The sequence below is a fragment of the Triticum urartu genome, chromosome 3 (genome assembly GCF_003073215.2).
Source record: "Triticum urartu cultivar G1812 chromosome 3, Tu2.1, whole genome shotgun sequence".
NCBI lineage: Eukaryota > Viridiplantae > Streptophyta > Magnoliopsida > Poales > Poaceae > Triticum > Triticum urartu.
This window is the reverse complement of record NC_053024.1, coordinates 719464774-719536862: the sequence shown is the minus strand read 5'-3', so window position 1 is coordinate 719536862 and position 72089 is coordinate 719464774. Positions and strand designations below refer to the sequence as shown.

The window sequence follows — 72089 nt, the reverse complement described above, 5'->3', positions numbered from 1 at the left end:
CATCCGGGATCTAGTCCAGGTGGGAGACATAGAGATTTGCAAGATACATACGGATCTGAATGTAGCAGACCCGTGGACTAAGCCTCTTCCACGAGCAAAACATGATCAGCACCAAGGCTCCATGGGTGTTAGAATCATTATTGTGTAATCTAGATTATTGACTCTAGTGCAAGTGGGAGACTGAAGGAAATATGCCCTAGAGGCAATAATAAAGTTATTATTTATTTCCTTATATCATGATAAATGTTTATTATTAATGCTAGAATTGTATTAACCGGAAACATAATACATGTGTGAATACATAGACAAACAGAGTGTCACTAGTATGCCTCTACTTGACTAGCTCGTTAATCAAAGATGGTTATGTTTGCTAACCATGGACAAAGAATTGTTATTTGATTAATGGGATCACATCATTAGGTGAATGATCTGATTGACATGACCCATTCCATTAGCTTAGCACCCGATCGTTTAGTATGTTGCTATTGCTTTCTTCATGACTTATACATGTTCCTATGACTATGAGATTATGGAACTCCCGTTTGCCGGAGGAAAACTTTATGTGCTACCAAACGTCACAACGTAACTGGGTGATTATAAAGGTGCTCTACAGGTGTCTCCAAAGGTACATGTTGGGTTGGCGTATTTCGAGATTAGGATTTGTCACTCCGATTGTTGGAGAGGTATCTCTGGGCCCTCTCGGTAATGCACATCACATAAGCCTTGCAAGCATTGCAACTAATGAGTTAGTTGTGAGATGATGTATTACGGAACGAGTAAAGAGACTTGCTGGTAACGAGATTGAACTAGGTATTGAGATACCGACGATCGAATCTCGGGCAAGTAACATACCGATGACAAAGGGAACAACGTATGTTGTTATGCGGTCTAACCGATAAAGATCTTCATAGAATATGTAGGAACAAATATGAGCATCCAGGTTCCGCTATTGGTTATTGATCGGAGACATGTCTCGGTCATGTCTACATTCTTCTCGAACCGTAGGGTCTGCACGCTTAATGTTACGATGACAATTTCATTATGAGTTTATGTATTTTGATGTACCGAAGGTTGTTCAGAGTCCCGGATGTGATCATGGACATGACGAGGAGTCTCTAAATGGTCGAGACATAAAGATCGATATATTGGAAGCCTATATTTGGATATCGGAATCGTTCCGGGTGAAATCGGGATTTTACCGGAGTACCGGGGGGTTACCGGAACCACCCCCCTGGGGGTTATTGGGCCTACATGGGCCCTAAGGGAGAAGAGGAAAGGAGGCAAGAGGTGGCCGCGCGCCCCTCCCCTCCCTAGTCCGAATAGGACAAGGAGAGGGGGGCGGCGCCCCCCTTTCCTTCCCTCTTCCTCCTCTTTCCCACTTCTCCTTTTCCAACTAGGAAAGAAGGGAGTCCTACTCCCGGTGGGAGTAGGACTCCCCCTTGGCACGCCCTCCTTGGCCGGCCACCCCTCCCCTTGGCTGCTTTATATACGGGGGCAAGGGGGCACCCTAGGACACACAAGTTGATCTTCGTGATTGTTCCTTAGCCGTGTGCGGTGCCCCCCTCCACCATATTCCACCTCGGTCATATTGTAGCGGTGCTTAGGCGAAGCCCTGCGACAGTTGAACATCAAGATCGTCACCACGCCATCGTGCTGATGGAACTCCTCCCCGAAGCTTTGCTGGATCGGAGCCCGGGGAGCGTCATCGAGCTGAATGTGTGCCAAGAACTCGGAGGTGCCGGAGTAACGGTGCTTGGATCGGTTGGACCGGGAAGACGTATGACTACTTCCTCTATGTTGCGTCAACGCTTCCGCTTCAGCCTACGAGGGTACGTAGACAACACTCTCCCCTCTTGTTGCTATGCATCACCATGATCTTGCATGTGCGTAGGAATTTTTTTAAAATTACTACGTTCCCCAACAACATCGATCACGGAGGGCTTCTACATCATCATCCAAGCCCCTCCGATGAAGTGTGAGTAGTTTACTTCAGACCTACGGGTCCATAGCTAGTAGCTAGATGGCTTCTTCTCTCTTTTTGGATCTCAATACAATGTTCTCCCCCTCTCTCGTGGAGATCTATTCGATGTAATCTTCTTTTTGCGGTGTGTTTGTTGAGATCGATGAATTGTGGGGTTATGATCAAGTCTATCTATGAATAATATTTGAATCTTCTCTGAATTCTTTTATGTATGATTGGTTATCTTTGCAAGTCTCTTCGAATTATCAGTTTGGTTTGGCCTACTAGATTGGTTGTTCTTGCCATGGGAGAAGTGCTTAGCTTTGGGTTCAATCTTGCGGTGTCCTTTCCCAGTGACAGAAGGGGCAGCAAGGCACGTATTGTATTGTTTCCGTCGAGGATAACAAGATGGGGTTGTTATCATATTGCATGAAACTATCCCTCTACATCATGTCATCTTGCTTAAGGCGTTACTGTGATTTTAACTTAATATTCTAGATGCATGCTAGATAGCGGTCGATGAGTGGAGTAATAGTAGTAGATGCAGAATCGTTTTGGTCTACTTGTCTCGGACGTGATGCCTATATACATGATCATGCCTAGATATTCTCATAACTATGCTCAATTCTGTCAATTTATCAACAGTAATTTGTTCACCCATCGTAGAATACTTATGCTCTTGAGAGAAGCCACTAGTGAAACCTATGGCCCCCGGGTCTCTTTCTCATCATATCAATCTCCATCACTTTACTATTGCTTTGCTTTTACTTTATTTACTTTGCATCTCTATACCAAAAATACCAAAATATATATTATTTATCATCTCTATCAAATCTCACTTTCGTAAGCGACCGTGAAGGGATTGACAACCCCTAAGCGCGTTGGTTGCGTTGAGCTATTGTTTTTGTGTAGGTACGAGGGACTCGAGCGTAGCCTCCTACTGGATTGATACCTTGGTTCTCAAAAACTGAGGGAAATACTTACGCTACTTTGCTGCATCATCCCTTCCTCTTCGGGGAAATCCAACGCAGTGCTCAAGAGGTAGCAATGTACGAACATGGTTAATAGACATATGTAGTATGTATCAAAAACAGGAAGGCATGTCATTATCAAAGGTATAATGTGTAAAGTAAGTAGACGCAATTTAACCAAATTGGAAGCAATACAAGCTAGACACCATATGCAACATGCAACCACATTTGATAGTGCGAAGTTAAAGCAAGCACCTGGGATGGTTGTGTGTAGCAATTGAGATCATCAACTGCAGAGCTACGTTTACTGTCTCCAACTGCTGACACTGCACCCATTAGAACGCTGAAACGCTTAGTGCTTATCTTCGAATTACACTGGACCGACTTCTGTCTTTTCTTTTCTGCATTCATCTACACTGCATCAGAGTCTGAAATACCCATGCATAAAAACAATAGTGTGAGTATGGGTGAAGTGTGTGAACAATTAGTACAGTGTAAAAGTAGCAGATAGCAGGTCGGTGAGAAATAAATGATGGGAGACATATGATAGCTGATAACCCACAAGTATAGGGGATCAATTGTAGCCTCTTTCGATAAGTAAGAGTGTCGAACCCAACGAGGAGCTAAAGGTATAACAAATATTCCCTCAAGTTCTATCGACCACCGATACAACTCTACGCACGCTTGACGTTCGCTTTACCGGAAACAAGTATGAAACTAGAAGTACTTTGTAGGTGTTTTTGGGTAAGATTGCAAGAAAGTAAAGAGCACGTAAATAAAAGCCAGGGGCTGTTTAGATAAAGACACAACTAAATTAGTTTTAGTAAAGAGCTTTTGTCAACAAGAAGGTTATTTGTCCCTAGGCAATCGATAACTAGACCGGTAATCATTATTGCAATTTTATTTGAGGGAGAGGCATAAGCTAACATACTTTGTCTACTTGGATCATATGCACTTATGATTGGAACTCTAGCAAGTATCCGCAACTACTAAAGATTCATTGTGGTAAAACCCAACCATAGCATTAAAGCATCAAGTCCCCTTTATCCCATACGCAAACATCCTACTTACTCAGGTCCGTGCTTCTGTCACTCACACCACCCACCATAAGCAAATCATAAGCATATTGCAAACCCTACAGCGGGAATCCCTCACGCTTGGGCGACACGGAGAGCACCATAGGACATCACCAATAATAAAACATACAACTCAAACCAATCATGATCATCAAATAGCCATTAGGACAAAACAGATCTACTGAAACATCATAGGATAGCCATACATCATTGGGAAATAATATATAGCATTGAGCACCATGTTTAAGTAGAGATTACATCGGGTAAGAGAGAGGTTACACCGCTGCATAGAGGGGGGAAGAGTTGGTGATGATGGCGGTGAAGTTGTTGGTGAAGATGGCAGTGATGGTGATGGCCCCGGCAGCGCTCCGGCGCCACCGGAAGCAAGGGGGAGAGGGCCCCCCTTCTTCTTCTTCTTCTTCTTCCTTGACCTCCTCCCTAGATGGGAGAAGGGTTTCCCCTCTGGTCCTTGGCTCCCATGGCGTGGGAGGGGCGAGAGCCCCTCCGAGATTGGATCTCTCTCTCTCTCTCTCTGGTTCTGCGTTCTCTCCTAGCTCTGTTTCACCATTTTGTATATATATGGAGATCCGTAACTCCGATTGGCCTAAAACCTTCGCCGTGATTTTTTTCCGAATATTAGCTTTCTTGCGGCAAAAGAAGAGCATCAACTGCCTTATGGTGGGCTCACGAGGGTAGGGGGCGCGTCCTAGGGGGGGCGGGGGGGCGCCCCCTGCCTCGTGACCACCTCGGGCATTGGTTCGCGTTGATTTTCCTTCCGAATTTTCCATATTCCAAAAATAAGCTCTGTCCATTTTTATCCCGTTTGGACCCCGTTTGATATGGATATTTTGCGAAACCAAAAACATGCAACAGACAGGAACTGGCATTGGGCACTGGATCAATATGTTAGTCCCAAAAATACTATAAAAAGTTGCCAAAAAGTATATGAAAGTTGAATAATATTGGCATGGAACAATCAAAAATTATAGATACGACGGAGACATATCAGCATCCCCAAGCTTAATTCCTGCTCGTCCTCGAGTAGGTAAATGATAAAAAAAAAATTTGATGTGGAATGCTACCTAGCATGATCTTGATCATATGTCTAATCATGGCATGAATATTAAGATACGAGTGATTCAAAGCAATAATCTATCCTTTGACATAAAAACAATAATACTTCAAGCCTACTAATAAAGCAATCATGTCTTTTCAAAATAACATGGCCAAAGAAAGCTATCCCTACAAAATCATATAGTCTGGCTATGCTCCATCTTCACCACACAAAATATTCACATCATGCACAACCCCGATGACAAGCCAAGCAATTGTTTCATACTTTTGACGTTCTCAAACCTTTTCAACTTTCATGCAATACATGAGCGTGAGCCATGGACATAGCACTATAGGTGGAATAGAATATGATGGTGGAGAAGACAAAAAGGAGAAGATAATCTCACATCAACTAGGCGTATCAACGGGATATGGAGATGCCCATTAATAGATATCAATGTGAGGAGTAGGGATTGCCATGCAACGGATGCACTAGAGCTATAAGTATATGAAAGCTCAGACTGAAACTAAGTGGGTGTGCATCCAACTTGCTTGCTCATAGCACCATAAGAGAATTCAGATTCCTAGATACACGATGACCCACCCGCCCGCCCGCCCGCCACCACCCTAAAACCCTAGTCCACTCACCGCCGGCGATCTCTACGTCTGACCGTGAGATCGCTCATTGGATCCGGCCATCATGTTCAGCGTCGTCTGCCCCCTCTTTTGGTTGTCATCTCAATGGCGGTACATGCTTCCATCTCCCTAGGTTTGGATTTCTCTACGGGGATGGACATGGCGCATGAGATCGGTCGCTTGTTCCACCGCACGGTCCATCCCACGGACCGATCTGGTCATTTCGTTATGGTGGCCTCTTTTGCATGATATTCTTTCCGTTTGGACGAAGACAATGTGGGCTTGGCACTTGAATCAGCCATTGGTGGATATTGTTCTGCTCTCAAGGTATCTCAACTGCATGATCGTGTCTTCTCTTTCAATGTTTCGTGCAAGAAGTTGGGTTTTTTTATCTTGCATCAAAGGAGTTTTGTCTGCCCGCAATTCAAATGTTTCTTTCATCTTTGGGGTCATGGTGGCCCTGATTGGGTAAAAGAATTTAGGCTATGGCAATCTGAATGTGATCAGGAGTGGACTTTGATCAGTCCATCTAAGAGGAGAGCTAGGTTAGGCTTGGAAGCCATGCAACATGTCCCGGGGAAATCTTCTCTCCGTTCTCAATCGGCTAGATCTAAGCATTCCAAGCATATTCAATTTGCCACGTTCATGCAATACCCGGCTAAAAAAGGTTATAATTATGGGCCTACGTCTGATGAGGTCACAACTATCCGGGAGGCAGGTTACGTGGTCTCTGTGCATGAAGCTCTTCCTTCCACGCCGTCGGCATCTTCGCCGGTGACAGTATCTTCTCCGTCGTCGGCATCTTCGCTGCCGGTGTGCCCAATCATTCAGTTTGGATCATTACCGCCTTCCCCGTAGGGTTTATCCCATGCATGCGGTACGTCCGGATTCTCGGGCGGTCTGTTGTTACCTGCCACAGCAAGTGCAGATCCACCCGTATTGCCTTCAGTTGCATCTTTGGGCCTTATCACGGCTTTGGGCTCTAGTGCCCAGCCCATATGCCTATCGGATGATGAAGTTGATAGCCCATCTTCGCCGGCGATTCAGTTTCCCTCTCCGAAAGAAATTGTTGATGATCTGCAGATTTTTGATGAGATGATTGAGGATTTAGCCGCTAGTTATTGGGACTGCCAAAATTGTTTGGGCATGCGCCACACGTCAGAGACCTGCACGAACCTGATACGATGTAGAAATTGTTTTTGTTCTGGTCATATTAAAAAAGATTGCACCGGCCGTGCTCCTGACTTATCCCTTTGGGTGCCCAAAGTCCCATCACCTAGCTTTGGAAAACATGAGAGGAAGAAAAGTTACTCTGCCTCTTCGGCCTCTTCGGTTTCCCAAGAACAAACGACTCAGCAGCAGAAAACCCCACCTCCTGCAACTCCGCCGGTGTTGCCATCGACACACCCGCCGCCCCAAACCACATATCATCAAGCAGCACCAAGCCCTGATCCTTGCCTGCCCCCTCCAATGGTGGTGTATGAGATCGATCCCTTCCGCTTCATTCTGGCTGGCTTCGACATTGTGGATGGTGGTGCGGATCGTCTGCCGCGCACGTACTACACTCCGGCGATCCCTCCCCCCCCCGAGTGCACGAGCAGTACATGGTGGGAATCATGGAGCTTGCACCCCCGGCTCATCTGGTTGGTGCTCGTCGACAGCAGGTGCTCAACTTCTTAATCCAGACCACGCATGTTCCTATCCGCTCTGCTCAAACTTGGTATCAAGGAGTTGGTTTATTCGAGATGGAAGATCCTGTGGTCCGTGCCTCCTTCACTTCGCATCCACCTTTTCCTTTGGGTTTAGATGAGGATGGTCAGGAGTTCTTTGTCAGGTTTATTTTGCATAACCAAGGAGAGGGTTTCAGAGCTCTACATGGACACAGGCAGGGTTGGTTGATGTTTATTGGCATACCTCTGGATTATCGTAATGCACAGTGCATTGCGGATATGGTTAGCACCTTTGGTCAGTTCCACTACTGGAATAGTACAGATCGTCGGAAGGTCAGGTCTTTGGTTCGTGCCTCGTTCCCTGACAACGCGCTGGTTCCACGCTCTGTTACTTTTAGGGAATTTGCCACTTGGGGCGGTACTCTAGTTTCTTGGACGGCCGGCTGCTATATCCTGGATGGTGACTTTGTGGATGCTTTGATTCCCGCCGATGAGGACCCAATGCCCCTGGATGGCAACCCACATCCTATGCCAGGGGCTAATGCTCCCCCTCAGCCATTCTAGGCCATGCCACCTTACCCTGCTTTGGGTTGGAATGCGGTGCCCCCTGGCCATGAGCAAGGACACAATGATGCGCCAGGCTGGGGACATAACTTGAACAATGACGATGGTTGGGGCCCTTGGGAGGATGCTAACCAGCCTGACCAAGATCATGTACATGACCCAATCGTACAGGATCACAACTCCATGATCCTCAATCCTTCAATGAATTCTGACGATGATGCTGACATGGAAGAAGTTCAACAGCCTTTGGTCCATGTTCATCCAGCAGGCCCTCTAGATCCTATTAATTTGGGCATTGTCAGGGTATTTTATGGGCCAGTGCTACCGCCAGCAATGATTTGGGAAAGATCCTTCAAGTCTTTGATGCCAGAGTTCTTCATAAAAAATGTTCCAAGCTGCCTGCCAGGTCTTTGCTTCCCACCCGTGCCTGTTAAGATGAGCTCCCCCCTTTTGGAGCAACACTGGCAATCCCTAGCCTACGATAAGTCTGATTTCTGCACACAGCCACGCTCCTCTGTTGTTCTTCAAGAGATACCAGATGATTTGCAGGACCCTGTCTCTCAAGCAATACATCATTCCCAGGATGACTTTTAGTTCACAACTGTCACTCCCTCGCCCTTGGGAAAGAGACCAAGACAAGCTCGTCGCTCCAAGCGAGATGTTCTGATTGTTGAGGAGTTGACCGATTTTTCTGTCAGAAGGATGACACGCAGCTGTGCAAAAAGGACTGGCATGAAGCCCACCTCTGCAATTCCTATGAAGCCTACTCCTCTCCGTCGCCCCAAGGCCAAGAAGCTCAAGCTTGACGAGGAGGCAGGCCAACACACTCCGCTACCACCTCCGACGCCCATCGCTACAATGCAAGCAATCGGTGCATCACTTGGGATCACTCCGGAGGAGTTATCAGTGGAGAAGCTTATGGATTCTCCTAAACAAGCTCCACAAGACGACAGTTCTCATGATGAGTGATCTACAAAGTTATTTGCTGGGACCATGGAAACACCTGGTCGTTTGTTCTTTTGGTTTACTTTTGTCTTATGTTGCTCTGAACTTGTCTAATGTGGCTGTGTGTTACTCTGCGGCACTTATAGCTGAGCTGTTAAGCAGTACAGTTTGACTCTATTGTCTTTTGTTAGTTATATATGGAGACTACATCGTTTCGTAATTGGAATGTGTTGTGCTGGAATGTGCGTGGCCTGAACTCTGATGCTCGACAGCGTGACAATAGAGCTAAGATAAAGGAGAGTCACTGCTCCATAATTTGTTTGCAGGAAACTAAGTGTGAGCAGTTCGACATTAGGAAGATTCGGTCCTTCTGCCCTAGGCGTTTTGATCAATTTGCTTTCTCTCCTTCTGTGGGTGCTTCTGGTGGAATCTTGGTGATTTGGAGTTCTTCAGTATTTGAGGGGGAGCTAGTGGAAAGCCATCACTTCAGTATTGTTGTTTCTTTTAAGTCTGTACATAACTCAGAACGATGGACTCTGGTTTCTGTGTATGGGCCATGTGATGGTCAACCTAGAGACGATTTTGTGAGTTGGTTATATCACCTAACTATCCCCTTGGATGATAATTGGTTGCTCCTTGGTGATTTTAACTTCATCCGCTCTCTAGATAACAGAAATCTGCCAGGAGGAGATATAAATGACATATTTCTATTTAATGAAATCATTGGCCATCTTGGACTTCTGGAATTGCCAATAAAGGGTAGAAGCTTTACTTGGTCCAATATGCAGCAAATCCCTCTCTTGGAATAGCTTGATTGGTTCTTCACATCCTCTGATTGGATCTCTCACTACCCTAATACAGTTGTCTTTCCTTTGGCAAAAACCTCATCGGATCACGTGCCATGTGTGGTTTCAATCGACACTAAAATTCCCAAGTCCAAGATTTTTAGGTTTGAAAATTACTAGGTTGAAATGCCAGGGTTTATGGAGTGTGTCAAGAAATCTTGGGAGGCCCCTATTTTTTCTGATCTCTCTGCATCCACAGTTTTAACTAGGAAATTTAAACGCCTCAGGTATGACTTAAGAGTTTGGAGTAAAAACCTCTCTTACCTTAAGAAGTTAACTGTGGAATGCAGTAAAGTTATTCTCTATTTTGATAAGTTGGAGGAGTTACGGCCACTGGTTAGATCTGAGTTCAATTTCAGGAAAATAGTCAAGCTGCATTATGAGCATTTGTTGAAGCTCCACTATATCTATTGGAAGCAGAGGTGTACGATTAGGTACATCAAGGTGGGTGAGGAAAACTCAAAATTTTTCCATGCCATGGCATCTGAGCGCATGAGGAAAAACTCTATAGCTAGTCTGAAAATGCAGGGGATGGATGACCCTGTTTCTGATCATGATCAAATGGCGGGAATCCTCTGGGCTTCCTTCAAAAACCGAATGGGCCAGGCCTAGGACATTTCAATGGGCTATGATCTGGGCACACTCATCCAGCCTGTCCCTGGTTTGGAGGAATTGTCGCTTCCCTTCTCTGATGCTGAGATTAAAAAGGTCTTGCAGGAGCTGCCAACTGACAGGGCGCCAGGGCCTGATGGTTTTAATGGCATGTTTGTCAAGCGTTGTTGGCTGATCATTAAGAAAGATTTCTTAAGTTTGATCAAAGACTTTTATGAAGGGAAACTTTCTCTGGAAAACATTAATGGGTCTCTCATTACCCTTATCCCTAAGATGTTATCTCCCGAGGGACCGGATGATTTTAGGCCCATTTCTCTTACAAACACCTGCTTGAAGTTTCTCACCAAGCTGCTGGCTAATAGGTTGCAAAGGGTGATTCTAAACTGCATCCATAAGAATCAGTATGGTTTTCTTAAGGGTAGAGCAATCCAGGACTGTCTGGCTTGGAGTTTTGAGTATATACATCAATGCAAACAATCCAAGAGGCCTATTATTATTCTGAAATTAGATTTTGCCAAGGCTTTTGATACTGTTAATCATGAGGTTATTTTGCTGATGCTCAAACACAAAGGTTTTGATGATAAATGGATTGGATGGATCAAAGAGATCCTTTCTATAGGGTCTTCTTCTGTGTTGCTAAATGGCATCCCTGGCAAGCAGTTCAAGTGAAAATGTGGGGTCAAACAAGGGGATCCTTTATCACCTCTTCTATTTGTAATTGTAGCTGACCTTTTACAATCTGTGATTAATCAAATGCTGACACAGTGTGTCTTATCACTCCCAATCCCCACCCATGACCAGGAGTTTCCCATTATACAGTATGCTGATGATACTGTTATCATTCTGTCAGCTAGAGATGAGGAGCTGGTGGCTCTCAAGAACATGCTGCTCACCTTTCAACAATCTACTGGTCTCAAGGTCAATCTTGCAAAGTCCTCAATGATCCCACTCAACATTGATGAAGGTGAAGCAATTCAGTTAGCTACTCTGTTTGGCTGCAGGATTGGCCAACTCCCTTTTACATATCTAGGGCTGCCCCTTGGAACCACTAGACCCAGGATTGTTGATCTCATGCCTTTAGTGGATACTTTGGAGAGACGTTTGACTGCTAGCTCATGCATGCTCAATCAAGGATCACTCTTACAGCTCCTAACTTCGGTCCTGACTTCCATGCCAATTTACTTTCTTTGTAGCTTGCAAATCCCTCATGGTATTATCAAATAGTTGGACAGAATCTTCAGACAATACCTCTGGAGGGGGAGTTCTGATGCTCCAAAGCAATCTTTGGCTCCTTGGGATCTAGTTTGTCGGCCAAAAGATAAAGGAGGTCTTGGGGTGATTAACTTAAACATCCAAAACAAAGGGCTACTACTCAAGCATTTGCATGAGTCCTATAATAAGGTTGACATACCATGGGTGTCCCTCATCTGGAACATTTATTATGCTGATGGTGTCCCACATGCTACAACCCTAGTGGGGTCCTTTTGGTGGAGAGATATCCTCAAGCTCCATGATGCGTACACACCTATTGCCTCAGTGCACATCAACATGGGTGACTTTGCTCTGTTCTGGACTGATGCTTGGCATATTGGTGGATCTTCTAGACCTTTATGTTGGAGACTGCCAAGGTTATTTTCCTTTGTTAACAATGACAAGGTTTCAGTGCATGAATTCCTCATATCACATGATATTTTTTCAATGTTCTTCTTGCCATTGTCTCATGAGGCTGCTCAGGAGTTGCATGTGCTAGAGGATTGGATAATGGCCTTGGACAGGGACACTAACATACCGGATGTTTGGGTCTGGCCGGGCAAATCTGGTGCATTCTCAGCCAAGAGTTTCTACACCTTAATGCACTCACATTTGCCCACAATTCAACCGTGTAAATGGTTGTGGAAAAGCAGATGCACATTGAAGATCAAAGTCTTTGGCTGGTTTCTTTTCTTTGACAGGATTAACACCAAGGACCTCCTGATCCGCAGGCACTGGAGATCCCCTTTGGATGATAATCTTTGTGTTATCTGTCAGGAACTCTCATATGAGGATAGGCTGCATTTGTTCTTCAACTGCAATTTCAGTCGGAGGGTTTGGAACTATCTTTCTATTGATTGGTCAAGAGGGTCGGACATTTTGCAATGTATCCAACATGCTAGATCAAGTTTCAGGCATACTTTCTTCTTTGAAGTAATGCTGACAGCTGCCTGGAACATTTGGATCCTTAGGAATGGAAGAACTTTTAGAGGGGAGAGAGCTACTTTTGCTGCTTGGAGGTCTAACTTTGTACATGATCTCACACTTCTATCTCATAGGCTCAAGGAGGATAGTAGCATCAAGCTTAAAGCTTGGATAAATGCTTTAGTCTAATTAGTCCAGGTAGGTTGATGTACTCTGGTTCTTTAGCTTTCTAGACTAGTTTCTTAGCTCTTGTATATATTCCTTTTGTACTTTTGTACATTTATTTCATTTTAATAAAGGGCTGTGGGGCTTTGCCTCATAGTAAATATTCAAAAAAACTTGCTTGCTCATGAAGACCTAGGGCATTTGAGGAAGCCCGTCATTGGAATATACAAGCCAAGTTCTATAATTAAAATTCCCACTAGTATATGAAAGTGATAACTCAAGAGACTCTCTATATGAAGAACATGGTGCTACTTTGAAGCACAAGTGTGGTAAAAGGATAGTAACATTGCCCCTTCTCTCTTTTCTCTCATTTTTTATTATTTTTATTATTTTTATTTTTGGTGGGCTTCTTTGGCCTCTTTTATTTTTTTGTGAAGTCTGGAGTCTCATCCCGATATGGGGGAATCATGGTCTCCATCACCCTTTCCTCACCGGGGCAATGCTCTAATAATGATGATCATCACACTTTTATTTACTTACAACTCAATCTTACAACTCGATATTTAGAACAAAGATATGACTCTATATGAATGCCTCCGGCGGTGTACCAGGACGTGTAATGATCTAGCGTAGCAATGACATCAAAAAACGGACAAGCCATGAAAACATCATGCTAGCTATCTTACGATCATGCAAAGCAATATGACAATGAATGCTCAAGTCATGTATATGATGATGATGGAAGTTGCATGGCAATATATCTCGGAATGGCTATGGAAATGCCATGATAGGTAGGTACGGTGGCTGTTTTGAGGAAGGTATATGGTGGGTTTATGGTACCGGCGAAAGTTGCGCAGTACTAGAGAGGCTAGCAATGGTGGAAGGGTGAGAGTGCGTATAATCCATGGACTCAACATTAGTCATAAAGAACTCACATACTTATTGCAAAAGCCTATCAGTTATCGAAACAAATTACTACGCGCATGCTCCTAGGGGGATAGATTGGTAGGAAAAGACCATCACTCGTCCCCGACCGCCACTCATAAGGAAGACAATCAATAAATAAATCATGCTCCGACTTCATCACATAACGGTTCACCATACGTGCATGCTACGGGAATCACAAACTTCAACACAAGTATTTCTACAATCCACAACTACCCACTAGCATGACTCTAATATCACCACCTTTCTATCGCAAAACTATTGCAAGGAATCAAACATATCATATTCAGCAATCTACAAGTTTATGTAGGATTTTATGACTAACCATGTGAATGACCAGTTCCTGTCGTCTCTCTAAATAGATATAAGTGAAGCAAGAGAGTTTAATTCTTTATACAAAAGATATACCCACACTCTAACAAGTATAAGTGAAGCAAAAGAGCATTCTACAAATCGCGGTTGTCTAAGTGAAGAGAAACAGGCAATCCAAACTTCAAATGATATAAGTGAAGCACATGAAGCATTCTATAAAGCCATACTCAAAAGATATAAGTGAAGTGCAATGAGCATTCTATAAATCAACCAAGGACAATCTCATACCAGCATGGTGCATAAAATAAAAATGAAAACCTAAATGCAAAAGACGCTCCAAGATTGCACATATCGCATGAACGAAACGAATCTGAAAACATACCGATATTTGTTGAAGAAAGAGGGGATGCCTTCCCAGAATCCCCAAGCTTAGACGCTTGAGTCTCCTTGAATATTTACTTGGGGTGCCTCGGGCATCCCCAAGCTTGAGCTCTTGCCTCTCTTCCTTCTTCTCACATCGAGACCTTCTCGATCATCGAACATTTCATCCACACAAAACTCCAACAGAAAACTCGGTAAGATCCGTTAGTATAATAAAGCAAATCACTACTCTAAGTACTGTTGCAAACCAATTCATATTTTGTTTTTGCATTGTGTCTACTGTAATATAACTTTTTCATGGCTTAATCCACTGATATAAATTGATAGTTTCATCAAAACAAGCAAACTATGCATCAAAAACAGAATCTGTCTAAAACAGAACAGTCTGTAATAATCTGAACATTCACCATACTTCTGGTACTTGAAAAATTCTGCAAAAATTAGGAACAATAAAAAATTTGTACAGCAAGACAGTGCAAAAAGAATCCTAACCATTTGATGTTCCAGCTAAAAATGTAAAATTGCACACTACAGCCAAAGTTTCTGTCCTGCACCATACAAACCATCAAGCAAATGTAAACATCCTAAAGGCAAACCTTGGCACATTATTTTTATAATACAAAGTAATTGTACAAGGGGATAATTATTTTTTTTGAAAGGTTTCTGTAATTAAGATTCACAAAGTTTCCGTGAGCATGAACAAAGTTCAAGGAGCTCTCCCACTTCAACAATGCTTGTCTTTCTCACTTTCACTTTCCTTTTTGAAAAAGTTTTGGGTTCCCCTCTTTATTTTTGTTGTTTTTAAACTATATAAAAGCACTCAACAGAAATAAATGACTCTCTAAAACTTCCGGGTTGTCTCCCTGGCAGCGCTTTCTTTAAAGCCATTAAGCTAGGCATATAGTGCTCAAGTAATGAATCCACCCGGATCCCAAGGTATATCAAAGCCAATTTTAATTAGCAATGATTTGTAATTTAGTAGTGAGCACAAAGTAACATGTATCAAGAAATGGCGAAGTCTAACTCTCTTTCTATGCATCGGCATGTCATAAAAGAACAATTCATGCACACCTAGTAAAGGCCAATGCATAGTATAAACAATTTCTAGCAATTTTATCGTATTGGAAACATAGAGAGGTGGAGATATAGTTCCTATCTCATAATAATTGCAAGTGGGAGCAGCAAGAACATGCATATTATATCTATCAAAATCATCATGTGCAACGGTAAAAGGCAACCCATCAATATAATCCTTAATAAGTGCAAACTTCTCCGATATAGTGTAGTTGGGAGAATTCAAAAAGATAATAGGACTATCATGCGTGGGTGCAATAGCAACAATTTCATGTTTAACATAAGGAACTATAGCAAGTTCATCTCCATAAGCATAATTCATATTGGCATCTTGGCCACAAGCATATCAAGCATCATCAAAAAGGGATATTTCAAAAGAATCAACGGGATCATAACAATCATCATAGCAATCATCCTTCGGTAAGCACGAAGGGAATTTAAACAATGTATGAGTTGAAGAGTTACTCTCATTAGAAGGTGTGCACGGGTGATCAATCTGCTCTTCCTCCTTTTGTTCTTCGCTCTCCTCATCATCTTTTTCATCCAATGAGCTCACAGTTTCATCAATTTCTTCTTCCATATCTTCCTGCAAAATATTAATCTCTTCTTGGGCAGCGGAGTAGTCCTCAACATATAGTTTAACATAAGCATTAGAAGCATAATTATCATAGCAATATTTAAGTATGGCAAAAATTTTAGATTTTTGAAAAGTAGCATCATACGTTTCAATCAAAGAAGCAATTTCGTAAGCACCCCTAAAAGCAACAAATTCTTCAATTTGTTGAATATCATAGTAACTATAAACACCTTTAGCATAAGAAGATAAGATTCCATTATCAATAAACTCACATTGGTAGGGAAGGTGTTTCTTAGGGTTTTCAGAACAACAAGTAACGTCATATATTTCACATAAATTCCAAGCATAGCATTGCAAACGATTAATTTGATGCTGCAAAAGTTTCCCTTTTTCAGATATGCGGTGTCGCACATAACAAGCATGCTCATCTAAGGATTTGCCCTCAACTAAACTAGTTGGGGTTTCAGCACGAGCACATAGGGATCGAAGATGATCCAAGTAATAAGCTTCAGCAGTGTGATAGATTTTGAGTGGTTCTTCAACCGGTATTTTACGTTTCCTACCCATAACTAAAGATATAAAACAACTAAGAACAACAAATAAAAATTACTTAGTGATAAAGCAAACAAGCACACACGAGAATATTCACCCCACACTATTGCTCCCCGGCAACGGCGCCAGAAAAAGGTCTTGATAACCCACAAGTATAGGGGATCAATTGTAGCCTCTTTCGATAAGTAAGAGTGTCGAAACCAATGAGGAGCTAAAGGTAGAAAAAATATTCCCTCAAGTTCTATCGACCACCGATACAACTCTATGCACGCTTGTCGTTCGCTTTACCGGAAACAAGTATGAAACTAGAAGTACTTTGTAGGTGTTTCTGGCTAAGCTTGCAAGAAAGTAAAGAGCACGTAAATAAAAGCTAGGCGCTGTTTAGATAAAGACACAACTAAATTAGTTTTAGTAAAGAGCTTTTGTCAACAAGAAGGTTATTTGTCCCTAGGCAATCGATAACTAGACCGGTAATCATTACTGCAATTTTATTTGAGGGAGAGGCATAAGCTAACATACTTTCTCTACTTGGATCATATGCACTTATGATTGGAACTCTAGCAAGCATCCACAACTACTAAAGATTCATTAAGGTGAAACCCAACCATAGCATTAAAGCATCAAGTCCCCTTTATCCCATACGCAAACAACCTACTTACTCGGGTCTGTGCTTCTGTCACTCACGCCACCCACCATAAGCAAATCATAAGCATATTGCAAACCCTATAGAGGGAATCCCTCACGCTTGCGTGACACGGAGAGCACCATAGGACAACACCAATAATAAAACATACAACTCAAACCAATCACGATCATCAAATAGCCATTAGGACAAAACAGATCTACTCAAACATCATAGGATAGCCATACATCATTGGGAAATAATATATAGCGTTGAGCACCATGTTTAAGTAGAGATTACAACGGGTAAGAGAGAGGTTACACCGCTGCATAGAGGGGGGAAGAGTTGGTGATGATGGCGGTGAAGTTGTTGGTGAAGATAGCGGTGATGGTGATGGCCCCGGCAGCGCTCCGGCGCCACCGGAAGCAAGGGGGAGAGGGGCCCCCTTCTTCTTCTTCTTCCTTGACCTCCTCCGTAGATGGGAGAAGGGTTTCCCCTCTGGTCCTTGGCTCCCATGGCGTGGGAGGGGCGAGAGCCCCTCCGAGATTGGATCTATCTCTCTGTCTCTCTCTGGTTCTGCGTTCTCTCCTGGTTCTGTTTCACCATTTCGTATATATATGGAGATCCGTAACTCCGATTGGCCTGAAACCTTCGCCGTGATTTTTTTCCAAATATTGGCTTTCTTGCGGCAAAAGAAGAGCGTCAACCGCCTTACGGTGGGCTCACGAGGGTGGGGGGCGCGTCCTAAGGGGAGGGCGCCCCCCTGCCTCGTGACCACCTCGGGCACTGGTTCGTGTTGATTTTCCTTCCGAATTTTCCATATTTTCCAAAAATAAGCTCCGTCCGTTTTTATCCCGTTTGGACTCCGTTTGATATGGATATTCAGCGAAACCAAAAACATGCAACAGACAGGAACTGGCACTGGGCACTGGATCAATATGTTAGTCCCAAAAATAATATAAAAAGTTGCCAAAAAGTATATGAAAGTTGAATAATATTGGCATGGAACAATAACAAATTATAGATACGACGGAGATGTATCAATAGCTCTACAACATGCATGGCACACTAAATTACTACAGGATTCTATGAAAATAACAGTCGACTGAAAGCAAATAGGTTAGTACAATTTTTCTGCACCATCCAATGTACAAAGAACGGGCAGATCGCCTTCATCTACCTCTAGCCAGTCAGTGTTGACGACCTTCCTTGAAACGCCAGCGACCACCGGCCCAGTATTCCTCCCCTGCCTGCACCCTCCCCTCGACCTCACCGCACCGCCGTGCTTGGCACCACCCCCAGGCCATCCATTCAAGCCCCGCCGACCTCCAGATCGGGCGCAAGTAGCTCCTGCGCCCCACACCCCTATGATAGACACCGATGCGCCGCTTCCCCGGGGAACAGGCGGACTAGGTGCTCCGCGCGCCTAAGCGGGTGCTGCTTCTTTTAATTGCGGTTCGACTGACCCTGAATTGAAATCCAGGCGGGCTACTGACCTCTAGCAAAGTTGAAATAGTAAAAGGGAGGAAACCTTGTGCATTTAGTATCACGAAGAAGATACAGTAAGAAGCGCTCAACTAGTTTCTTTCGTGGGATGAATACGGTGTGAGCGGAGACGTAAGATTTGCACGAATAAGGGAAGATGAGTACCTCTTTCTGCTGGTAGTGCTATGTCCTCCTTCTGTTTTTTCGACGATCTTCTTATTGTTCGCTGGAAACCAGAAGTTGTGGAGGACGGTGCAACCTTGGACGAACCCATAGACAAGTTGTTGAGTGTGGTGCGGTGGCCGTCTGTCGGCGGCGGGGAAGCAGATCCGAGGCGGCGAACAACGGCGTAGCGGGAACAGCTCCAGTGCGGTGGACGGTTGCGACAGTGGAGCCGCAGCAGTGAGGCGCAGGACGGCGTGGTCGAAGTGGTTCTGGTACGGCGCACGTCGGCGTCAGCTTCGTGGAGACAGCTCTGCCTCGGCTTCAGCTGCTAAGTCCTTGAGGGCGTTGCGGTTTCGGGTGCGTTGGACGACGACGTCGGGGTACCGGCTCCGGCGTGATGGAGGAGGGCGGCGGTGGATTGGCCGCTATATATGGGGTGGAGGACGGAGGAGGCTGGGGTTTCGCGGCTGGTGGAGAGGGCGTTTTCGCGCCCACGGAGTATTGATGATAGCTTTCCTGATGAGCAATTAAATGTTATAAATGCTTCTCATACTGCTCCATGGTATGCTGATTATGCTAATTACATTGTTGCTAAGTTTATACCACCTAGTTTCACATACCAGCAAAAGAAAAAGTTTTTCTATGATTTGAGGCATTACTTCTGGGATGACCCACATCTCTATAAAGAAGGAGTAGATGGTGTTATTACACATTGTGTACCTGAGCATGAACAGATCCTACGCAAGTGTCACTCCGAAGCTTATGGAGGACACCATGCTGGAGATAGAACTGCACATATGATATTGCAATCTGGTTTTTGTTGGCCTACTCTCTTCAAGGATGCCCGTAAGTTTGTCTTATCTTGTGATGAATGTCAAAGAATTGGTAATATTAGTAGACGTCAAGAAATGCCTATGAACTATTCACTCGTTATTGAACCATTTGATGTTTGGGGCTTTGACTATATGGGGCCTTTTCCTTCCTATAATGGATATACACATATTTTCGTTGCTGTTGATTACGTTACTAAGTGGGTAGAAGCTATTCCAGCTAGTAGTGCTGATCATAACACTTCTATTAAAATGCTTAAAGAAGTTATTTTTCCAAGGTTTGGAGTCCCTAGATATTTAATGACTGATGGTGGTTCACATTTTATTCATGGTGCTTTCCGTAAAATGCTTGCTAAGTATGATGTTAATCATAGAATTGCATCCCCTTATCACCCTCAGTCTAGTGGTCAAGTATAATTGAGTAATAGAGAGCTCAAATTAATTTTGCAAAAGACTGTTAATAGGTCTAGAAAGAATTGGTCCAAGAAACTTGATGATGCATTATGGGCTTATAGAACTGCATATAAAAATCCTATGGGTATGTCTCCGTATAAAATGGTTTATGGAAAAGCATGTCACATACCTCTCGAACTAGAACACAAGGCATATTGGGCTATTAAAGAGCTCAATTATGATTTTAAACTTGCCGGTGAGAAGAGGTTATTTGATATTAGCTCACTCGATGAATGGAGAACCCAAGCCTACAAAAATGCCAAGTTGTTTAAAGAAAAAGTTAAAAGATGGAATGATAAAAGGATACAAAAGCATGCGTTTAATGTAGGTGATTATGTATTGCTATACAACTCTCGTTTAAGATTTTTTGCAGGAAAACTTCTCTCTAAATGGGAAGGTCCTTACGTTATCGAGGAGGTCTATCGTTCCGGTGCCATAAAAATCAACAATTTCGAAGGCACAAATCCGAAGCTGGTGAACGGTCAAAGAATCAAACATAATATCTCAGGTAATCCCATAAATGTTGAAACCAATGTTATTGAAACCGTAACCCTGGAGGAATACATAAGGGACACTTTCCGGAACATTTCAGACTCCGAAAAGGAATAGGTGTGTGGTACGGTAAGTAAATCGACTCCAAAACAGTTTTTAAGGCAATATGTCTCCGTTTCAGAATATTTAGAAAAATAGAAAAATAAGAAGCAGTCCGGGAAGGACACGAGGGCTCCACGAGGGTGGAGGGTGCGCCCTACCCTATTGGGCGCGCCCCCTACCTCGTGGGCACCTCGTGCGCTTTCCGGACTCCGTTTTCCTACACAACACGTATTTTGGTCGATAAAAATTCATTATATAATCTCCCAGAGGTTTTGACTCCCGTATCACGCAAAAATCTCCTGTTTTTGTTTCGAGCTGTTTTTCTGATAGATCCAGGTCGTCATGTCGTCTTCAAGCGCCCCCAAAGACCAGTCCTTTGAGAAGGTCATCAACCCCTATCTCGCAGAAGTGCTGCAACACCATCAAACCATTGAGATGTGTGAGGGGTTGTTGCACATCCGCGATGCTGAGGGACCAAGGAAGACTAGAAGCATGGAGGCAAGGCTCGAGGCATTGGAGCAAGAAGTTTTCAAGTGTCAGGAGATGGTGGAGCGTGGACTCGATTCCAATCACATTATGATCACGGAGTTCACCAACAACCACAAGCTGGACGTCAAGGACATTGGGGAGGCCATCTTCAAGCTTCACGAGAAAAACGAACACCTCCAAGCCCAGATCTATGACCTGCAAAAGCAAAACTGTGAGTATGAATATAGATTCAAGAGGATGAGTTTGGCTGCAGATTTGAGGTTTCAGGAGACTCGATCATCCTTCTATGATGGTGAGCCCATGCCGTGGAAGAAGGACGACAAGACTACACCATCAACAAAACCATAACCTTCTTCACCAACAAAGAAGAATTGAGTATCTGGTATGGGCACTCCCCTTGGCAACTGCCAAGCTTGGGGGAGTGCCCCAGTATCGTATCACCATCACTTTTACCTTTACCATTTTTCTTAGCTCGATCCTTTTGATAATATTTTTGATCTAGTAGAATAAAAGTCTTAGTACGATCTAGTCGTGAGTTTTGCTTTATAATCCTTATATATAATAGAGTCCATGAGCTATATAATAAAGATTAGTGTTGAGTCAAGGGCTTGATTATTTTGCCATGATCCTTAGTGAATAAAAGAAAAGAGAAAGAAATAAAAAGAAATAAAGAGATTATATGGATCTCATGGAGAGTAATGAGCTCACATAGAAAGAGTATGATGAATAAAAGTTGTTGAAAGTTGACAAACATAGTTTTGGTCATTGTTGCAATTAATAGGAAGTAATAAAGACAGAGAGGTTTTCACATATGGATATACTATCTTGGACATCTTTTATGATTGTGAGCACTCATTAAAATATGACATGCTAAAGAGTTGACGTTGGACAAGGAAGACAACATAATGGGTTATGTTTTCTTACATCTAAGATAAATTATATTGTCATGGATCATGCAACATGGTTGAGCTTGCCTTTCCCCCTCATGCTAGCCAAATTCATCGCACCAAGTAGAGATACTACTTGTGCCTCCAAATACCCTTAAACCAGTTTTGCCATGAGAGTCCACTATACCTACCTATGGATTGTGTAAGATCCTCCAAGTAGGTTGTCATCGGTGCAAGCAATAAAAATTGCTCTATAAATATGTATGACATATTAGTGTGGGAGAAATAAGCTTTATATGATCGTGTGATATGGAAGAAATAAAAGCGACAGACTGCATAATAAAGGTCCATATCACAAGTTGCAATATAAAGTGACATTCTTTCGCATTAAGGTTTTGTGCATCCAACTATAAAAGCGCATGACAACCTCTGCTTCCCACTACGAAGGGCCTATCTTTTACTTTTATCTCCTACCCTGCATAAGAGTCATGGTGATCTTCACCTTTCCTTTTTACATTTTGTCCTTTGGCAAGCACAGTATGTTGGAAAGATCCTGGTATATATGGCTAATTGGATGTGAGTTTTCATGAACTATTATTGTTGACATTACCCTTGAGGTAAAACGTTGGGAGGCAAAACTATAAGCCCCTATCTTTCTCTGTGTCCGATTAAAACTCCATACCCATAAGTATTGCGTGAGTGTCAGCAATTGTGAAAGACTACATGATAGTTGAGTATGTGGACTTGCTGAAAAGCTCTTATACAATGACTCTTTCCTATGTTATTATAAATTGCAATTGCTCCAACGACTGAGATTATAGTTTGTTAGTTTTCAATGAAGTTTACGATTCATACTTGAAATTGTGATTGAGTTATTACTCTAGCATAAGAAATCATATGACAAGAATTATATAAGCCACTGTTCTAAGAATGATCATGATGCCCTTATGTTCGTATTTTTATTTTTATCGACACCTCTATCTCTAAACATGTGGACAAATTTTTCGATTTCGGCTTTCGCTTGAGGACAAGCGAGGTCTAAGCTTGGGGGAGTTTGTTGGGGATATCACTACTGGGCGTAAACCGGCCTATCTGGGCCGGGTTAACTTCATCAGTAGTTAACTATGTTAAAGCCCAAGAAGGCAGATGAGGGCTCAAGGCCCATAGTCGGTTCAAGGCCTGTAGCTGTAAACCGGCGTTGGTATGTAACTTGCATTGTAAGTTAGGAATAAGTAGAGACCAAACCGTACACATCTATGAGCCGGTATTGGGACTCTGTGAACCAACGGGCGTCACCCGTGTATATAAGGGGACGACCCGGCGGCGGTTCAAGGAGGACAGACAACAACTCGAGACTTAGGCGAAGCTTATTTGCTCCCTAGTCATCGAAACCCCATCAATTCCATCACAACTAGACGTAGGCTTTTACCTTCACCGAAGGGGCCGAACTAGTATAAAATCTCTTGCGTCCATGTGTCCACTTTAACCCCTTCAAGCTAACTCATTGCGATGGCTCCACGACTAAGTCCTTTCACGAGGACATCTGCCGTGACAAAACCACGACAGTTGGCGCCCACCGTGGGGCTATCGCACGATGGTTTCATGTTCTTGGAGGGCCGCTTTGAAGGACTCGAGGGCTACGCACGATGGTTTCATGACTAAGAGTCGTCGCGGCAAGCTCTACATCGATGATGCAGGCTGGGGCCCCGAGGACGGCTCAGTTGAGTATGGATACCGGGTCCCCTTTGGTGGCATACACGTTTTCATCGGCAAGATCGGTGAACCGGGCCCTGAGCCGGACATCTGCACCGACCTCGTCGAAACGGCTCAGCATGCGCGGTCCTCCCGAGTTAAATCAGTCGAGAAGCGTGCCTTCATGGGAGTCATCCATGGAGGAAGTTATGAGGATGGATCGGAATCTCGCGGCGAGACCATCGTTTATTCCAGCAACGAGTCATCAACCGGAGAAACTGAATCTCTATATCAGCTACAAGATGGCTGGATTGGGGCTGTTTTGATGGCGACAGTATTCCGGACCCCTCTGATCTACCCAACCGAGTTGGAATATTCATGGCCGGCACACAAGCAGCGCTTCATTCTTCGACCGCTGTGCCAATAACCTCCGGTTCAGTAGCGGCGACGGCTGCCGGGGCAGGAAGCTCTGTACGCCCTCCGTCTCAAGTTCTATCAGATCTATTTGATGCATTGGTTGTGCTTATGGCAGAAGCTAACCCGGCGGATCAGGACGTCCACAACACGGAGATTGCAAAGGTGAAGGAACAGATCATCGAGGCCAAGGTGGACCTGGCAGCTGAGAATGCCAGGATGACCGCAGAGCGGGCCGCTTTAGACGCATAAGCCTACAGGCTCATGTTGGACCAGAATGCGTCGCATGAAGTCATGAAGAGGAAGTACCGATCCCGTCTGCCTTCGGTTTTCGAGGCCAAAGACCTTTTCAACACCCCAGGAGCAGGAACCAGTGATCCGCTGGAGGTAAATCGGGCGGAAGCTCCTGGGACCGGCGCGCAGATTCAGCCCCGTCTGATGGATCTACCTCGTCAAAACACTGTTATACCTCAGGCTGTTTCAACACCTCCGGGTCACTACTCCAATCCGATGGACAATCTCGTTGCCGCTGCTGCATGACTGGAGGCCATTCCAATCGAAGGTGACTCGCCGCAGGCGGTAGAGACGCGACGGGTCAAGGAGCTTCTTAGGACAGCTTTGGTCCAACAGGAAGCATACTCGTACAGCCGCGACTGGATCCACTCGACCCCTCGTCCAAGCCAGAGCTATAGCAGGCGTATGGATGAACCGGCAGTATCAAGTAATGAACGACGTGGAGCACCGCGCGGCAACAACCCGGCGGGTGGTGCTGATAACGCTCAGGAAGTGGTGGAACGGGCCCGAGCGCGCAGGGAGGCCGAGTTAGCTGCACAGTATCAGGCTCGGCAGCTTACGCCAGTTCATCCAACTATCTCGGTCGAACCTGGTGTTACTTCTAGTTCTTTGGGGGTGCCTTGCCTTGTCCCCGCTTTACGCAATGTGTGCCTGCCCAAGGATTTCAAAGGCCCGCGCAAGGTACCAAATTACACGGCGGATCAACCTCCAGAGACATGGGTGGAGAGCTATGAGATGGCCATGGAAATGCTTGGTGTGGATGATGCGGTATGTGCGAAGTACTTCACCATGATGCTTGAAGGAACGGCCCGTACTTGGTTAAAAAGCTTACCGGCCAATTCTATCAGTTCATGGGCCCAATTACGAGCCCGGTTTATCAGTAATTTCAAGGATACATGTAAGCAGCCTATGTCGATAGTGGACTTAGCTGCCTGCGTCCAGGAGGAGGGAGAATCGACGACTCATTGGGTGCACCGGGTCTCACAAGTGTTGCATTCATCAGACCGCATCAACGCTGACACTGCAGTCATAACCCTAGAAGGCAACTGCCGGTTTGGGCCCCTAAAGCTGAAGTTGGGACGGATGAAGCGCCATTGCACTGACATGGGGACCCTCATGGCTGCCTTGGTAAAGTATGCTGATTCTGATAGTACCAAGAATCTCGAGTCTGATGATGACAAGACAGGGAAGGGAAAGAAGAACAGCAACTCCAAAGGTCAACTGCACCATTCGGCAGGTAACGGTAACGAAGGCAAGCGTAAAGCGGATGGCAACATGGACTTCGTAGCTAATACCAACACGCAGGACAAGGGTCAGCGACGCGAGGGTAAACCGCCGAATCGTAGTGGAGCACCTAACCCTAACCCGGACCGCTTAAATTATCTATTGAACCAGCCCTGTCCAAAGCATGGGACGAAGGAGGTGCCGGCAAACCACCTTTGGAAGGATTGCTTCATTATGCAGGAGTTCAAGAATTCTAATGCTTTCCGGTATGATCATGGCTCCGGCGGTGGCTCAGGATCCGGGCCGGGATACGGTGGAGGAAATTCCGATTCAGGATTTAATGGTAATCCAGGCGGACATAACAATCAAAATAATCAGAACAACCAGGGTGGTTACAACCAGCAGCAGCAACAGTCGGGTTACCAGAGCAACCCAAAGCAGTTGAATAGTGGGCAGTACCATGTTTTCACCACTAGCTTGGACAAGCGAGACCGGAAGGTTCAGAGGCGGGCAGTCAACTCTGTTGAACCGACCATGCCCCGTTATCTACGTTGGTCTGAACAGCCAATCATATGGAGCAGAGAGGATCACCCTCCCCAGGTTGATAATCCGGGTCAGTTGGCTCTGGTGGTGGCGCCTCAGGTGGGAGGTTACAAGTTCACTAAGGTGCTCATGGATGGAGGGAGCAGCATTAATATCTTGTACTATGAGACCTTCCATCGTATGGGACTAACAGATAAAAATCTCAAACCGTCCAATACGGTGTTCCACGGTGTGGTACCTGGCAAGTCAGCATATCCTGTTGGTAAGATAGCTCTGGAAGTGGCCTTTGGAGATGATCATGATTCCAGGTCGGAAACATTGACGATTGAAGTGGTGAAAATCCAAAGTCCGTATCACGCCCTGTTTGGGCGACCGGCCTACGCCAAGTTTATGGCACGGCCCTGTTATGTGTATTTGCAGCTCAAGATGCCGGGTCACAAGGGGACAATAACGGTTCACGGAAGCCGTAAAATCGCTTTGGAGTGTGAGGAAGGAGATGCGGCCTACGCAGAGTCGGTTTGTGCCACCGAGGAGCTGAAGTATTATAAGGACAATGTTGATCCGGCGGACATGACTCCATTAAAGAAGCCAACTACGGAGTATGATCCGGCCCTGAAGTTCAAATCAGCAGCTGAAACTAAGCTTGTTGACTTCGTGCCTGGCGATTCGTCCAAGCAGTTCAGCATCAGTGCCAACTTGGATCCGAAATAGGAAAGCGCGCTCATCGAGTTCATCCATGAGAATCAGGACATTTTTGCATGGAAGCCCTCTGACATGCCAGGTGTACCGAGGCAACTCGCTGAGCACACCCTTAATGTGGATCCTAAATACAAACCGGTGAAACAGTTCCTCCGCTGGTTTAACGAGGAAAGACGCAAGGCGATTGGAGAAGAGGTAGCCAGGCTCTTAGCAGCTGGCTTTATTATTGAAGTATTCCACCCTGAGTGGCTTGCTAATCCGGTGCTGGTCCTTAAGAAAAACGGCACCTGGCGCATGTGTGTGGATTACACAGATCTTAATAAGGCTTGTCCAGCAGATCCTTTTGCCCTCCCCCGTATTGATCAAATTATTGATGCTACGGCGGGTTGTGAGCATTTGAGTTTTTTGGATGCATATTCTGGCTATCATCAGATCAAAATGGCAGTTAAGGACCAGGAGAAGACGGCATTCATAACTCCCTTTGGAGCCTTCTGCTATATGTCTATGCCCTTTGGGCTCAAAAGTGCCCAGGCAACTTATCAACGGTGTGTACAAAATTGTCTTCACAAGCAGATTGGTCGTAATGTACATGCTTACGTGGATGATATCGTGGTTAAGTCAAGGGAGAAGGAGACTCTGGTTGACGACTTGAAGGAAACCTTTGATAACCTGAGGACGTACAAGATGATGCTTAATCCGGCCAAGTGTGTCTTTGGTGTACCGGCAGGCAAGTTATTGGGTTTTCTGGTGTCCAACAGGGGAATCGAGGCTAATCCGGAGAAGATCACAGCCATCACCTCCCTGGCTAAACCGAAGTGTATCAACGATGTTCAACGCCTAGCAGGCCGGATTGCCGCATTAAGCCGGTTTATCAGCCGCCTTGGTGAGAAGGCAATCCCTTTGTATCAGATGTTGAAGAAGACGGATCAATTCGTCTGGAGTTCTGCTGCTGACAAAGCTTTTGAGGACTTAAAGCGGCAATTGGCCAATCTGCCTGTGCTCGCCGCTCCCATGGACAAGGAGCCATTGCTGCTATATGTTGCTGCTAATGCTCATGCGGTCAGTGTGGCTATTGTGGTGGAGCGAAAAGAGGCAGGCAAGGAGCATCCGGTTCAACGTCCGGTCTATTATATCATCGAGGTACTCATTGAGTCCAAGCAAAGGTATCCGCATTGGCAGAAGCTGGTATATGGAGTTTTTATGGCAAGCCGGAAGCTCTAGCAATACTTCCAAGGGCACCCCATTACGGTGGTCAGTTCTGCTCCCTTAGGGGATATCATCCAGAACCGGGAAGCGACTGGCCGGGTTGCCAAATGGGCTATAGAGCTTGGGCCGCATGGGTTGAAGTATGTGCCTCGGACGGCGGTTAAGTCTCAAGCACTTGTTGATTTCATCAATGATTGGAAGGAACTGCAAGCACCCGAAGAAAAGCCAGATCACACGTATTGGACCATCCATTTCGACGGATCCAGGCAATTGGAAGGCTCGGGGGCTGGAGTCGTATTAACTTCCCCACAAGGTGATAAGTTTTGTTACGTTCTCCGCTTAACGTTCCCTTGTACTAACAATGCAGCTGAGTATGAAGCCTTGCTCCATGGTCTCCGGATGGCTAAGGAGATGAATCTAAGTCGAGTTAAGTGCTTTGGTGACTCGGACCTCGTGGCTCAACAAGTATCTGGCACTTGGGATTCCAAGGACCCACTCATGGCAGCATATCATCGTGAGGTGGATATTGTTGCAGGTCACTTTAAAGGCTATCAGGTGGACCATGTGGACCGACGGAAGAATGAAGCGGTGGACGCTTTAAGCCGGCTGGGCTCTCAGCGCAAACCGGTCCCGCCCAATGTTTTTCTAGATGTGCTGCACAACCCGTCGGTCAAGCTCCCTAGTGAAGCGGATTTGGCTATTCCTGATCCGGAGGCTCAATTGGTAGCAGCTCTTCATGTCATTCCAGATTGGACGATTCCTTACCTGGCATACATGAACCGGGGCGAGTTACCAGAGGATGAGACTCTGGCCCGACAGATAATCCGGCGGTCCAAGTCCATGACTATTGTCAATGGCAAGTTGCATCATTGCAGTGTATCAGGGGCGTTTCAACGCTGTGTGTCTCCTGAAGAAGGCTGTGAAATTTTGCGTGAGATTCACGAAGGAGATTGTGGTCACCACACCGGTTCAAAATCTTTGGTGGCTAAAGCGTTCCGCCATGGCTTCTATTGGTTAACTGCTCATGCTGATGCGGATGATTTGGTCAGACGATGTGACGGTTGCCAAAAGTTTTCAAGATGTGCTCATGTGCCGGCTCAAGAATTGAGAATGATTCCAATTACTTGGCCGTTTGCGACTTGGGGGCTGGATATGGTTGGGCCTTTCCAAAGGTCCAAAGATAAGAAGACCCACCTCCTGGTGGCGGTTGACAAGTTTACAAAGTGGGTGGAGGCATAACCTGTTAGCAAGTGTGATGTGGCCACGGCGGTTCAGTTCATCAAAAAAGTGATTTTCCGGTTTGGCTTTCCACACAGTATCATCACAGATAATGGTACCAATTTGGCCAAGGGTGCCATGAAGGAGTTCTGCGAACGGGAGCACATCCGGCTTGACGTTTCATCAGTCGCACACCCACAGTCCAATGGTCAAGCAGAAAGGGCTAATCAAGAGATCTTGAGAGGCATCAAGCCCCGGCTTATGGTTCCTTTGCAGAGAACACCGGGTTGTTGGGTAGAAGAGTTACCATCTGTGTTATGGAGTATCAATACTACACCCAACAGATCAACAGGATACACACCATTCTTCATGTCTACGGAGCGGAGGCGGTTCTCCCCAGTGATATCCGTCATGACTCACCTCGTGTGGCGGCTTATGTTGAAGCAGAAAACGGGACAGCACGGCAAGACGCTTTGGACCTGTTGGATGAAGAACGTGACATAGCAGTCGCCCGCTCGGCGATTTACCAATAGGATCTTCATCGTTATCACAGTCGCCGAGTCAGAACCAGAACCTTTCAGGAAGGAGATTTGGTGCTTCGGCTCATCCAAGATCAGACTAATATGCATAAGCTATCCCCACCTTGGGAGGGACCTTTCATGGTCAGCAAGAATCTGCACAATGGGTCATACTATTTGATTGATATTCGAGAGCATAAAGACTCACATACATCAGAGGAGGAGACCAACAGGCCGTGGAACATAGCTCATCTTCGGCCTTACTATACCTGAGCCATTGGCTCTACTTATGTACATATTACGACGATGTATATATATGATTAAATATAATAAACCGGAACCTCAGCTAAAGCAGGGTATCTGTTCTTTTACATCATGTGTGGTTACACGGAGTTGTTCTAAAGCGGCCTCCGATTTACCCCTTGAGTTAGCTTTTCAAAGCATCATGTTATATCACTTGGGGGCTTGGTCGTGTCCGAACCAATGCAACACCTCTTGATAGGCGAGAGCCACCAGATCACTTGGGGACTTGGTCACGTCTGAACCAGTCACGCCTCTTGATCGGCCTAAGGCCACAGAATCACTTGGGGGCTTGGTCGAACCCGAACCATTGCCACGCCTCTTGATCGGCATAAATGCCACGGTTTCATTTGGGGACCTGGCTGACTTGAACCACAGCTACACCTATCGGGAGCTTGGTCGTGTCCGACCATGGTAACGCCATCTGATCGGCTCAAATAAAGCCTCTTTTTGCAAACGGTTTTATCATTGCCTTTGCTTCAGATTTTTCATTGATAGATATTTCTTTCTTTTTGTTGTGGTTTTTAAACCGACAAAGTTTTAAGCCGGTTCAAACTGTCAATTGATGGAACACGGTCCGTTTTTGATCCGGAGACTATTTGCCCGGTTTGATTTTTTATTAACATCCTATTATGGAGTAACACGGTGTTTTATTATAACCTGGCACGGTTTACATGGTAAACCGGCATTATATATATACAGGAGCTGCTATCTCCTCCAACAGTGTGGGTTTATAAACCTCTGCTTCAAGATTGGCTAAGCCAACTTCATGCCCAACGATGGCAGGTATTATGTATCTCAAAGATTTGATCATATGCTTAAATTTCAGATATTTTGATTTCATATATGCAGACATCATACTCCGCCTGACGGTACAACCGCGGTGGCACTTTAAGATTTTTTATATTGCAGAAAATACTTTGGAAAGTTCATCACCCAAAGGAAGGACAAGTTGCAGTAATTATGCACGAAGGCATATCAAAATCAAGAGTATCGGCTAGCCTATTACAAGGCAACACGGTGCCCAAAATAAGATCATTGTTTTTTTTCAAAGGAGAGGCAGTTTAAACCGGCTTCCGGTTCAAGCTTGGTCACCAGCCTGGCCTGATGGTTGTGGGTCATCTCGCGCCGCTTCAACTTCAGCTTCTCTATCCAGCGGCTGGAAATCAACAGTTGTCCAGTCGATTCCCATTAATGCTCGAAAGACAGCTTCATCATGGATCGGCAACGACGGTTCAATATCGGGAGCGTAAGTATGCTTACGGATTGGAGGGATAAGATTTTCCGCTTCAGGAATTGGTGCAGCTACTCGCTTGTTTTGGTTGTCATATTGGGCTTGATAATGAGACAAGTCTGCTTCTTCAACCAATTGACAAGCTAGCGGACGCACCTCCCGGTTTATTGCTCGCAGATCCGCTTCACTAAACTCTAACCTGTCTTCCTTCAAGCTGGATAGCCCTGAGCCGCTTCAACAGGATCAAAATCCGGCACCCAAGCTTTTGCCCGGATTAAGGCATTGATCGCACCGGTTCGAGCAGCAGATTTCTTCAGCTCTTCAACCCGGGCAGGAAGCATCAACAGTCTCTTCAGAGTGTCCTGAATCAAAGTGGGTGCCGGATTGTTGTGGGATGCAGTACAGATGATCCGATGTGCACCAGTGTACAGTTGCTCGATCAATGTGTAGGCGGCTTTGAATTTCTTCCGCACATCTGACCCCAAGTGACCAATTCGTGTCGCTGAAATATTACAAAGGGTTAACAAACCGGCAGCTCTATAAGACGGCCGAATCAATCCAGAAATCAAACCAGCTTACCAAAGATAGCAGTGGTCATGGCATGCACATGCCTCTTTATGCTGGTCAGTTCGTACACCACTGGTTTCAGTGCAGCCTCGGCATCTTCTGCTCATTTGGTTAAAGTAGATTTTTGAGTGGCCCAATCCGCCCGCTCTTTCTTGAAGCCCTCCTTAAGCTGTTCCATGGCGCTTAAAGCGCTGGTTAATTCCTCTTTTGCTTTGGAGGTTTCAGCTTGTTGGGACTTCAGATTTACTTGGAGATCGGCGACTTGGTTTTCTTTTGTCTTCAGCTCAGCCTGCATATAGACAGTTATATGATTCAGCAAGCAGTGCAAGAATTAAAGCACCAACCACATAACAAGTTATGCACTTGGCCCTTGGGGGCTAATGTATATTTGATCTTAATCTTTCAATAGATTCTAAAGTCCCAAGATCAATACAAGTATTCAACTTGGCACTTGGGGGCTAATGGCTATTTGCTCAAATAAAGATAACAATCACTTAAAGTCCCGGTTTAACTACGCTAAGTTGAACCGGCCCTTGGGGGCTACATCAGCGAATTCTAAACCGGCCCTTGGGGGATAGGAGACTTAACAAGATTGAAATATCCAAGCAGGGGAAAGCACATGGAAGTTACCTCAAATTTCTCTTTCATCATATTCACCAGGCCAGCTTCATAATCACGGTTGGTATACAGCCGGTTCAGGTAGCCAGAATGAAGATCTTGGGCATTCAGAGCAGCATAGGTCGCCAAGTCAACATTCCACTTGCCTTTGCCCATGGCAGCAAATTCTTCTTTGGCGGTATGCTTGGATAAAGTAACAGGATTGCTGGGCTCTATACAGCCAACACCAGTAATTACAACTTCATCATCCTTAGCATCACCGATTTGCACTGGCGCAGTCGGTTTGTCAGCAGGTCGGGATGGACTGGTGGATTTCCCAAACCGGATGGAGCTTGTGGGCTGGTTGACAGGGCCTAAGGTGTCAATAGGCCTTTCTTCAGCAATAAAATCGTCATCCTGCTATGGTGGATCATTGGGTATATCTTCATGAATAGCCGCTTCAAGATCCAGTGTTTTACCCGGTTCAGGGACGGTGTCCTCCTTAGCCGCTTTATCCAGGCGAGCCTTCTTGCTCGGCCTAGGCTTGGCCCTGAAAGGAATAACAAAGTCAAATACAGCATGTGTTACAAGGTGATGTACCAGAAATATTATGATAAGTATAGCTTACCCAAGCACCGTTTTGAGCGGTGGCAGCTGAGTAGCCGATGACTCGCCAGAGGATGAGTGGGAAGTAACCTGATAATCGGAGTCAGATGGATTAAGAGGTTGACGAAAACAGCCCGCTTTAGGACAAGCACTGACAAGCAAATTAGAGACCTCTGAACGGCGTTTCCGAACCGGACTGTTCGGTAAACCGACGGAGGTAACTACCTGGCCGCTGTGCCGGGTTGTGCGGCGAGCTTCGTGCTGTTGAGTCTTCATAAGAAATTTGGGATCCAAGTAAGCAAGAGGATGAGAAAATTTAACCTTCTGGTTTGCCTGACGGATTTTTAGTGAAGGCAAAGGGTCTGAATCGGAAGAGAGAATAATTACCTCTGCAGCATCAGCATGGCTGGCTTCGGCATCATCCTGACAAATATCATCATCAATAAGGCACATGAAAAATAAGCCAAGTGAGTCAAGCTCTACCTCAAGGTCCGGATTACCCACATCATCATCAGTGGCCGGATCAGAAGATGCAGTGGTTTTCTTCTTATGAGCAGGCCATTTCACGACTTTAGTCTTTGGCCGGGTTGGTCGTTCCGGTTTGTCTGCTTTTTCTGGCTTCTCTTGTGGAAGTTTCTTGCTCCAAAACGGATCATTACCCTATTTAAACAGACATTGATATTAAAAAATGACCAGATATATCAATAACAGGTTCAGCAAAAAGAAAGATCAAACTCTTACAGCTGGCGGTTTGTTGGTGGCACAGAAGGGAAGCAGGCCGGTTCGAGCACAGACGTGTTCCGGTTCATTCAGCATTTTATTCACAGCCTCTGTGATTTCTTCATCGGTGAGCTGGATGTTAGCATGTCGCAGTGGGTCATCAACACTGCCAGTATACTCGCACATCAAACCGGAGCGCTGACTAAGGGGCAGTATGCTCCACGATATCCAACAGCGAGCGAGATCAACTCCTGTTAAACCATTGGCCATAAAGGCTCTGAACTTGGACAGTTGAGGAGCGTATTTGCTTCTCTCCTGGCAGTCAACCTTTGCGAAAAGGGGTGTGTATTGCTAAGCCGCTCCGGACGAAAGCCAGGCAAAGGATTTTCACCAGCAGGGGAGGTGTCTTTGCAATAGAACCATGTTTCATTCCACTCTTTGGGGTGGCTGTGCAGTTTGGCGTGAGGGTATGTGACCTCTTTCCTTTTCTGAATCGCCACACCACCCAATTCTGTATTGGAACCGTTAGTAAACTCAGTGCGGCGGTTTAGATGGAAGCAGTCTCTGAACAGCTCAATGGTGGGCTCCTCTTGAAAGAACGCCTCACAGAGTACTTGGAAGTGACACATGTTTGTAACAGAGTTGGGGCCAATGTCTTGTGGATGGAGTTGAAAATTGGCTACAACGTCCCGGTAAAATTTAGAACCGGGCGGCTTAAAGCCCCGGGCTAAGTGATCTACGAAAACGACGACCTCTCCTTTTTTAGGTCTGGGAGGGTATTCTTCGCCAGGGACCCTCCAATGGATGGTGTTTTTGCTGCCTAAAGCGTCGATCAGGACTAAATTGTTCAGTTCAGTCTCTGTGACGCGAGAAGGAACCCAGTTGCACTCATATACTTGCTTGGCCATGATGAAATCTACAAAATAGGTGATTCCGGTTCAAGAATGCATTGATTAAAGTACACTGGTATGTACAATGTTAAACCGGAGGCAGCTCTATCTAAACCGGAGTTTTATGAAACAAACAACATCTGGCGGTTCAACAAGGGGACTAATGGTATATACCGGTTTGGCAATTTTTCTACAAAGTTAAACCGCCGGATCTAAGCATTGAAACAGTTGAGATTGCGGATGGGTAAGTGTACAGAAACAGATTTCACAAGATTTCTCTACGGCGACGGATCTGAAGCAAGTTCAGAAAAGAAGGAAAATATTCAAGGTTCAAAAAAGAACAGTACCGAATCAATGGGCAGAGATACAGGTAGATCTATGGTCTTGAGGCATGTAAGTGAAGGCGTATGCTAAAAACTACCGCTACACAGAGCAAAGGTTCACAGGTTCATCTAAGATCTATCATATGAGTACAAAGCAAACGATGAACACTGAAGAACTTGGAAACCCTAGAACGGATCTACGGAGGAAAAGGTGAAGAACTCACCGGAGCCGAGGAAGAAACAGAAGGTCGCCGCAATGCTCTGGTACAATCAGGGTGATGCAGCAGCCAAGGTTGGAGCAGAGGACGTCGACGGCGGCGGAGCTCCGAAGCTGGACGACGCGGGGAAGACGAAGCAGAAGGGCACGAAGGGGAAAAATAAATGATCCTTCGGTCCTATTTATAAGGCAAGGGACATGTGTCAGGCGTGAAAATCAAGGGACCGTGGGTTTGGAAACGAAGCTGTCGCCTCAATTGTCGCAGACCTATTAAACAAAAAAGGTATCATGGATAAGTTTCTTTATAATAGGTGACGTCACGCCGGTTTACAACGACCAGAGAAGATGACATCACGGCGGTTCAACAAACTACAAGAAGATGTTGAAGATGAAGATTTTTGCTAAGGATTGATATGAACCTGTTCAAATCAATCTGGGGCCTAATGTTGGGGATATCACTACTGGGCGTAAACCGGCCTATCTGGGCCGGGTTAACTTCATCAGTAGTTAACTATGTTAAAGCCCAAGAAGGCCGATGAGGGCTCAAGGCCCATAGTCGGTTCAAGGCCTGTAGCCGTAAACCGGCATTGGTATGTAACTTGTATTGTAAGTTAGGAATAAGTAGAGACCAAACCGGACACATCTATGAGTCGGTATTGGGACTCTGTGAACTGACGGGCGTCACCCGTGTATATAAGGGGACGACCCGGCGGCGGTTCAAGGAGGACAGACAACAACTCGAGACTTAGGCGAAGCTTATTTGCTCCCTAGTCATCGAAACCCCATCAATTCCATCACAACTAGACATAGGCTTTTACCTTCACCGAAGGGGCCGAACTAGTATAAACTCTCTTGCGTCCCTGTGTCCACTTTAACCCCTTCAAGCTAACTCGTTGCGATGGCTCCACGACTAAGTCCTTTCACGAGGACATCTGCCGTGACAAAACCACGACAGAGTTGATACGTCCATTTTGCATCATGCTTTTATATCGATATTTATTGCATTATGGGCTGTTATTACACATTATGTCACAATACTTATGCCTCTTCTCTCTTATTTTACAAGGTTTACAAAAAGAGGGAGAATGCCGGCAGCTGGGATTCTGGGCTAGAAAAGGAGCAAATATTAGAGACCTATTCTATACAGCTCCAAAAGTCCTGAAACTTCACGGAAGACGTTTTCAGAATATATAAAAAATACTCAATGGAAGAAGTTCACCAGGGGGGCCACACCCTCTCTACGAGGGTGGGGGTCGCGCCCCCCTACCTCGTGGGCCCCCTGCTGGCCCTCCGGTGGCCATCTTCTGCTATATGAATTATTTCGATGGGAAAAAATCATAAGCCATATTCTCAGATGAAACTCCGCCGCCACGAGGCGGAACCAATCTAGGGCTCTGGCGGAGCTGTTCTGCCGGGGAAACTTCCCTCCGGGAGGGGGAAATCATCGCCATCGTCATCATCAACGCTCCTCTCATCGGGAAAGGGAAATCTCCATCAACATCTTCATTGGCACCATCTCCTCTCAAAACCCTAGTTCATCTCTTATATCCAATTCTTGTCTCCAAGTCCGGGATTGGTGCTAGTAGGTTGCTGGTAGTGTTAATTACTCTTGTGGTTGATGCTAGTTGGTTTATTTGGTGGAAGATCATATGTTTAGATCCTATATGCATATTAATACCCCTCTGATTATGAACATGTTTATGCTTTGTGAGTAGTTACGTTTGTTCCTGAGGACATGGGAGAAGTCTTGCTCTTAGTAGTCATGTGAATTTGGTATTCGTTCAATATTTTGATGAGATGCATGTTGTCTCTCCTCTAGTGGTGTTATGTGAACGTCGACTACATGACACTTCACCATTATTTGGGCCTAGAGGAAGGCATTGGGAAGTAATAAGTAGATGATGGGTTGCTAGAGTGACAGAAGCTTAAACCCTAGTTTATGCGTTGCTTCATAAGGGGCTGATTTGGATCCATATGTTTCATGCTATGGTTAGGTTTACCTTAATACTTTTGTTATAGTTGCAGATGCTTGTAATAGAGGTTAATCATAAGTGGGATTCTTGTCCAAGTAAGGACAGTACCCAAGCACCGGTCCACCCACATACCAAATTAACAAAGTAGCGAACGCGAATCATATGAGCGTGATGAAAACGAGCTTGACGATATTCTCATGTGTCCTCGGGAGCGCTTTTCTCTATATAAGAGTTTGTCCAGGCTTGTCCTTTGCTAAAAAAGGATTGGGCCACCATGCTGCACTTTATTTACTTTTGTTACTAGTTGCTCGTTACAAATTATCCTATCACAAAACTATCTGTTACCACTTATTTCAGTACTTGCAGAGAATACCTTGCTGGAAACCGCTTATCATTTCCTTCTGCTCCTCATTGGGTTCGACATTCTTACTTATCGAAAAGACTACGATAGATCCCCTATACTTGTGGGTCATCAGATACATACACATTCGACTACAACTCGATACAATAAATAGTCCATAGCATAGCATACATAATAAGATCAACTACTCTGACTCTGACTCGGTGATGTCCTCCTCCGACGTCTGAATGTAGGCGTCAAGATACCACTCGTCCTCGGTGTCCCAGGACGGCGCTTCTGCTAGCTTCAGGTTGAATTGAGCGGCGCGCTTCCGCGCACGCTTGTCCTCGTGATAGGTGGCTCGCTCTGCCCTCTTCGCCCTCCTTTTCTTGTAGAATAGCCGCTCGTCGATGATGTCATGCAAGAAGTGTTCGCGCCACTGCGCCATGGCTTTCTCATCTATCTTGGCGATGGCGAGGCGACGTTGCCACCTCCGGTTGTCGCGACGTTCCTCGTCGGTGAAAAGTCGTGGGAGAGGCGCGAGATCCCGCCCCCTCGCTTGTCGACACCTCAGGGAAGTTCATCTCCCGACAAGGCCGCTGGAGGCTCCACGTCGCGCGTCGTATGCGCGGGCAGCCTCCTCGACAGTGTCGAAGGTGTCGAGGCTGATGACGCGATTCTCGCCAAACCGGATCAATGGAGGGGCGCACGTGGACTCTGCAGAAGTTCGAATCTCCTAGAGCCCTTATCCCACCTGGGCGGCGCGGCGGCATGGTGGCGGGGGCGGCGGCGAGGCGAGAGACTGGCGGCAGCGAGGCCAGAGAGCGGGGGTCGTGGTAGGGTAGCTCTGGGGACATCGAGAGAAAGGGGGACAAGGCCTCTGCGCGAGCGCGCCCGAGCTGCACAACAACAATGGTGGCGGCGGCTAGGGTGTGTGGGGTGGGGAGGGAGATTAAAAGGGCGACATGTGCCACCGACGGGCGGAGCCGGGGGGGCACGCGCTCGCGTCCGGCCCGTCCGCGCGATGTCCGTTTCACCCCAAAAGTGGCCCAAACGTGGGACAGGGATGGGTCGAAAGTGGACATAAAACGGACAAACGTCTGTTTGCACCCGCGCGCTGTGCCGTCTGGTATGTCATTTTTGCCCCAAACGGACAGATCCAGACGAGATGGTGGAGTTGGCCTAAAATTGATAACCAGTAAAAAATGACAATTAAGGTCGGCCCGCGGACATGGATGCTGAAGCCGGTGAGCCGGACGCCGTGTTTGCCCGGTTCACGGTCCCAGAGATGCATGCCCGACATACTTTTCAGGTTGTGTAAGCATATATAATGGCACATAAGAGTTCTATTGATGTTTCTATGATTTTCAATATTTAGATGTTTATGCTTCGTGTTTTTTGTTTTCATCTGTTCTCTTTGAATGTTAGGGATAATTGTCTTTATTATGTGGTTGACTTAAACCCTAAAACACACAACAAGTACGTCGGTGCCTCCTCCTCCTCCACACAAAAAGCTAGGGTTTTTGCCTCCCGCCGCCGCCGCAGGTCCGCCTCCTCTCCGGTGGCCCTAGGGCCATGGGGGCGCGGTGGATCTCCGCAAGGGCCGACGAGAGGGCTCCTTTTTTAGGCGATTCTTTCAGTTTTGCTAGGGTTTGTGTCCTGCTCAGGAAGAAGAGATGGCGGCGGCTCCCTGAAGATGGAATAAAGGTCTCCCCGCCTAGCCCCCGTTCCGGCAGTGCCTCTAGCACCGTTAGTGGGCGTGTGGAGGTGTGTCTCCGGCGGATCTATCTTTGGTGGATTTGCTCGGATCTCGTCGTTGTTCGTCTACGTTCGTGTGTCTTCGGATTGGATCTTTCTGATCTACGTTATTCTTCATCTGTGATGGTTGCTGTACTGGTGCACTGGTCCTACGGGGCCTTAGCACGACGACTTCTCGACTGTCTACCACAACAAGTTATGCCCGACTCCGACGATGGTGGGGCGATGACGGCGGCGCGCCTTCGGCTCGCTTCAGTGTTGGTAGTCGTCACTAGGTGGTCTACGGATCTGGATGTAATTTCTATTATTTCTGAAATTCGTTGTACTGCCATGATTGAAGATGAATAGATTGGAAATTTTCTCGCAAAAAAAATGGTTGACTTAAACCCTGAGAGGAACAAAGCTTGCATATGTTCTTTCTTATTGCATCGAAATGTGTTATGAGTGTTTCCTTCCTCATGTGTCTTTGAGCCTTTTTATTAGTGTACTGCCCTTATACCTTTGCATCATGGGGACCTGGTAGTGAAATATTTCTTGATTATATGATATAATTTGGTCTTCATGTTTAATAATGATTGATGTTTCCTATTTATATGGTTGCCTGGAGTTGTCTACGGTTTCTAATTAAGCCTAATAGCCCTATTCAGAGTTTTATATCTACAATCTGCTATGTGGAAGAATATTGGCATTACTAATTTCTCAGAAAAAAACTTGCTTTTGTAGCACCATCTTATTGATCCATGAGATATGAACCAATGAATTCATAAACATAAATGTTTTGTGTTGCTCTTTCAGCTCTATCTATTGTGTTGTCATGGCCATGCTTGCACAATAGCGACGCTTCTCCAAGTACACGTGTGCAAATATTTGATTAGGACAAGACAATTGAATATCAAGTTGATTTCGACTGGGTAATGATCCAGGTCCCAGACTGCTCTGTTATGATAATTCTTTAACAACGTGGTATTTTTTTTTCACTTCTCAATATCTTGCGTGCAATTTCAGGCCACTCCATTCTTGCTTTCCCTCCTACTCTCTTCTGTCATTGTGTTTGCTTTCAAATGAACACTTGTGGTGATTTAATTTTGATTATTCTGTAACTTCGAGATGCTCTTTCTCTTTATTGTTTGTGAGTAAAGGCATGAAATAGTATACACTTTAGGCCTGGTTTTATTCTTCTTTGTCCTTTCCAAGGGTGAACTATAAATGGTGAGAACCACATGCTCCGTCAACCATTGGCCACCAGCAGTAGCAGGACGAATCGTCGTTCTAACCTGTCCTCTTTGACACGAGATCCACGCTGCTCCACTCCGTCCAGATTCACCTCTCTCTCAGATTGGAAGATTTAGTTGCTTTTTGCAGATGATTATCGCTTTTGAGTGCAGCGATTCAGTGCCTAGGCACCCTGTAAGAAAGAATCACAAAAATTCAAAAAATTCCATATTATTCGCATGGTAGAAAATTTGATGCGTGAGGTCCGCTCCAATTTTCAAATCGCTTTGACATCTGAACAACTCTCGTCAAAAAAGACAAATCGGGTCAGAACAATGCATGAATAGTGAACTTTTTTACAAATCCCAAATTTGTTGTTTGGGTGGGTGCAGATGAGCTTGGGCTCAAAAGATGATTATCGCTTTTTTGCATCGCTATATTTATTATACTAGCAAAAGAGCCCGTGTGTTACAACGGAAGAGAAAACATAACACATGCTCTTAATCCAACAGCCATCACTGAAGACCACAATAGGTCCATCTCCTTTATTTTAGCGAGGCATCATATTTGTGTTGCTGCTTATCCTCCTTCTCACCCTCGCCAGCGATGGCCTCAGTGTTCACACAAAACAAAACAAAACATGTTTGAATATGGTCAATTCTAAGGCGTCTCTCTCTCCTTCTATCCTCCCTCTTCCTCTCTCTCTCAATTTCCATCACTTGTGATGAGAAATCTGTTGTTTTCTCATGCGAGATTTTTCAGAGGTATGCATGTGTAGTTAACGATGTTTTCTTTTTCCTGTATGGTTATAGTGGAGTGTTTATTTGCAATCCGGATCGCCGCCGGTACGAAAAAAATGGCTATAAATTATAAGTTTGTTTTCAAAATAATATTGAAAAAATATTTAACAGGTAAAATTAACATCATATTCAGATTCCACACATTTTTCTAATCAAATTTCATATATAACATGTTAAAATCGGAGTTACGGTTTAAAAGATACGGATAAATTAGGAAATCATTTGTTTGACTTAAATATCTTCGAAAATTTATGTTGCCACTTATCTTTTCGTCCAATCGTCGCTGATGATAGACGCGATGTCCACGTGATTGCAGTGTATTCGAGATGGTAATCCCAAGGCAATGAGCTTGCTACTGTACGACACTCTTTTCTCATTTTTATTGTTTTTTTTCTCAATTAGTGCGCAGTTAACTGCACGACCGCGCCACGACCACACGTACGCCCCCACCGACACGCCCTGCATCTGACACAGTTTTGTAAAATCAATAATATTTTTTGAAACTGCGGAACTTTTATGCTTTCCCACACATTTTTGAATTCACAAACATTTTATAATGTGCCAACATGTTTTTCAAAATTTGTAGCATTTTGAATTTTGTAAATCTTGAATTAATTTAAAGAAAAAAACAATAAAAATGAGAAAAGAAAAGAGAAGAGAAAAGACTAAATGAAAAAAATAAACAGGGGCCTCACGCCCTTGACAGGACCAGGAACGCAGTGGAAGTGACCGGCTCCAGCCAGTGCACTACTTGCATGTTTGTGAAATTTGTTGGGTATCTTATACGTATCTATAAAACAACTTAGAGCGGCGGAGACTTTGAAAAAACAAATCAATTTTTTTACTTATGGGTGGCATTGATGGATAATTTTTGTCAACTTATAGAGTAAATTATATGACGTACGACCAGAAACACTAATTTCTTTATTATTAAAAATTAGGGAAAGATTATAAATTATATTTTTTTTTAACACGGTTCAGATGCAAGCGCTAATACATACGCGCATACACTCACCCTATGAACGCGCGCGCACACACACCCTACTCCTATGAGCACCTTCAAGAAATCCTGAAATAAATCCAGAAATAATGCAAGCAACAGGACTTGAACCCTGGTGGACTGTGGATATCACTGTCCCTCTAACCATCCAACCACAGGTTGATTTGCATTATTATTATTATTATTATTATTATTATTATTATTATTATTATTAGGTAGAGATTAGGGGAAGATATTGTGTGATGGAAGTATATGTTTTTGTACCTTTAGCCGCACTATCTCTAGGCTAACTGTGAATGAACTTGCGTGTTTGCTGGCCGCCAATGCTCCACGTCTGCACTTGACCAAGTGATGGTCTCCGTTGGCCAACATTGCTCCACGGCATGCATGCACATGTGATGTACAGGTCTCACACATGTAAGGTGGACGTCAGAGGCCTAGATGCTTTTGCTTGTGTGTGGGGCCTTCCTGATTCAATACGGGCCAAACATAAATCCAATACATGACTTATACTCTGGCAGCCCGGATCCCCATGGCGGTTCAATGGCCGAGATTTTGGCCTGCGTGCAGGACAGCCTTTGTTCGCATTTTCCGCAAATACTCAGGTATGTAAAACAAAATACTGTTTTCTTAAACTATCGTCTTGTCTATTTAAATTTGAGATTGTAATTCTCAGATGGCACCTTCGACTTGTTTCCGGTTCTTTATGGTTCACTATGGTCAGAACTCAGAAGCAAATGAGCATATTAGTTGTGGCGGCAAAAAAAGTTTAAAAGTTCACATCACAGACCAGACAAGTATTTAGATATATAAACAGTCCATTGGTCTTTCTCATCATAGTCAGAGGGGAAACCATCTAGTATCGGATAAATCAGTTCTATTTTTTTGCTGGTTAGGATAAAACAATTCATCCTGGACTAGGGTAGCATATATCAGAAAGTCATGTTTGAAAGGAGTCTTGTTGATCTTGATTTCTAGAATGATAAATATGTTACATTTATGCATCATGGTGTGCATGCATATGAACGGAGATATCGCAGGATTTACTCTTTCGCTACCTTATATCTTGTGTCCACAAACACCAACAGAAGATGCACACTTTTACCAATTCTAAACCAAATGTGAAGTATGGGTGACTAACAATTTTCTCATTAATGCGATTCACTAATTGTGCGAGGCTTGTGCGTAATTAAATCATCCATCCCGTGTCATATCTTATCATTATGTCATCACACCTATGATTTATTACTTGGGAACTTATAGCTTTTTAAGGGCAGGCAAGATCGAGAGGCCATCAAAGCAGTCATGGAGGCAGGGTCGGCGAAGCAGGTCCAGAGGTTGAATCTCGAAGAAACATCGTCCTTTGACGCCGGCACCATCCTCAAACGCGGTGGCTGGAGGTACTGTCTTTCCACTCGGTGGATGACGACGACGCGGAAGCCACTGGAACGAGCAAGGCGGTCGCCGTAGAGTTTTTTTTTAGTCATCCGCAATACAAGTTTTATAACTCGAACTCGGTTGATGAAACGCGATGCGTGCGTGTAATGCGATGTGTGGCCATGCAAGCAGCGGTGGAAGAGGACACGGCGAGAGATATTTTCCCCCCCAACATGGATGGCAGCATGAACTTGGGATCGAGCCGCTTGAACCTTAGGCGCTTTACGATTTATCAGGTGATATGCATTTCGCCCGCGGCCGCTCGTCAGCTTGCCGCTTGTGGCCCTCAAACTTAACGGGATTAAAAATTCTGTCAGGGATCAAGAGCTCCCAAGTGACCCGCAAACTTAACATGGATGGTACTGCACACTGCTCCTCTAGATCAGATACATCTGCATCGTGCTTATATCACAGTGATGTGCCATGCACTACACTAATACGTACAGTATTTGACATGATCTCTCTGAACTCGCGTGAGGTGGAAGACGAACAAGAATGGGAATTCAGAGATTAACACAAGGGTTTTGGTGCTGCTTAAATCGTCACAGCTTTTCTGGTTTCTTTCTCCCCTTTTATTCTTTTATTTATTATTACAAGCAAATGTGCTCGATCCCCATGATCCGGCAGAACGTGGAGCCAATGGACTCGGTCCTAGCGTTACAGGCAACGACTAGGACAAGTAATAACTTACCCAAACAGAATTGACCAAATCTAACCTGACGAGTTTCAGACTGTTGCCAAACACAGGCTGAAACGCTACAGTATACTGAAACATAGACAAAAAAACACATGATGCGACGAAATTAAGAGGACTAGGAGGTGGTTTCTTATTATCATGTCGTCCTGATCGAGTATCCAATAATTAAGCCCTTGGGATGATGCGAGCACGGAGCGGGTGCTTCATGTTGATGGCCATAGCTAGCTCCTCCGTCATGTCGACAGTGTCTTGTCCACCTGGCGGCAGCCATTGGAACTCCCTCACGAGGCTGCCCACGAAGTACTCCGCATGCAGTGTGGCGAGCACGTAGCCCGGGCACATCCTTCGACCGGCACCAAAAGGGGCCATCTTGATCTCCTTGGTACACGTGATGTCCACGCCGTGGTCGTGCAAGAACCGCTCAGGCCGGAACTCCCGCGCCGCCGGCCACACGGTCTCGTCAAGCCCAAAGTCGGACACCAAGAAGTTGATGTCGACGCCCTTGGGCACCATGTATCCACCAATCTCTGTGTCGCTCTGCACGCCGTGCGGGAAGACTAAGTGTGCCGTAGGGTGCAGCCGCAGCGCCTCCAGCACGATGGCTTTGAGGTATGGCATCCCGCTCAGCTCCTCCTCGCTGAGCTCAGGCTTGCCCCTCACCTCCTCGTACAACTTGGCTTGGACGTCGGGGTGGTTTACGAGGTCCGCCATGATCCACTCCAGCAAGGCCACCGAAGTGTCGGTTGAGGCAATCATGAACTCGGAGCAGAGGCTTACCATCTCGTCGTCCGTGAGCGGGCGACCGCCTTCTTCTGCCACACGCAGCTCGAGGAGGGAGTCGGCGTAGCATTGAGCGCCATCGTGGCCGCGGCGCGCGTGGATCAGCGGCAGCATCAGCCCCTTCTGCCTCTCCCGTAGCGCCACGTTCAGCGCCCACTCCTTCCGCAGTAGCCTCTTGGTGATGGGCTGGAAGATGGATAAGACGGGGAACCTGCTGATGCCGTCGGAAATCTGGAGCTGCATCTGTTGCATCTCGTCCAGCGCCTCTTGGCCAAGCGTGACGCCGAATGTCATGCTCGTGAGCAGATCGAACAAACAGCGCGCCATCAACGGCCTCACCGTAACAGTGCCCTGGGACGCTGCATCGCGATCGCGGCGCAGCGAGCCAACGAGCGCGTCGCACACGCGCTGCCTGACCGGCGCCAAGAGCCTGACGCGGGACGGGTGCAGCGCCTGGGAGTGCAGGTTGCGGCGGACCAGACGAAAATAGGGCCCAAGGGGAGAGGCGGACATGGAGCCCCCTAAAAACAGGGTAAAAAGCTTGCTGGGCGGTGGGCGGGTGTCGAAGTTGCCGCCGCCCTTGACGAGGGCGCTATGCGTGAGGTGGCGGTCGGCCACGAAAACGAAGGTTCGCCCGAGACAGACGGAGACGATGGGGCCGTAGCGGGCATGCAAGCTGCGTAGCACAGGGCCCAAATGGTAGATCGGGCTCTTAAGCATCAACAACAACTTGGCTATGAACAGCAGGGCTGGCGGACCAGGTGGGAGTTTCTGGCGCCCGCCATGACGTTTGAGCATACAGAAGATGATGAGAGGAATGGAGAGCGCGATGCACAAGAGGATGGTGAGCTCATCCATTGTCTCTCAACTTTGGTCACGGAGCTGTGCTAGGTGGCGATCATCCTTTTTGGCGACTATATATATACAACTATCATGAGTGCCATTTTGCAAAAAAAGCCTCAAATTTTTTATCATCAACTCGCAGTCCACCGTCTAGTTCTGAGTCCCCCCCCCCCCCCCCCCCGCGCATACGTGGGGCCCAGACACGGTCCTGACCGCGACTTACTAGTGTCGTGCTCCTTTTGGGAATAGTAGCGTTCCGTAAAAAGTGCACCCTACTAGTAAGTCGCGTCCAACCTATAGTTTGTACACTAGTAGGAATAGGCTTACTCTAGTCACGTTACTGATGGTGCATCTAACAGTTGCCACGCAGGTGCCGATTTTCGCGGTGTGGGGAAAATATGAACGCCAGCGATAATTAGCTACTACGGGCGTGGCACTTCAGTACACAACCCATCGACATTAACTCATATACAGTGGCGGAGACAGGGGGACCAGTAGGGGCCCTGCCCCCCCCCCCTACCCCCCTAACATCCCTGATTTGCTATTATTTAGAGATGAACAGTGCAGAAATTAGAAAAAAATACATGCACCAGTGTAGTTTGGCCACTGCAATCAAATTTTTTGCCCCCCCCCCCCCCCCCCCCCCCCAATATTAATTTCCTGGCACCGCCACTGCTCATATAGCACATGATGTAGTTGTGTACTCCATCAAATACAACCCATCGACATTAACTCACCTTCGACAGAGCCACCCACTTTGTTTAAATCGTATCAATAAATGTGTTTTTTAATGAAAGTCTAGCCCAGATCTGCATGTGCATTCCTCACAAGTTACACAACCGTAACTCAAACCCCTTCGCCTCCCGTTCGGGAGCGACATTCTCCTCGTGTGCATGGTTGCATGTGATGGAAGAAGAGAATCCTTCACTACCTTAGTACTATCTTTGTTTTTATTTAGTCCGTATATTAGCTTTGGTCAAGATCAAGCTTTGCAAACTTTGAGAAAGCTTATTATTTTTTTTTAACATATACAATAAAAAATCAATACCATTAGATTCATTGTTCAATGTACTTTCACATCATGAAGATTTGATATGGTAAATTTTTATATTATTTTCTATAAACTTGGTTAAACTTTACGATGTTTGACTTCAGTCAAATCTAATATGCAGAGTAAATAAAAATGGAGAGAGTACTCTCTTCGTTTTTATTAAATTGTGTTATAGGTTTGATCAAAATCAGAGACCGAGAAAAATTGTCCAAATTTATAAGCAAACTTTTAACGACCACAGTAAGAAATGCAAACAATACTAGTACATTATATTTATGGTGATTTTTTTCCGAAAAACTTCCGATCTATTCAGTTTCAATCATGACAGTACAATGAACACTATAAAAATTACATCCGGATCTGTAGACCACCTAGCGATGACTACAAGCACCGAAGCAAGCTGAAGGCGCGCTGCCATCATTGCCCCTCCATCGCTGGGTCAGGCACAACTTATTGTATTAGACAGTCGGGAAGTCATTGTGCTAAGGCCCTATAGGACCAGCGCACCAGAACAACAACCGCCACCGATGAAGAATGAATAGATCGGAAGGATCAAACCCGAACACACACGAATATAGACGAACAACGACGAGATCCCAGCAAATCCACCAAAGATAGATCCGCCGGGGACATACCTCCACATGCCCACCAACGATGCTCGACACACCGCCGGAACGGGGGCTAGGCGGGGAGACCTTTATTCCATCTTCAGGGAGCCGCCGCCGTCTCGCCTTCCTGAGTAGGACACAAGCCCTAACAAGACTGCAAAAATGACTAAAAACGAAGCCCTCCCGCCAGCCCTTGCGAGGATCCACCGCACCTCCATGGCCCTAGGCCACCGGGGACGAGGCGGACCTGAGGCGGCCGGCGAGAGGCAGGAACCCTAACTTTCTTTCTTGGAAGAGGAGGCGGCCGCCACTATTTATGGTGATTATAATAATATTTATCGTATAATCTTGGTATTTTTTTCATACATATATATTAAACATTAAGTTTAACTTTCACTAAACATATAACTGTTCTTGTAGAAGATGACCTCACTGCCGTAAACATGACCGCGTTTTCCCAGTTTGTCCCAGATCCGGCTAGTGATGTCCGCCGAGGCTGCGTATTCTTGTATACGCGCATTAATCTATTTGCTGCAGTTCGTCATATGTGATAGTCGTAGCATAGATTAAATAATTTCTGATGTGTATAGGTCGTAGCATATGTGATATGTCTCTCTTTGGAAGATCTGCAATCGATTCATTTGTTTTTGTTGTATACCTGCGTGGATTTTGCTTATATACGACAACAATCGGCTGATGTAATTAGTTATCTTGTGCATCCTGTCAAAAACACTAGCAGGGCTGGCGCGTCAAGGCCGTGGGCGACTTCTACTACGAGACCGCAAGCCGTGATTCTCTCGTCAAGGAGTGCCGCCAACCTAAGTCGTAGCCGGTTGTAGCATTTTTCGTTGCTGGTTGCAGCTCTTCTGCGCGCTGGTCACAGCCCTAAATTTCACTGGTTGTAGCAAAAAATGACAGCTCTCGTAGCTTTCTTGGCCGCCGGTTGTAGCATTTTTCGGTGCTGGTTGCATAGGGTGCAATGGTGATCGGCGCCGGAGCCGTGCGACGGTGCATAGGGTGCGGTGATCGGCGCGCTAGGACGGCGATGACTCGGTGCTGCGATGGCGACCACCACGTGCGGAGGCATCAACAACGACGGTACTCCGATCACCAGCGGCTTTGTGAGTGCGGCGAACGACGATAGGCCGATGGTGCTTCGATGTATTTCGCCTCGTGTGTCCATGGCAGGGTTCGGCGTTGATTCGACGGATTCTGCGACGACGGCCAGGTAGCTTTTTTCTCCGTCGGCTAGGTCATGCTATGAACGGGCAGACGACAATGCTACAAACATCCCCACGGCGAGCTGCACGGGTGGCCGGTGTAGACGGTCGGTGATGCCCTGAGAGGAGGAGTGACGCGGTGAGCCAATGATGGTTAGCTACGAGCCCTCCGGCGAACGCACGCCACCACTGCTACAAATTAAAACACGTACACACATTAAATAATTACGCATGGGAGAGACGTGCTCCATCAAACGGTTGCAAGCAGCAGAATCGGACAGCTCACACAGGACCGGCGTTCGGCCGGTCGACCGGCGCAGAGTACTCCCCTAAAATATAACTTTTAATAGGAGCACCCGTATAGTATAATATAGCCAATCAGAAGGCTGAACTTGTAATAGCATGCAAACTCACAGTACAGCAATGATAACACGATAAAAACAACTAGAAGCCCAAATTTATTTTATTTTATTCATTTGTTTTCAATGCTATTCACGAAACCTTGTGCTTGAAAACCACTTGGTGGAGTTGGGAACATAAGACATGTTTTCTTGCTCTGTAGGTTGCTTAAAGAGGAAAGAGAAGGCCATTCAAGGATTTCCCCGAAAGTTCGATAAAAACTCTTGAGTCACCCTTGTGGGGAAAACACGATTGCTACATCACTCTGCACTTGGAATCACAACGAATTGGTGTCCACGTAGATCGATGCCATCAGACAGCTAGGTCGGTTTCATGTTTCTGGAAAGCTCCGCACCAAATATGTCCATCGGGCCTTCACAAAAGGGATTCAGTTTGCCTTTATGCACGGAACGGAGGATGGTACAGTCATTCGGTACGTTCGTCATGACCGTCCTAGTAATCGTCGTTAAAGTCTGTGGACACCTTTAGTATTTTGGACGCCATTTCCTCATATGCACTCCTATCGAGGTGTTCTTCGGCTCGCTGGATTCGTAGTTTGGCCACTGCAATCAAAATTTTGGGTCATTTGCCCCCCCCCTAAGAGCATCTCCAACAGGCGCCGGTCCGAAGGCACAAATCCGAATTGGTGAACGGTCAAAGAATCAAACATTATATCTCAGGTAATCCCATAAGTGTTGAAACCAATGTTATTGAAACCGTAACCCTGGAGGAATACATAAAGGACACTTTCTGGAACGTTTCAGACTCCGAAAAGGAATAGGTATGTGGTACGGTAAGTAAACCGACTACAAAACAGTTTTTAAGGCAATATTTCTCCATTTTGGAATATTTAGAAAAATAAAAAAATTAAGAAGCAGTCCGGGAAGGACACGAGGGCTCCACGAAGGTGGAGGGCACGCCCTACCCTACTGGGCGCGCCCCCTACCTCGTGGGCACCTCGTGCACTTTCTGGACTCCGTTTTCGTACACGACACGTATTTTGGTCGGTAAAAATTCATTATATAATCTCCCCGAAGTTTTGACTCCCGTATCACACAAAAATCTCCTGTTTTTATTTCGAGCTGTTTTTCTGATAGATCCAGGTCGTCATGTCGTCTTCAAGCGCCCCCAAAGACCAGTTCTTCAAGATGGTCATCAACCCCTACCTCGCAGAAGTGCTGCAACACCCTCAAACTATTGACATGCGTGAGGGGTTGTTGCACATTCGCGATGCTGATGGACCAAGGAAGACCGGAAGCACGGAGGCAAGGCTCGAGGCATTGGAGTAAGAAGTTTTCAAGTGTCAGGAGATGGTGGAGCGTGGGCTCGATTCCAATCACATTATGATCACAGAGTTCACCAACAACCACTAGCTGGACATCAAGGACATTGGGGAGGCCATCTTCAAGCTTCATGAGAAAAACGAACACCTCCAAGCCCAGATCTATGACCTACAAAATCAAAACTGTGAGTATGAATATAGATTCAAGAGAATGAGTTTGGCTGCAGATTTGAGGTTTCATGATACTCGATCATCCTTCTATCATGATGAGCCCATGCCGTGGAATAAGGACGACAAGCCTACGCTATCAACAAAACCATCACCTTCTTCACCAACAAAGAAGAATTGAGTATCTGGTATGGGCACTCCCCTAGGCAACTGCCAAGCTTGGGGGAGTGCCCCAGTATCGTATCACCATCACTTTTACCTTTACCGTTTTTCTTAGTTCGATCCTTTTGATAATATTTTTGATCTAGTAGAATAAAAGTCTTAGTACGATCTAGTCGTGAGTTTTGCTTTATAATCCTTCTATGTAATTGAGTCCGTGGGCTATATAATAAAGATTAGTGTTGAGTCAAGGGCTTGATTATTTTGCCATGATCCTAAGTTAATAAAAGAAAAGAGAAAGAAATAAAAAGAAACAAAGAGATTATATGGATCTCATGGAGAGTAATGAGCTCACATAGAAAGAGTATGATGAATAAAAGTTGTTGAGAGTTGACAAACATAGTTTTGGTCATCGTTGCAATTAATAGGAAGTAATAAAGAAAGAGAGGTATTCACATATAGATATACTATCTTGGACATATTTTATGATTGTGAGCACTCATTAAAATATGACATGCTAAAGAGTTTACGTTGGACAAGGAAGACAACATAATGGGTTATGTTTTCTTACATCTAAGATAAATTATATTGTCATGGATCATCCAACATGGTTGAGCTTGCCTTTCCCCCTCATGCTGGCCAAATTCATCGCACCAAGTAGAGATACTACTTGTGCCTCCAAATACCCTTAAACCAGTTTTGCCATGAGAGTCCACTATACCTACCTATGGATTGAGTAAGATCCTCCAAGTAAGTTGTCATCGGTGCAAGCAATAAAAAATTGCTCTCTAAATATGTATGACTTATTAGTGTGGGAGAAATAAGCTTTATATGATCGTGTGATATGGAAGAAATAAAAGCAACAGACTGCATAATAAAGGTCCATATCACAAGTGGCAATATAAAGTGACGTTCTTTCGCATTAAGATTTTGTGCATCCAACTATAGAAGTGCATGACAACCTCTGCTTCCCTCTGCGAAGGGCCTATCTTTTACTTTTATCTCCTACCCTGCGTAAGAGTCATGGTGATCTTCACCTCTCCTTTTTACATTTTGTCCTTTGGCAAGCACATTATGTTGGAAAGATCTTGGTATATATGGCTAATTGGAAGTGAGTTTTCATGAACTATTATTATTGACATTACCCTTGAGGTAAAACGTTGGGAGGCAAAACTATAAGCCCATATCTTTCTTTGTGTCCGATTAAAACTCCATACCCATAAGTATTGCGTGAGTGTCAGCAATTGTGAAAGACTATATGATAGTTGAGTATGTGGATTTGCTGAAAAGCTCTTATACATTCACTCTTTCCTATGTTATGATAAATTGCAATTGCTCCAATGACTGAGATTATAGTTTGTTAGTTTTTAATGAAGTTTACGATTCATACTTGAAATTGTGATTGAATTATTACTCTAGCATAAGAAATCATATGACAAGAATTATATAACCTATTGTTCTAAGAATGATCATGATGCCCTCATGTTCGTATTTTTATTTTTATCGACACCTCTATCTCTAGACATGTGGACATATTTTTCGATTTCGGCTTTCGCTTGAGGACAAGCGAGGTCTAAGCTTGGGGGAGATGATACGTCCATTTTGCATCATGCTTTATATCGATATTTATTGCATTATGGGTTGTTATTACACATTATGTCACAATACTTATGCCTATTCTCTCTTATTTTATAAGGTTTACATAAAGGGGGAGAATGCCGGCAGCTGGGATTCTAGGCTTGAAAAGGAGCAAATATTAGAGACCTATTCTGCACAACTCCAAAAGTCCCGAAACTTCACGGAAGACGTTTTCAGAATATATAAAAAATACTCAGCGGAAGAAGTTCACCAAGGGGGCCACACCCTGCCCATGAGGGTGGGGGGCGCGCCCCCTACCTTGTGGGCCCCCTGGTGGCCCTCCGGTAGCCATCTTCTGCTATATGAAGTCTTTTGATGGAAAAAAATCATAAGCCATCTTCTCGGACGAAAATCCGTCGCCACGAGGCGGAACCTTGGCGGAACCAATCTAGGGCTTTGGCGGAGCTGTTATGCCGGGGAAACTTCCCTCCGGGAGGGGGAAATCATCGCCATCGTCATCATCAACGCTCCTCTCATCGAGAGAGGGCAATCTCCATCAACATCTTCATCAGCACCATCTCCTCTCAAAACCCTAGTTCATCTCTTGTATCCAATTCTCGTCTCCAAGTCCGGGATTGGTGCTAGTAGTGTTAATTACTTCTTGTAGTTGATGCTAGTTGGTTTATTTGGTGGAAGATCATATGTTCAGATTCTATATGCATATTAATACCCCTCTGATTATGAACATGTTTATGCTTTGTGAGTAGTTACGTTTGTTCCTGAGGACTTGGTAGAAGTCTTGCTATTAGTAGTCATGTGAATTTGGTATTCGTTCGATATTTTGATGAGATGTATGTTGTCTCTCCTCTAGTGGTGTTATGTGAACGTCGACTATATGACACTTCACCATTATTTGAGCCTAGAGGAAAGCATTGGGAAGTAATAAGTAGATGATGGGTTGCTAGAGTGACAGAAGCTTAAACCCTAGTTTATGCGTTGCTTCGTAAGGGGCTGATTTAGATCCATATGTTTCATGCTATGGTTAGGTTTCCCTTAATACTTTTGTTGTAGTGACAGAAGTTTAAACCCTAGTTTATACGTTGTTCCCTTTGGCGACTATACACACACACACACACACACACACAACTATGATGAGTGCCATTTTACAAAAAAAAGCCTCACATTTTTATAATCAACTCGCAGTCCATCGTCTAGTTCTGAGTTTCCTCCCCTCTCGTGCATATGTGGGGCCCAGACACGATCCGGATCGCGACTTACTAGTGTCGTGCTCCTTTTGGGAAGAGTAGCGTTCCGTATAAAGCGCACTCTACTAGTAAGTCGCGTCCAACCTATAGTTTGTACACTAGTAGGAATAGGCTTACTCTCGTCACTTTACTGGTGGTGCATCTAACAGGTGCCACGCCGGTGCCGATTTCCGCGGTGTGGAGAAAATATAAACGCCAGCGATAATTAGCTACTACGGGCATGGCACTTTAGTACACAACCCATCGACATTAACTCATATATAGTGGCGGAGACAGGGGGACCAGCAGCCCCCCCCCCCCCCCCCCCCCCCCCCCCCCCCCTAACATCACTGATTTGCTATTAGTTTAGAGATAAACAGTGCAGAAATTAGAAAAAAAATACATACATCGGTGTAGTTTGGCCACTGCAATCAAAATTTTGGGTCATTTGCCCCTCCTAATCTTAATTTCCTGACTCCGCCACTGTTCATATAGCACATGATGTAGTTGTGTACTCCGTCGAATACAACCCATCGACATTAACTCACCTTCGACAGAGCCACCCACTTTGTTTAAATCGTATTTGTCAATAAATGTGTTTTTTTACGAAAGTCTAGCCCAGATCTGCATGTGCAATTCCTCACAAGTTACACAACCGTAACTCAAACCCCTTCGCCTCCCGTGTTCGGGAGCGACATTATCCTCGTGTGCATGGTTGCATGTAATGGAAGAAGAGAATCCTTCACTACCTTAGTACTATCTCTGTTTTTATTTAGTCCGCATATTTGCTTTGATCAAGGTCAAGCTTTGCAAATTTTGACAAAGTTTATATGTTTTTTAACATATATAATAAAAAATCAATACCATTAGATTCATTGTTCAATGTACTTTCACATCATAAAGATTTGATATGGTAAATTTTTATATCATTTTCTATAAACTTGGTTAAACTTTACGAAGTTTGACTTCAGTCAAATCTAATATGCAGAGTAAATAAAAATGGAGGGAGTACTCTCTTCGTTTTTATTAAATTGTGTTCTAGGTTTGATCAAAATCAGAGACCGAGAAAAATTGTCCAAATTTATAAGCAAACTTTTAACCTCCATAGTAAGAAATGCAAACAATACTACTACATTATATTTATGGTGATTTTTTTTCGGAAAACTTCTGATCTATTCATTTTCAATCATGACAGTACAACGAACACTAAAAATAAAAATTACATCCGGATCTGTAGACCACCTAGCGACGAGTACAAGCACCAAAGCAAGCCGAAGGCGCGCTGCCGTCATTGCCCCTCCATCGCTGGAGTCAGGCACAACTTATTGTATTAGATATTCGGGAAGTCATTGTGCTAAGGCCCTATAGGACCAGCGCACCAGAACAACAACCGCCGCCGATGAAGAATGACATAGATTGGAAGGATCAAACCCGAACACACACGAACATAGACGAACAACGACGAGATCCCAGCAAATCCACCAAAGATAGATCCGCCGGGGACATACCCCCACATGCCCACCAACGATGCTCGACACACCGCCGGAACGGGGGCTAGGCGGGGAGACCTTTATTCCATCTTCAGGGAGCCGCCGCCGTCTCGCCTTCCAGAGCAGGACACAAACCCTAACAAGACTGCAAAAATGACTAAAAACGGAGCCCTCCCGCCAGCCCTTGCGAGGATCGACCGCACCTCCATGGCCCTAGGCCACCGGGGACGAGGCGGACCTGAGGCGGCCGGCGAGAGGCAGGAACCCTAACTTTCTTTCTTGGAAGAGGAGGCGGCCGCCACTATTTATGGTGATTATAATAATATTTATCTTATAATCTTGGTATTTTTTTCATACATATATATTAAACCTTAAATTTAACTTTCACTAAACATATAACTGTTCTTGTAGAAGATGACCTCACTGCCGTAAACATGACCGCGTTTTCCCAGTTTGTCCCAGATCCGGCTAGTGATGTCCGCCGAGGCTGCGTATTCTTGTATACGCGCATCAATCTATTTGCTGCAGTTCGTCATATGTGATAGTCGTAGCATAGATTAAATAATTTCTGATGTGTATAGGTCGTAGCATATGTGATATGTCTCTCTTTGGAAGATCTGCAATCGATTCACTTGTTTTTGTTGTATACCTGCGTGGATTTTGCTTATATACTACAACAATCGGCCGATTTAATTAGTTATCTTGTGCATCCTGTCAGAAACACTAGCAGGGCTGGCGCGTCAAGGCCGTGGGCGACTTCTACGACGAGACCCCAAGCCGTGATTCTCTCGTCAAGGAGTGCCGCCAACCTAAGTCGTAGCCGGTTGTAGCATTTTTCGTTGCTGGTTGCAGCTCTTCTGCGCGCTGGTCACAACCCTAAATTTCACTGGTTGTAGCAAAAAATGACAGCTCTCGTAGCTTTCTTGGCCGCCGGTTGTAGCATTTTTCGGTGCTGGTTGCATAGGGTGCAATGGTGATCGGCGCCGGAGCCGTGCGACGGTGCATAGGGTGCGGTGATCGGCGCGCTAGGACGGCGATGACTCGGTGCTGCGATGGCGACCACCACGTACGGAGGCATCAACAACGACGGTACTCCGATCACCAACGGCTTTGTGAGTGCGGCGAACGAAGATAGGCCGATGGTGCTTCGATGTATTTCGCCTCGTGTGTCCATGGCAGGGTTCGGCGTTGATTCGACGGATTCTGCGACAACGGCCAGGTAGCTTTTTTCTTCGTCGGCTAGGTCACGCTATGAACGGGCAGACGATGATGCTACAAACATCCCCACGGCGAGCTGCACAGGCGGCCGGTGTCGACGGCCGGTGATGCCCTGAGAGGAGGAGTGACGCGGTGAGCCAATGATGGTTAGCTACGAGCCCTGCGGCGAACGCGTGCCATCGCTGCTACAAATCAAAATACGTACACATATTAAATAGTCGCTCATGGGAGAGACGTGCTCCATCAAACGGTTGCAAGCAGCTGAATCGGACGGCTCACACAGGACCGGCGGCTAGGCGTTCGTCCGGTCGATCGGCGCAGAGTACTCCCCTAAAATATAACTTTTAATGGGGGCACCCGTGTAGTACAATATAGTAAACCAGAAGCCTGAACTTGTAATAGCACGCAAACTCTCAGTACAGCGATGATAACACGATAAAAACAACCAGATTCCCAAATTTATTTTATTTTATTCGTTTGTTTTCAATGCTATTCACGAAACCTTGTGCTTGAAAACCACTTGGTGGAGTTAGGAACATAAGACATGTTCTCTCGCTCTGTAGGTTGCTTAAAGAGGAAAGAGAAGGCCATTCAAGGATTTCCCCGAAAGTTCGATAAAAACTCTTGAGTCACCCTTGTGGGGAAAACACGATTGCTACATCACTCTGCACTTGGAATCACAACGAATTGGTGTCCACGTAGATCGATGCCATCAGACAGCTAGGTCGGTTTCATGTTTCTGGAAAGCTCCGCACCAAATATGTCCATCGGGCCTTCACAAAAGGGATTCAGTTTGCCTTTATGCACGGAACGGAGGATGGTACAGTCATTCGGTACGTTCGTCATGACCGTCCTAGTAATCGTCGTTAAAGTCTGTGGACACCTTTAGTATTTTGGACGCCATTTCCTCATATGCACTCCTATCGAGGTGTTCTTCGGCTCGCTGGATTCGTATGGAAGAGGACTACTACCCCATGGTTTTGGATCTTTATTATCCTGTGATGGAAAATATCACTTTTCCACCCTTCAGTATTGCTAAGTCCTGGTGCATGCATGTAACATCTCCATATTGCTACCTCTTGGCTCCTTTCACCGCGCTTTGTTCCTAAATATCCGGAATACCTACGCACAGAACAAAGGCAAGGAAAACTAAAAAACTCCTACAAAAACTTCTAGTTGTGCAAAGCTCACAAGGAAATGAATGGAAACAACCGATGAGGAATTTTATATTGAAAAAGTAGGCTCGAAACACTATATAGAATCCACTCATCAACACCCCCATGCTAAAAACTTGCTCGTCCTCGAGTAAGATAGTTGATAATAATAATAATAATAATATGTCATCGTCTAGCTTACAATCAATGCCTTGTATCCTTATTGTTCCTGCAAACTCAAAATAAGATAGCTCACATGTATACAAGGCAACACAACCTCAGTTATATATATTCCAATCTCTAGAGATTCATCAAAAACTTCTATGCCCCATGTCAAAAGTTAATCTAGCTTGAAAAAGACTTGTGATCCTCTTATTGCACTTATTATGTTTTTTAACTTTTGTTTTTGTAAGGTAAAAACTGCGCACCAAAAGATGTCAAACGCAAATAGAAATAAAGTTTTTGTGATGCTACCCACTCATTCCATCTACTCAAGTCTCACTAAGTGCAAACTTTAGTTATTGATATCTCAGAAAATCTATCTCTTAATATGGATAGTGGGCCAAAAAGGTGGTATATGTCCATCGGACTGTGTAGGCTAAGAAGAACAATCGTAACCATTACCAATTTTTCCCTTTTCGGTATCACGATCTCTCCTATTAGCCAGAGAAGTGTTCCATCTTTTGCTTGCAACGCGAGCCCATAAGATAGCCAAAACTCTTGCCCATCATAACATTTCTGTTACAAATGTTTAATCAACTCATAGCCGGAATCCAGGAGTTTCCTCCATTAGGATCGTTCGTTGGCCAGCGAAATTAGTGGCACCCGATGGAACGCCACAGTGGTGTCATGCATAATGCGATATCATAATTTGATTCACAAGGAAAATGTTTGGCATATAATATGGGAACTTCGAAACATCAACAACTATCAAGCCTATTATTTCCAACACTATGGGGTCGCGCCACTTCATTACTATTTATTTAAGAAAAATCTAAAGAGTGAGAACCATCAAGTTTCAGAGAACTTCTTTATTCTATTTTTGCTTTTTGTAGAAATCATGGCAATGCATTCTAGAGGATTACAAAAGTTTTAACAAGCTCAAATAAGATTGAACAATTTGCATCAAAGTTCTAACTTGTCTCTATGGCCCCATGAAAAAGGACCACAAAAGATACATATAATACATTTTACGAAATCATCAGGGCTGCCATCAAGCCATCATGTGGGCTCTACTGGGCTTATCTGTCAGTTGCATGCTAGGACCTGAGCATGGTCTTTTTCTTGGCCTAGAGTAAAAATCAATGTGTTGTCCATTGCCCATAATGGTAAATATCCAAGGCAGGTAGTTTCGAACAACTATGTTCGAAATAAAATGGAGAAATTTTCTACAATCCTTAAAATGAAAGTATTGCTCCCTTTAAATTCGAAGAATATTCACGACCATTGAACTACCTAATATCTCTTTCTCGATCAACAGTTCTTATATACTCTGAAGTAATTTTTGGTAAATCTATAATTCTAGTTGGCTTCATTATTGTTGACATGCTAAATACATGTGCATGCGAGCCACTATGGAAGAAAAAATACGTCATATTTTAAACCTTATTGTTCAACCTGGTTATAATTTGGATGGTACAAAAGGAATAAACCATGTTCTCAATGCATGACTAAAATTTCGTGTGACCAACTGTTAAGCCGAGAAAAAAGTGGTAAGTGGCCTCTCTTATGGCTCTTCTGCATAGAACGCCAATGGAATCAAAATAGGACTTTCTAAGCGATGTTTACGTATTTTGTTTAAGCCTACATTGAAATTTGATTACAAGACATGGGTACCAGTATTAATTAGATATCATCATATAAATATGTCTATTTGCAACTCATATTTTGCTGCCATATAGGTATAGTACTTGATAAGGTGTCATAGCATAAAAAATCATGCGGTAATATAATTTATAGGATGCTACTTTACGATACTAACACCATAATGCATAACAATACAAACTAATATCCTAGTATCATCATATTTATTTATTTCTAAAATCTCAATGCAAAACTATTTACAGGGTCTATTTTTACCAGTTTGTATGGATCTATGTGCCATGAAAAAATAATAGAGCATGATACCGATATGACCTTTATTTACTAATTATTGTGCGATTGTACTGCAATATACATCACTGAATCTCCCGTTGTGTGAGGCTTAAGAATTTGACGCCACGAAGGCCCCATTGGATTTACATGTTGAGATTACACGTGTTACTTGCTTACTAGGCTCGATGGTCAAGTGGATCGGCCGGTAGGTGGATCTAGCATCCTTTTGATGGGCGTGCCGACAAAACTCAATCAAGTATGTCTAGAAATCAATCATAAGGTCCCACAAAGGAACTCCACAAAAGATGCATATTATACATTGTACAAAATCATCATGGCAGCCATCATGCATGAATATGGACTCTACTGGGCATATCTATTTGTTGTGTGCTAGGACCTGAGCCCGGTTTTACCTGGCCTAATGTAAAAAATCATTGTGTTGGCCATTTCCCATAATGGTAAATATCAAATCAAGGTGGTTTCGAACAACTAAGTACGAAATAAATGGGCAAAATTTCCTATAATCCTTAAAATGAAATTGAAGCTAGTATTGCTCCCTTTAAGTTTGAAGAATATTCACAGCCACTGAATTACATAATACCTCTTTCTCGATCTATAGTTATTATATGCTTTGAAGTATTTTTTTGGTAAATCTATAATTCTAGTTGGCTTCGTTATTCTTGACAAGCTAAATATGCGTGCATGCCAGCCACTAAGGAAGAAGAATTACCTAATTTTTTAAACCTTATCGTCATACTTGTTGACAATTTGGACGGTACAAAAGTAATGAAAGATGATATCAATCCATGACTAAAAAATTTGTCGTGACCATCTGTTAAGCCGGAAAAAAATTGTCAGCGCTCTTTTTTTGCAGGGGAAATCATTTCATTTCATATAATCAGCAGTGGGAGTTCAATCGTTTGAAATGGCAATACTAATCTCCTGGGGAGAATTTTCTAACCAATAAGCTGTACACTGTTGACCACGACCCATCGCTGCCATAGCATGTGCAGCCTTATTCTGCGATCTACCGATTTTTGTTATTTGCATTGATCTTTCTTGCAGCATCTCCGAGACAACCGTCACCTGAAACATATTCCTTGATCTTCCATTTGAACCCGATTAAAGGACTTCAAGATATCCACACAGTCTGTCTCCATCTGGATAGGTAAGGGAGTCCAGTGCAATGCCAGATTCAGGCCCTCCTCACACGCCGATAACTCCGGCTCCAGTGTGCCCAGGCAGTTCTGGATCCATCTGCATGCCGCGTAGATAACCGCACCCGTGTGATCACGCAGGATCATACTTTCCATCTGCATGTACAAAGGAACCATCAAAATTGAGCTTTGCAACACCGCATGGGGGAGGTATCCAACTGGGTTGTACTCTGGGATCCAGCTTATGTTGAGCACCATTGTTGGATAAAAGAGTTGGTTGCTTCCCCCTGAGGACATCCACCTCTGGCCCCTGTTTGATGAGTAGCAAGGAATCGACATAGCTACAGAGAAATTTCTTCAACGTCTCGACGGGGATCAGTGGCTTGTCATCGTCAGCGGTCTGACTTATGGCTCTTCCGCACAGATCGCCAATAGAATCAAAATATGACATTCTATGCGAGGTTTACATATTTGTATAAGCCCATGTACAAATCTGATTACTAGACAATGGTCCCTTATTAATTATATATCATCCTATAAGAATGTCTATTTGCAACTCATATTTTGGTGTGATATAGGTATGGTACTTGATAAGGCGTCATAGCATAAAAAATCACCCGGTACATTAATTTATAGGATACTCGTTTACGATACTAACACAATAATGCATAACATTACAAACTAAGATCCTAGTATCTTCATATTTATTTATTTCTAACATCTCAATGTAAAGCTATTTACATGGTCTATTTTTATTAGTTTTTCTAGATCTATGTGCCATCATACAATAATAGAGCATGATACTTATATGACCTCTCTTTGTTAATTGTTATGTCACATCGGCTTATTATCAATTGTGCTGCAGTTCAGAGTACCTTTAGGCTTCTGCAATGATGTTCAAACCCGAGTGTATACATCAACGAATTTCCCATTGTGTGAGGCATAAGAAGGTGGTGCAACAAAGGTCCCATTATTAGATTTACACAATGAGATTACGCTTGTTACTTGCTTCCTAGGCTCGGTGGTCTAGCGGACTGGCTGGTAGTTGGATCTACAATCCTCTTGCTGGTTGTGCCGAGACAACTCAATCAAGTCTGTCCAGCAATCAAACATAAGGTCCCATGAAGCAGGTCCACAAAATACATATATAATACTACCTCCGTTCGGGTTTATTGGGCCCCTGGACCAAAACATAAAGACCAAGGGAGCCTCGAACGTGAAGATATAGCTTTGATTAGGGCCAGTAGTTAATCAAGTATTTAAAGACGATAAACCAGGCCACCCGGGCTCGCAGTAAGGCTGGTCACAATGGAGAGGAATTTAGGATTAACATCACACACTCCAATACAACTTTGCTTATGTGTCACATATTTAATGAAGAGAGAGGTGCTTGTGGTAACTAGCTAAGTTATCGGAACATCACACACTCCAAGAAACAATGAGTCTATAGCTTAATAAATAAATTGTTGCATGACATTACATAGATTTTCCTACCCACTGTGGAGGTAGTAACATAGTCTAGGGAAGTGTGTAAGTTACTAGACTATGTTCTTGCCCATTGTGACCAGCCTAAGGCTGCTCCCAATGCATGGGTGCTTAGATGAGGTGCTAAGCACATTAAATAGCTTAGCAACTATACTCCCCAATGCATAGGTGCTTAACTTATGGTTGCTAAGCTTGCTCCATTTAATGATTTAGCAACTAAAGCTCTTCATGTATTGGTGGATTTTTTTCCTTTAAATGTTTTGCCTAGGTTCATGCGCTTAGCATTGTTTCTTTCTGGGTCACAACACTCATCTCTTTTCTCTTAAATAACATGCCAGATCAGATTTTTTTCTACGTGGGAGGCTTAGCACCTGTACAAGATGGAGCACTGGGAGGGGCCTAACTGCTCCTGTGCTTTTCCTCGCATGCGCACCGTAATCGTAGCTGCATGGCCAATCAGACTGGTTAAAGATGAATGCGCAAGCTGTTCCTTGCATCGTCCAAGGCTTTAAATCTACATGCGATATTAATTCGGAGAGAAAATCATGGGGCTTTCCTGGCAGGGGCCTTGTAAAACCGTGCACACGTGTGTTGCCGACGGGACTAATAATCCCGGACGGAGGTAGTAGTACATTGTACGAAATCATCAAGGCTGCCATCTAGACATGCGTGCAGATTCTAATTGGCATATTTGCTGTGCCAACAAGGCATGCATGCGGGCACTAATTGGCATATCTTTTCCCTGGCCTAGAGGAAAAATCAATGTGTTGTCCATTGCCCATAACGACAAATGTCCAAGGCAGGTGGTTTCGAACACCTAACTTAGAAATAATTTGAGCACATTTCGAATAATCCTTAAAATAAAATTGAAGATAATATTGCCCTCTTTAAATTTGAAGAATATTCGCGGCCATTGAAATACATAACACCTCTTTCTCCATCTATAGTTCTTATATGTGCATAAGTAATGTTTGGAAAATCTATAATTCTGGCTACATTATTCTTGAGAAGCTTAATACATGTTCAACTTGGTTATACTTTGGATGATACAAACGGAAATAAACCATGCTCTCAATGCATGACTAAAATTTTACGCGACCATCTATTAAAGCGGCAAAAAAGCGGTCAGCGGTCTCTCTTACGGCTCTTCCGACTTCCACCCAGAATGACAATGGAATAAAAATAGGCCATTCAAAGCGATGCTTACGTATTTTTTTATAACCCTAAGTTCAAACTTTATTACAAAGCAATTGCTCGTTATTAATTACATATCATCAAATAAATATGTCTAGTTGAAAATATATTGATCAGTAAATTAATATGTACTATCTCCGTCCGGGTTTACAGGTCCCCTCGACCAAGACGCATGGATCAAGGCAGAAATCTGACTCCAAAGACGCATGATTTTCTAGCAAAGCAAACGCAGGCAGTTATTGCATGCAACACTTTGGTTTCCACCCCCTAATAATTCCACTCGCATGCGTGCATGCAGATGTAGTTCCGGGAAATCAGTACTTTCTCTCTCCCATGGATTGGCCCACATCTGTTTACTAAAGGCTGAGGATTGAGAGAGGACATAACTGCGCTTTGGGAGACGTACAGGCGTGGGGCGTTCGATCGAGGCAAAGGCCTTGTAAACACGTACGCGCCTACACTGCCTACCGGACTGTAAACCAGGACGGAGGTAGTAATTGATAAGGCATCGTAGCATAAACAATCATAAAGTAGTATAAATTATGGAATACTAGTTTATGATACTAACACCATAATGCATAACATACAAACAAGTATTCAAGTATCATCATATTTATTTATTTATAAATTCTTGATGCACAACTATCTAAAAGGTCTCTTTTTATTAGTTCGATCTATGTGCCATGATATTGTTATAGAGCATGATTTATATGACCTCTCTTTATTAACTGTTGTGCAACATTGGCGTAGTATCGATTGTATCGTAATATACATCAATGAATCTCCCATTGTGCAAGGCTCGGTGGTCCCATTATTAGATTTACAAAATGATATAACGCTTGCTACTTGCATCATAGGCTCGGTGGTCAAGCGGACCGGCCGGTAGTTGGATCTGGCATCCTCTTGATGGGTGTGTCCACACACTCAATCAGGTCTGTCCAGAAATCAAGCCTAAGAGGCCCCATGAACGAGGTCCACAAAAGATGAATACAATATATTGTGCGAAATCATCAAGGTTGCCATCAAGCTATGCATGTCAACTCTAATGGGCATATCTGTTGGTTTTCTGCTAGGACCTAAGACTACTCATAGTGGGGAGTATCATATCATAGTATCATGTATATGATACTAGTGTATGATACTACCATGATAGTGCATAGTATCATATAGTAATATCATAGATGATCATATTTATTGTCATGCAAGACACAAAGTAATAGATCATTTAACATGATACGACATTTACCTGTGTTACTCTAACCCTCTCTCTCTTCTTTAATTTTCTGCCACATCGGCTTGTTTGCTATTCCCAAGTGCATGATACCGGCTAAGATACTACCACTATGGTCAGCCTAATCCTCGTCTTTTTCCATGCACAGAGGAAAACTAAATGTGTTGTCTAGTTCCCATAACGGTAAATGTCCAAGGCAGGTGGTTTCCAACAACCTAGAAATAAATTGGGCAAGTTTACTAGAATCCTTTAAATGAAACTGAAAATATATTGATCAGTAAATTAAAAGAATATTCACGACTGTTGAACTAACTAATACCACCTTTTCCATCTATAGTTCGTAAATGCGTTGAAGTAATTTTTGGTAAATCTATAATTCTGGCTACATTATTCCTGATAAGCTAAATATACGTGCATTCTAGCGACAAAGGAAGAAGAATTACTTTATTTTATAAAACTTATCGTTCAACTTGGTTATACTTTAGATGGTACAAAAGGAAATAAAGCATGCTCTCACTACATGACTAAAGTTTCACGTGATCATCTATTAAACCAGAAAAAAAAGTGCTCAGCAGTCTCACTAATGGCTCTTCCGCTTACAACGCCAATGGAATGAAGATAGGCCATTCAATGATGTTTACGTATTTTTTATAAACCTAATTCAAAACTTTATTACAAAAAAATTGTCCCATTAGTAATTAGATATCATCAGATAAATATATCTAGTTGCAAGTCATATTTTAGCGCCATGTAGTTATGGTACTTGATAATGCGTCATAGCATAAACAATCATAAAGTAGTATAAATTATGGAATACTAGTTTATGATACTAACACCATAATGCATAACATTATAAAAAAGTATTCAAGTATCACCATATTTATTTATTTATAAATTCTTAATACGAAGCTATTTACAAGGTCTCTTTTTATTAGTTTTTCTGGATCCATGTGCTATGATACTGTAGTAGAGCATGATTGTAATATGACCTCTCTTTATTAATTGTTGTGCTACATTGGCTTATTATCGATTGTACTGCCATTGCGCAAGGCATAAGAACGTCACGCTATGAAGGTCCCATTATTAGATTTACACAATGATAGCACGCTTGCTACTTGCATCCTAGGCTCGGTTGTGAAGCAGATCGGCTGGTAGTTGGATCTATCATCCTTTTGATGGGTGTGTCGACACAACTCAATCAACTCTATCAAGAAATAAAACCTAAGAGGCCCCATGAACGAGGTCCACAAAAGATGCACATAATACATTGTACAAAATCATCAAGGCTTCCATCAAGCTATGCATGCGGACCCTAATGGACATATCTGTAGGTTGTTTGCTAGGACCTAATTAAGCCTGGTCTTGTTCCTGGCCTAGAGGAAAAATAAATTTGTTGTCCATTTCCCATAACAGTAAATGTCCAAGGCAGGTGGTTTCGAACAACTAACCTAGAAATAAACTGGGCAAGTTTCCTATAATTCTTAAAATGAAATTGAAGATATATGGCTCCCTTTAAATTAGAAGAACATTCACGGCCATTGAACTACGTTACCTCTTTTTTCATCTATAGTTGTTAAATTTGTTGAAGTAATTTTTGGTAAATCTATAATTCTAGCTACATAATACCTGACATGCTAAATACACGTGCATGCTAGGCACTAAGTAAGAAGAATTACCTAATTTTGTAAAGCTTATCATTCAACTTTGGTATACTTCAGATGGTATTAAAGGAAATAAACCATGTTCTCAGTGCATGCCTAAAATTACACGCGACCATCTTTTAAACCGACAAAAAAGTGGTCAGCGCTCTCTCTTATGGCACTTCCGCATAGAACGCCAATGGAACCAAAATAGGTCTATCTAAGCGATGTTTATGTATTTTTCATAACCCTAAGTCAAAAATTTATTACAAAGCAATTGTCCCCTTTCTGATTATATATCATGAAATAAATATGTCTAGTTGCAACTCATATTTTGGGTCCATCTATGTAAGCTACTTGATAAGGCATCATAGCATAAACAATTATTCAATAGTATAATTTATAGGAAACTAGTTTACGATGCTAACAGCATAATGCATAACACTAAAAATTAGTGTCCTATTATCATCATCTTTATTTGTCTATAATTGTTTGATGCAAAGCTGTTTAGAAGGTGTATTTTTACTAGTTTTTTGCTGGATCTATGTGTCATGATACTGTAATAGAGCATGATTCTAATATGACCTCTCTTTATTAATTGTTGTGCCACATCGGCTTATTATTGATTGTACTACAATATACATCAATGATTCTCCCACTGTGCGAGGCATAAGAGTGTGATGCCACGAAGGTCTGATTATTATATTTACACAATGTTATCACGCTTGATACTTGCATCCTACACTACTAGGGAAAACCTTATACACAGAAGCTTAATAGTAGCGCAGGATAAATGGGGGCGCTATTGCTCATTAGCAGTAGCACGTGTGTACATAGGGCGCTACTGCTATTTACATACCAGTAGCGCGGCTAGAATAAAAATCGCTACTACTATAATTGCCACACTGTTGCCAACAGGCTAGGTATAGTAGTAGCACCCCTGTGGTGACCGCGCTACTGCTAACTTGATTGTAGTAGCGCCGGTCCATGGCCTGCGCTATTGCTAAGACGGCCTTATCCCCCCGCCCTGCCCATTTCCTCACTCTCCCTCTCTCACTGTCACCGTCGCGGCCGTCAACCTCCTCCTACAATCACCGCCGTCGCCGCATTGCCGCCACTGTCGCCGCATTGCTGCCGGCGTCGCCGCCATCCCTCGGCCTCGGTAAGCCTCCTCCTTCTCCTCCCTCCTCTAGCTGCCCCTCCCCCCTCCTTCGCCCCACTCCTCCTCCCCTCATCCCACCCCCTACTCCTCCCTCCTCTAGCCTCCCCTCCTCCTCCATCAACAACCCCTCCTCCATCCATAGCCCATCCTACCTCCCCTCCTACACACAGTTAGGTTTTAGTTGATAGTACTTGATATGTAACACTTTGATTTAGTATGCTTCTAGTATTGAATGTAAGATTTTTCAATAGTATAGATAGGTAGAATTTTGTTGTAGAATGTAGATATACATTTTGAATTATAGAAATGTATTGGAATGCTATATGACAAATTTTTAGGTATCAAATTTAGTAATAGGAATTTTAGCAATCAAACTCTAAGTTATATTGTGAAATTATGACATTTTTCTATGATTCAAGAAGTAGACAGTAATTTATATTCAAATTGGATATTTACTTGATAGCTTATAGGGTTTTGCTGGAGAACACCTTCGAGTGGCCTATGTTTTGCCAGAGTGTTGATTAATTTCTGTTCTGGCAAATTTCAGGCGCTCGATATGTCCTTTTTTTAGCAAAGGTCATGCCGGAATTTTCCATGGATTTGAGCATGACTTGTGCTAGAATGTAGTAAATATCGAGTGGCTTGGATTTGCCGGAAAGAGCATTAAACGACATTTTGGGTTTTGCCATCGAGTTGTAATCTTTGAATTTTGAACATAGGAGATGTCCGATGATGATGGGATCCCAGAGTGCGGGTACTACTATGATGACTGGGGGTTTGTGCGACAGGTTTCCTCAGCTACAAAATGATAGGTTTTTCACCGTGAAGCTGGAAGAGACCTTTGATGTTTGTACGATAGGCAACGTCAAGCATTTCATCGTAATTAATATCATCACTTGTGCTTCTTTTGTTCAACGTGTAATTTCTGGATATTTTCCAATTCGATTAGTACATCTCATGCCATTCTAGACCATATGTATTGGAGAAGCTTGGTTTCAAAGACTTTGAGAATATGGAGACGAGGAGGGCTCACTTAAGAAATAAACATCGTTATGAGTTTCAGGTTAAGCTGTACAATGACATCAATCAATCCCATTTTGGTTGCTCTAATTGGGAAGCTCTCTGCAAGGCATATGGATTTGAGGAGGGTATGCAAATAAGATTTGATATCCGTCTTGAAGATTAGGATGATGATGACAATATCGACATCTGGGTGGATGTGGATATGCCTCCAGTTTTGCCTAGATGTGAGTTTGTCAAACTAATTTGTTATGTTAAGTAATTTATATTGTTAATTTAAAAATATTTGGTGTTCATCGGTACTAAACTTATTTATTTATAATTGTCATCTTATTAATTTCTTATCTTCAAGAAATACTCGGAAGGTTGTAGACAACACATACTACATCTATGGCTTCGAGCTTAATTGTGAGAAGAAAGGTTATCTTGTCTCATTCATAGATGATGTTGAGACCTCTAAAACCAATCACTCTATCAGCCCAAATTTTACTACATACGTTGTAACATCCCAAATTTTCAATTTGGAATGTTATACATAGGTCATTCTTGCATATCATATTTTATTGCATTCGTTAAGCAATCCTCGAAATCCTAAGCAACTCAAGGACCCACGGAGAGAGTTGGGGATTTCCCGGTTTCCTTATTTGATTTTCATCAAATAGTGAAACGAGGATTTTGGTTTTAATTATTTTTCTCTCCGAAAATATTTCATAATTAAAAAATATATGAGAGGAGATAATATGACTTCTCCAAAATAAATGAAATATTGGAGGAAAACTATTAAAATCATTTATTTGATTTTATTTGGATTTTATTGCAATTTTGTTTGCATTAGAAAAATTGCACGTTTTTGAAAACTGCATTTAGGTCCAAGAAAATGTTCATCTTGTTCTAAATATTTTATTTAGACGGTGAAAATTTATTTTGGCATTTTTAGATTTTTATTTTATTTTCTAGGATTTATTTTTTCTGTTCGGCGAAATTATTTTAAAAAAAGGGAACTCCTAAGCGCCGACTGGGCCAAACCCAGCCGGGCCGGCCCAACCGCCGCCGCCGCCGTCTCCCGCGCGGAGTCACGCGCGCCATCGCCCCGACTCGGATCGGAGTCCGAGCCGGACTCCTCCACCGCCGCCGCCTTGCCCCCTCCTCCAAGCCACCTCTCCCCCCCTTATATACCGCGCCACCCCGCCACCACCACCACCAAACCGCGCCGCGCCGCCGCCTCCCGAGCCGCGCCGCCCGCTCCCGCTCCCGCGCCTCGCCGCTGCCGCTGCAGCGCCGCGCCGCCTCGCCCTCGCCCCGCCGCCCTGCACGCCCGCTGCCCCGCCGCCCGAGCCCCGCCTCGCCGGAGAGGTAACACGCCGTTCGCCGCCGCCCGGTTAAAAAAACAGATTCAGTTTTTTTTTGAAAAACCCCTAGTTCGTTTTTTTAGATCGGTTCACCGGTTTTTCCCGGTTCTTTTATTTAGCGGACGTTCGTCCGTATGTTCGTTTTAACGAACAGGTTTTGCCCGTTAGTTACAGCTAATGAATGCTCATTCGTTAGTCTGTTCGTCAGTTTTCTTTTATCGAATTTTTCTGCGATTATTCTCGTTCGCGATTTCTGATCCGATTTTCATTTCAGTTTATCTTTTCGCTCGTTAGTCGGAATCAGGCGATTCAAACGCCTAGATCTTCGTCTCGAGACCCTCTTTCCGCTTAACCAACTTGAACAAGATTTTGGTACTGTAAAATATGACTTTAGTTCAGATTAGTAAACGAATCTTGTTTCTTTCGCCGTTTGAGTTTCGTTGCTCCGTTCGATTTGATTCTTTTTGCAAACCGGAGTTCTTAAGTTGAACTTTCTGGTCAATCTCTCTTATTTGAGTTTTAACCGTGCATCTCTGCTTGTTGCTTATGTATGCTATTGTTTGTTTGTGATGGAATTCCCGGAGTGCGAAGCATATTATTTGGAGTCCCTAGGTTACGCGGATCGTCAGCAAGGCAAGTAACACATTGATCATACTCTTTCCATACCCAGTTTTTATGCATTAGAATCAATCCTCAAACATTGCATGAATATGATGTCATTAACTTGTGGGTTGGGATGTAGTTGTTGAGGTAGAACCTATTGCCCTGTTATATCAAACCCTTGGGAGTTACTTCTACGCGTTGCTTATATTGCTATGCTATGCTCGTAGACGTGGTTTGGGTTTGAGTGAAATCCATGACAGATGTTAGATTGTTAATTAATGGTTCAACTTAAGGTGGCAACTTAAATGCACATCTGGGTGGATTGAGGCACCTGGAGTACCCAGTGTTGCCTGTATTTTTTTTGGAAATCCCGGAGTACCCGTGTGATCTTCCTATGGACCGCCACCCAGGCTCAAAGGGAACTGAGATTTTTCATGCTAGAAACTTCCATGTGCAGCCACAAGCTATTATGGGCTCTAGCATAGTTGAGTAAGTTACGTGAAGCTCTTGAAGAGGTAGATCAGCAGGTAGTGGGTTTGTAGGTTTGGTATGGCTACACGGAGTAGAGAGTTAATGTTTCTGAAAGACTGTGTCTCGGTCATCCATTTCTCAAACATCATGTAGTGCGAGAAATCCAACGGAGGCGATCGAGTCTTGTGGGGAAAAGTGCGCAAACCTCTGAAGAGTGTATAAACTAATCATGCTTAGCTGTGTCCCGGTTATGGACAATCATGAGTATCTAGTACTTGGAGTATCTTAAGTATGTCACCACTCTTAATTAATACTGTTGGGTTGTTAATCACATTAATTGAGATTGAGTTGGAGGAACCTTCTCAATGATGTTTCAACTACCATGATAGTTAAATTAAAATCTATTCCTTTGTTGTAGGGGAAAATTGGCTTTTCGCAAAAACTATAACCATAGAGCTTTCCACCAGCCATATATGCATGTAGTGATAGCATTATTCTGTTCTTGCTCTACTGTGTTACTTTGCCAGCATATTCCATGTGCTGACCCGTTTTTTGGCTGCAACGTATTATGTTGCAGACTTTTCAGACAAGGAGTAAGGTTCGTTAGGTCGTTGCCGTGCAGCTCAGCCATGCCGTTGGATTTGATGGACTCACTTTATCTTCCAAGCCTTCCGCTGTTATCGTATTAGATGGCCTTAAGCCATATTATTGTAATAAGTTCTCTTTTGAGACTTCCGATGTAATAAGTGTGTGATTGCTACTCTGTTATAAATCCTTCGAGTACTGTGTGTGTCAGCATTACCGATCCAGGGATGACACTAAAGCATAGAGACTTGACCGTTTGAGGTCGGGTCGCTACATATGTGCTACTAGTCCATAAATTTCTTGATGGTAACTTCACTGCCAAAAACTTGGTAAGATTTTGTTAATGCTGGTAACTTCATTGCATACATTCTTCTTAAATAAACTAAT

General features: G+C 44.2%; 1 protein-coding gene across 1 annotated transcript; it reads right to left on the bottom strand.

Annotated features, from left to right (window-relative positions):
• Positions 1–44342: 44342 nt before the first annotated feature.
• On the bottom strand, positions 44343–46186 carry LOC125549401 (cytochrome P450 89A2-like). The gene has a single exon (XM_048712824.1). It carries the CDS (start codon positions 46153–46155, stop codon positions 44683–44685), a length of 1473 nt encoding a protein of 490 aa, XP_048568781.1. The 5' UTR covers positions 46156–46186; the 3' UTR covers positions 44343–44682.
• Between the last annotated feature and the right edge of the window lie 25903 nt (positions 46187–72089).

Excerpts from the sequence above, each read along its gene's own strand:
- LOC125549401 (XM_048712824.1), bottom strand. The coding sequence starts at position 46,155 with ATGGATGAGCTCACCATCCTCTTGTGCATCGCGCTCTCCATTCCTCTC.